Source organism: Carassius carassius, chromosome 20 (assembly GCF_963082965.1).
Source record: "Carassius carassius chromosome 20, fCarCar2.1, whole genome shotgun sequence".
NCBI lineage: Eukaryota > Metazoa > Chordata > Actinopteri > Cypriniformes > Cyprinidae > Carassius > Carassius carassius.
The window spans coordinates 16,510,576-16,568,598 of record NC_081774.1 but is presented as its reverse complement, the minus strand read 5'-3'; the positions used below and the strand labels follow the sequence as shown (position 1 = coordinate 16,568,598).

General features: G+C 38.4%; 4 protein-coding genes across 7 annotated transcripts in view; all 4 read left to right on the top strand.

Moving 5' to 3' along the window:
• Nucleotides 1–10,190, top strand: part of LOC132096498 (phospholipid phosphatase-related protein type 3-like) — an 11,236-nt gene extending 1,046 nt beyond the window's left edge. Inside the window, exons 2-8 of the mRNA XM_059501890.1 lie at nt 1,832–1,935; nt 3,016–3,201; nt 3,450–3,579; nt 4,901–5,096; nt 5,609–5,666; nt 7,433–7,606; nt 8,166–10,190. Of these exons, the coding sequence (XP_059357873.1) occupies nt 1,832–1,935; nt 3,016–3,201; nt 3,450–3,579; nt 4,901–5,096; nt 5,609–5,666; nt 7,433–7,606; nt 8,166–9,482 (2,165 nt within the window). The 3' untranslated portion in view covers nt 9,483–10,190. The remainder of the gene's footprint in view (nt 1–1,831; nt 1,936–3,015; nt 3,202–3,449; nt 3,580–4,900; nt 5,097–5,608; nt 5,667–7,432; nt 7,607–8,165) is intronic.
• Nucleotides 10,191–15,853: 5,663 nt separating this feature from the next.
• Nucleotides 15,854–18,070, top strand: LOC132096497 (zona pellucida sperm-binding protein 4-like). The gene is made up of 8 exons (XM_059501889.1): nt 15,854–16,593; nt 16,667–16,854; nt 16,922–17,019; nt 17,092–17,249; nt 17,320–17,512; nt 17,585–17,732; nt 17,812–17,884; nt 17,961–18,070. Exons 1-8 carry the CDS (start codon nt 15,879–15,881, stop codon nt 18,035–18,037), a joined length of 1,650 nt encoding a protein of 549 aa, XP_059357872.1. The 5' UTR covers nt 15,854–15,878; the 3' UTR covers nt 18,038–18,070.
• Nucleotides 18,071–25,968: 7,898 nt separating this feature from the next.
• palm1b (paralemmin 1b) lies at nt 25,969–43,693 on the top strand. Of its 3 annotated transcripts, none has more exons than XM_059501887.1 (7): nt 25,969–26,342; nt 33,920–33,965; nt 37,054–37,134; nt 41,890–42,011; nt 42,104–42,161; nt 42,247–42,268; nt 42,550–43,693. In XM_059501887.1, the coding sequence occupies exons 2-7, from the start codon at nt 33,921–33,923 to the stop codon at nt 42,954–42,956; spliced, it is 735 nt and encodes a 244-aa protein (XP_059357870.1). In that variant the 5' UTR covers nt 25,969–26,342; nt 33,920; the 3' UTR covers nt 42,957–43,693. The 3 variants fall into 3 exon arrangements, with proteins under 3 accessions (XP_059357870.1, XP_059357871.1, XP_059357869.1); XM_059501888.1 differs by having other exon boundaries at nt 25,969–26,361; nt 42,553–43,693; XM_059501886.1 differs by having other exon boundaries at nt 25,969–26,361.
• Nucleotides 43,694–46,075: 2,382 nt separating this feature from the next.
• On the top strand, nt 46,076–57,235 carry LOC132096494 (polypyrimidine tract-binding protein 1-like). Of its 2 annotated transcripts, none has more exons than XM_059501884.1 (16): nt 46,076–46,146; nt 47,056–47,109; nt 47,956–47,986; nt 51,818–51,884; nt 52,133–52,305; nt 52,404–52,550; nt 52,664–52,819; nt 52,906–53,016; nt 53,108–53,288; nt 53,384–53,464; nt 53,548–53,702; nt 54,670–54,703; nt 55,381–55,473; nt 55,569–55,785; nt 55,866–55,943; nt 56,030–57,235. In XM_059501884.1, exons 1-16 carry the CDS (start codon nt 46,139–46,141, stop codon nt 56,160–56,162), a joined length of 1,719 nt encoding a protein of 572 aa, XP_059357867.1. In that variant the 5' UTR covers nt 46,076–46,138; the 3' UTR covers nt 56,163–57,235. The 2 variants fall into 2 exon arrangements, with proteins under 2 accessions (XP_059357867.1, XP_059357868.1); XM_059501885.1 differs by having other exon boundaries at nt 46,124–46,146; nt 47,959–47,986.
• Nucleotides 57,236–58,023: the final 788 nt, after the last annotated feature.

Below are 58,023 nucleotides of genomic sequence, written 5' to 3'. Positions count from 1 at the left end.
AAAGGTCTATTCACACCAAGGACGATAACTGTAAAGTCTTAATAGATGATAAATCACAAGTGGTTTCCCAAGGTAAAAACAGCTACATTGCTTTCATACTTTGAGAAATGAACTAATTCGGCTTTTCAATGTAGGGTTTCGCTTAAATTACAAAACCCACTAATGTAAGTGTACTAATTCAATTCCTTCACTTCACTGCAGACATTTTACATTATCTTAGAGTCTGCAGACTTTCTTTGAAGTTATTTTCAAACGTCTTCTTCCAGTGTTGATTAAGGAACGAAAGGTTGGATCACTTAAATGAGTTGAAAAATCTATTTTCTCTACATTAAGTAGGCTATGTATTTATTCAGTACCAATTTCCCACCAGCTGTGACATATTGCTGAAGAGACTCACAGACCGACTTGATTGCTGCTTTATTGCTAATCTCCTTTTATTTGCCAGCCAGTAGACTCCTTGACAGCACAGACTTGAGTCTGTTCATTCCCTGCCCTCTCCTTATCCCCCTCTCTCTTCAGAGACAAATAAAGTAGCACAGGATAAATAGTTCTCTCTCCCCTGAAAAGAGCCTTCTTTGTTTGTGCAGTGTGAGGCATGGAAGCCGATACGGCCAGCATGTGTGACCCAGCTTTCATTAGCTGTCCGCCTGGAGAGAGATGAGGCTATTCAGACTATTGCATGATATGTCAATACTGAATTCCACAAGGTAACTCCAGTAAGGGAAGCTTAGTCACTAATCAGTTATGTGGGCATGCAGAACTGAACATTTACAGTGCTAACAGTCACAGCACTGGTTTTAATCTGATAGTATAGGCAGCAGTATTGAATCCTGATATTGACTGGCTATGCAGTCTACCTCATCAGACACCACCACGATGCTGTAATATCATCCAAAACCATTAATCTTAACATTTTTGGTTGGACTGCAGTTATGTGTCATAAAGCTCTGTTTTTGAACCCCTTGAAAGCATTACCATCAGACATTACAGAACATCCTTAAACGGATGGTATTTTGTGGTATCATGGAACAAAAAGTAGTTTCGTTGCCAAATTTAGAGGCCAATTTTTTTTTTTTAGCCCCCAAAGACCAGTGTATTTCATTATGTGCACAAGGATATGGTTTATGAGCCTTTTATCACAACATGCCTTGTTTTCCAATTGATTATCATTAATGAAAGAAACATATCTCACATTAAAAAGAAAGCAGTTTTCCAAATGTAAAATGCAATTTTTCAATTCAAGGCCAATATTTTTTTTTATACATTATATTGTTTGTTATTCCCTGTCATTTAAATTACATAGTAATGAGACAGGTATAAATGTGTAAATTTGCCCCTAATGATGCTTTAATGGATGAATTAATTTTACACTTCCTGTATCTGCATATGTGTCCAGCCATCCGCAACAGAAGCCCAGAATATTTGCATGCTTAGCATGACAAATTACAACATGCCAAATGATCCATTTACTAGGCTGATTTGAGTACTTAGATATTCCAAGACTATTTAAGGTTGAGCCAAATAAAAGTTGCAGAATGTTTAATACCACAAGCATAGGCACATATGTTTTTAGGGTAGCGTTGCTTAACAACATACCAAAAAAAACAAAAAAACTAAAAACAAATTTCACTAGACAAAAACTCCAAAAAGGCTGGTTTGAAAGCTGTTAGTAGTAAAAAATAAATACATAAATAAATGATACACTGTGTGCCATTTCAAAGACATGTTTTTCATCCGTGTTAAATTCAATATGGCGTCTAACCTGTTTAAGGTATATAACATGTATCTAGTAAATATCCTGTGTTTGATTTTATCCTGTTCTCACTTTCAGATTTCACTCGGCCAAATGCCAAAATGATGTCTCCAAAAGACAAGCCCAAGAAGAAGCCTCCCAAAGACAGCATGACCCTGCTGCCTTGTTTCTACTTTGTAGAGGTATGCTGTCAACATGTTTCACTTGTTTTTGTGATTCTTTAACAATCTCTACAAGGCTTCTTCATCTTGCCGTTGAAAAATAATTTAAAGTTAAAGAATAGCATGACGTGTTACGCACCACTGCCTTATCTTATGAGGAGAGTCATCTGCATAGAATGACATTTACATGTCACTTTGAGTTATAATAGAATCACTTGATGAAACATAGGAGCCTGTAAAATGAATTGTGATTTTAGCTGTGTAATAAATGACAAGAGATGACTTGCAAATGTCACAGAACTGATATTTAACACCAATGCCATTTATTTGACATATAATGATTCATAAGCGGGACACAGGAATGCTCAACTTCTTATCCTGTGTAGGTGATGTCAAGTACATGTTTTAACCACGGTTAAGAAGTTTTAACATGATTTCAGTAGGATTATTTGGGATTAAACGGCTTTATTCCTATTCAATGAGATAATATTGTTGTAAACATCAAAGAAAATTGTTGAAATGTGAAACGCCAATGGAACCTATTTTTAATGTTTACATAGATATTTATACACTTAAGTCACACTGAAAATGTCTGAATATCATCCCACTTTTCTGAATGTCATTACATTTTAATAAAAAAAATTCAAAAATAAAACAAAGTGGCATTAGCAAACAAATGTTGCCAGAGCTTTCCTCAGAACCAACTTTTTTTTTGGCAATGAATTGAAATATCTAGTCTTGTGTTTGAGTGGTTGTATAAAATCAGTTCCTCTAGCTAATCACTACAGGTGTTGTTAAACACATTACTATGAATATTAATGTTTGATAGTCTAAGATAGTTCAAATACATTTTTATTTTTTTTACTTTTTTCACAGACAAATGCTATATTTTGTTATTTCAAGCCAAGGCATTAATGCATTTTAAAGCTTGGCTTAAATGTTCAAATATTTTTGGGACCACTGTATGCCTTATTCTGTTTGCATGAATAATTCATGAAGGTATCCATGCTGTAAATGTTGACTGATTCCTCCCTGCATTATCCTCTCCTGTGCCACCTTTCCCATAACCCAACTATTCTTGCTCTTTTTCTTCCCTTTTAGCTGCCAATAGTGGCATCCTCCATGATTTCTCTTTACTTCTTGGAGCTGACAGACGTGTTACAGCCAGCCAAAGTTGGGTTCCGTTGCCATGACCGCACACTGAGCATGCCCTATGTGGAAACGGGAGACGAGCTCATCCCTCTGCTCATGCTGCTCAGCCTGGCCTTTGCTGGCCCTGCAGCGTCTGTGAGTGTTCATACTCTATTCATAAACGACCTAACCTATTTATCTCACTGTTGCTACTGTGAATATTGCACAAATCCTGTTACTCTATTCACTGATGCAATGTGGACAGTAACAGCATGACCAGTGAATTGCATGGTCAAGGACCGAGTTTTAACATCTTGTATAAAGCATAATTAAACACTTGACAGATTGGATTCCTGTATTTTTGCTTCAGGCAGCTCTCATTCTTGTGTATGTTTTTGGCTTAGATCATGCTGGGTGAAGCCTTGATGTACTGCATGCAGTCCAAACTGAAGATTCGCTCTGGGACAGAAGGCAGTATAAATGCAGGAGGCTGCAACTTCAACTCCTTCTTACGCAGAACAGTGCGCTTTGTGGGTATGTTAAAAGATTCTTCAGTGTAGGAATGGGAAACTTTCAAATTAAATTATATTTGGGCTCAGACATATGTTTTAATGTTTTAAAGAAGTCTATTATGCTCACCAAAGCTGTATTTATTTGATTCAAAATACAGTATAGTAAAAACACGTTTTATGTGAAATATTATTACAATTTATAATAGCTGTTTTAAGTTTTTATATATGTTAAATGTATTTTATTCTATTTTTATTACTCCAGTCTTCAGTGTCACGTGATACTTCAGAAATCATTCCAATGTGCTGATTTGGGTTTAATAAATATTTATTTTATTATTATCAATTTTGAAAGCAGTTGTGCTGTTTAATATTTTTGTGGAAACTATGGGACATATATATTTTTTTTATTTCTAATGAATAGAAAGTTTAAAAGAACAGTTTTTATTTAAATTAGAAGTGTCCATAGAGTGTTTTTGTTAAAAAAATAAAAATATAAAATAAATAAATAAATAAAAACCTTTTTTAACAGTCACATTGGTCACACTTCATTTTAAGGTCCAATTCTCGTTATTAACAAACCATCAACTACTAATTTTGCTTCAATAAACTACTAACTTGCTGCTTATTAATGGTAAGGTAGTCGTTACGTTTTAGTATTGGGTAGGATTAGGGATGTAGAATATGGTCATGCAGAATAAATGCTTTATACGTACTAATAAACAGCCAATATTTTATTAATAGGCATGCTAATAAGCAATTAGTTAATAGTGAATATTGGTGCTTATACTAAAGTGTTACCATAACAAATCTACAAAGATATTTGAGGTATGTCTCAGTCTCTATTACATGCATTACTGATTTTAGCTGACCCATAAAGAAACATCCTATGGCCAATCAAAATGCTTTATCATTATAGAAACATTCTGAAGCTGATCTGACAACTAATGCCATAAACACAAACAAACAAATTGGCAAGTATACTCAATATTTCAGGTAAAGTTAAAAAATATATAAACAACTAAAATATATATGCAAATAATACATCTTTGTATGGTACTTGTATGGCACACATGGAAAAGCCTTAAATGTTACTCGCGGAGAAAAATTTGACGGTCCACTAGATCTCCTACTCTTAGTTTTATTACTCAGAAGTTGGGACCTCTTCTGACTTCTGACATTCATTATTCATGCACTGACAGCATTCAGACATTTTTACAGGCTATTTCTATTTTGGTAGCAGCATATGGTCTAGTGTTGGCTATGTAAGACTCAAACAGACAAACAAAAATATGTCTGGCTCTGTTCACACAGTTCCATACTGACAGTTTCTCGTCCCCACACAGGTGTTCATATGTTTGGGCTATGTGCCACTGCATTGGTGACTGATGTTATCCAGCTGGCCACTGGCTATCATGCTCCCTTCTTCCTAACCGTGTGCAAACCCAACTACACACTACCGGGTGTGGCCTGTGATAAAAACCCCTACATAACCCAGGACATCTGCTCAGGCCGGGACCAGTATGCCATCCTGTCAGCAAGGTGAATACACACAAACAACACCATGCCTTCTCACATATGCCAAGGTAAATTCATTTAGTTGTTGTGTTTAGGGTGTTACCCAATTTGCATATTATATTTGCATGTACGTATTAAAACACAAAGTATTGTTTATTTGTATGCAATTCACACACACATTTTGCCCCTGTAGTGTTGCATACCCAATGTGTGGACTAAACAGGATGACAAATAGATATTCTTTGTTTTTATTTCAAGTTTTTTAGTTTTTATCCCATTGCAGCATTTCCCTACATATATTACAAATGGATGTTATCCTTTTTCTCCCCAAATGCTTGTCAGGGGGCACATAGAATGAAGAAGCTATGGAACAGATATGAAATTGTGTTTTGCTCACTGAAGCGTAGTACTTTCTTCCTGCATCTCTTCCTTGGCTCATTTACATTTTTTCCTCACATGCTAAAACTCTTGGCTGCGCTCTGTGATAATTCATGTTAGGGTTTTTTCCTCTTTTTTGTCTGTCTCTGTGTTATCAGGAAAACTTTCCCCTCCCAGCACGCTACTCTGTCTGGCTTCGCAGCCGTCTACATCTCGGTAAGCATTTCTATTTCATTTTCCCAGGGAACTTTGATTTAAAAATGATCTGACACAAAATAGTTGTAATTTGAATAACTGTGCCACTGTGATCACTGAGCTAGCACTCTTATTAGAAGGATTCAGTGTCAGCATTATGTAGCGTAGAACATTGTCAACCGCTGATTGACCTCTGCTGATTTCCTAATAAGTGTAGAGTATATAGGCCACAGCCAGCTTGGTGTCCCACAGCTGTAGAGCCTGAGATGCTCATTAGTCTACTTTTGTTAGCTATGCCTCGTTAAACTCAAAAAGTTTTCCAACTGTTAATGAAGTCATTCTCTCCGGACAGTTAAGAGAGACAGTCAAGCTGCTTTAACTACATTTGGAGTATTTTAGGTTATTCTAATTGGTATTAGTGTTATCCTGTAGAATCTAATTGGTGGACCTTAAAAAAAGCATATAAACCAGTTATTGTAAAACAATGAAACAAAGGTAACTAACTCAAGTAAAGTGGACAAGGAATTGCATGGCTTTCCCCATGGAAGTATGTATGTCTCAAATATAAAAAATTAATCATTTAAGTTAAATTAAGTAGCTATCATTTTAATAAAAGAAGGTAGCCGAGCTAAATTTTTAGATTTAACTCTTAGACTCTCTAAATATCAATAAATATCATATTCTAGTATATGAAATGGAAGGGAAATTGTGCCTGGACAAAGTAATTGAACAAGCCTGATAAAATAAAAAACAACAACAACAACAGCATTAAAATACTGTTCTATTTCATTTTGAGTTACTACTATTTAAAATCTTTAAAGAAAACTCAAAAGAAATGTGTTAACAGTGAAACATCAACTAAAAGGGATGGTTCACCCAAAAATGAAAATTCAGTCATTATTTACTCACCCTCATGTCGTTCCAAACCCGCAAGACCTTTGTTCATCTTCACAACACAAATTAAGATTTTTTTTTTATGAAATCTGAGAGCTTCATGACCTTGAATAGAGAAGAAATCTTCTCATTGCTTCATAAAATGACAGCACTGATGTCACATGGATTATTGGTCCTTGAAAGTGGTAATTGCATTGCTGTCTATGGAGGGTCAGAAAGCCCTCAGATTACATCAAAATATCTTAATTTGTGTTCTGAAGATGAACAAAGGTCTTACAGGTTTAGAACAATATGGGGTAATATAGTACATTGGACAGTATCTCCGCAGTCACGTGGAAGACCACTATTGGTTTGATTCCCCGACAGGGAGAGCTAGTTCTTTTGGGGAAGTCATGGCTTAATAGAAATTCAGATTTGTAATCCAAAGGTTGTGAGTTCTAGTCTCGGGCCGGTAGGAATTGTAGGTGGGGTGAGTGAATGTACTGTGAATTTAATGTGCTCTCTCCATCTTCAATACCACGACTGAGGTGCCCTTAAGCAAAGCACGAACCCCCAACTGCTCCCCGGGCATAAATAACTGCCCACTGCTCCTGATGTGTGTTCACGGTGTGTGTGTGTGCACTTTGGATGGGTTAAATACAGAGCATGTATTCCGAGTATGGGTCACCATACTTGGCTGTATGTCACGTCATTTTCACTTCAAGAAAATAATGACAGAATTCTCATTTTGGGGTGAACTATCCCTTTAATTAAAACAAACAAGTACAGCAAAAACCCTAATTTTAAGTGGAAAATGAAAAAGTTTAATTTGCGACAGCTGCTAAAGGTAATTTCATATTTATGAGGGTTGAGTAGTTGTCATGTTGTTGTGATACTTATGTTTCTCTTCTCAGATGTACTTCAATGCCACCATATCAGACAGTACCAAGCTACTGAAGCCTGTGCTGGTGTTTGCATTTGCCATAGCAGCAGCCCTGGCAAGTTTGACCCAAATCACCCAGTATCGGAGCCACCCGACTGACGTCTATGTGGGCTTTGTGATAGGGGCCGGCATTGCTGTTTATCTAGTGAGTCTTTGTTTTTAGTTTGCCTCTCTGAACAACTTTTGCTTTGACAGCTTGAATTTTGGGTTAACAGAGGATATCAAGACTTATTTATCTTCCTCTTTTCACTGTTTTATAATCTGTCGACTGCAAGCTCTATATTTAGGATTTCCTTTCTATTAGAGAAAAAGAAATCTTCAAGGATTCATCAGGAACAATTTCACAGCTCCTTTTCACTCTCTCCATGTCATCTCTTTGCTTCGTCTCTTTCCTCTGATATGCTTTTGTGTTATAATCTCTATAACCATTCAAGTGGGTTAAAACTATTTCTAAAAATGTCATTTACATTACAATAGTAAATAGGTTAAAGAAAAAAGCAAACAGACAGAAGTATAAGTAATAAAACTTTTTTAACAGTAAACTTTTGTTTTAACAGTAAAAATACAAAATAAACTAAAAACATTTTGTGGCTCCAAAAATCATCCTGTCAATGGAAAACCTTCCCAGATTTGTCTTTATGTGGTCAAAAATGTCTCACGAACTCTCGTTAACCTTACAATAACAACTGTTTCTCACACTCCAGGCACTTTATGCAGTGGGGAACTTTAGGTCCAATGAAGAGTCCTACTCAAGACCACTGAAGCAGCCCCCTCCTCCACAAAAAGATCCTCTTAGAGAACTGACACAGCGTGGCCATGACTCGGTGTACCAAAAGGCCCATGCTTCTGAGAGCAACGATGAACTATCAGCCCCGCCACATGTTGCTGGCCTGAACCGTAAAGTGCGTAGAGAGAAGGCCTCAGTGGGCAGCCTAAAGAGGGCTAGCGCAGATGTTGAGCTCCTGGCTCCTCGCAGCCCAATGGGGAAGGAGACCATGGTGACCTTCAGTAACACACTGCCCCGTGTTAACACCAATGCTATGGAGGAGCCTGCTCAGCGTCACATGACCTTCCATGTCCCGATGGACTCTCAGCGTTCTAAACAGTTGGTGTCCGAATGGAAGCAGAAATCAATGGAGATGCGCAGTCTCAGCTTGAGGGATGAGGAAGAGGAGGAAGGAGCAACTGCAGAAAGAGTTGATGGACTTGAAGGAGAAGCTTCAGAAGATCTGGGCATGCCGTCCTCCCTTTATCCTACCGTGCAAGCCAATAGGGGAGCAACGGCGACAGCAGGAGGTGCCAGGGCAATGATGCCTCAAAGGTCCGGTGCCCCACAGTTGGTTCATATCCCAGAGGAAGCCACGAGACCCCCACCAGTGTCACCTAAAAGCTCCACCACACGGGCAAAATGGCTATCCATGACAGAGAAAGGAGGTCCAGTACCAGCTGCCACCCCAGAACCTCCACGATTACCCAACCAGCCACGGGTTATGCAGGTCATTGCCATGTCTAAGCAACATGGTCCAGGTAGCATCACCACACTAAAGTCTTCTGAGACTGCCTCATCCTGTGCCACCTCCAGCACTGGCTCAGAGTCGCCGTACTATCGTATTCCATCGGAGCAAGACAGAAGCAGCATTGTCACAGTAGATGCTCACGCTCCTCATCACCCAGTGGTCCGTCTTTCTTCAGGCAACGGGAACACGTGGGATTGGAGGAGCACCTCCAATGGCAGCACTGAGGTTAATGCGACCAGCCGAACACTCCCCAGGCAGGAATGCGTCCGTGATTATTTTCCCATGAAAACGGAATCCCTCTGCTCCTCTACCAGTGATCCTGATCCAGGGATCCTACCTCCGCCACCTCATCCCGACCTGCTCCTTGACAGCAGTCTAAGTCGAGATTCCTCGCTTCACTGTAAGTCCTCGATCTCAGCTAAAGACTGGGAGCCTGGGCAGCCTCACCCAGAGCCAGACCACTTCTTTAAGAACTTGCAAACAAACAGACCATTTAAAGACTGAAGATGTTACTGTAGGGCAAAGCAGGGACACTGCAGACTTCTTTTGGGAAGAACCCAATGTGAATAATTGTGTTTTCAGTGGATGGCGAGAGAAGACAGACTTTTTGGTTATCTCACATGGAGCATCTGGGGTGGATTAGTGCAGTGGAGCACCAGAAGGATCACACAGACTTGAGGAGGCTGTTGAGTGTACATGCACAATCTGTGAGGAAAGATGACCCACAAACCTCAAAAAATTAAATACAAATTCAAGTTGTAATTAATATATTAAGGCTTTTGGTTCTTTGCAGACAGTTCTTGTGAGTAAAGACATAACAACCAAACATATTTACATTTGAGGTTTCATTCATACACAAAGACTTGCATTGTATTGTACAAGAAGAAGTCATGTTTTAGTTCATTAATGATTCTCACTGACTCATTGGGGACAGTTTTATCCTGGCAATATGGACAGGTAAGCAGTCTCATGGCTTTGCTGTGTATGGAATCGTTTTTAAGTAGGCCTAGTCGTGTTCTCCTTTTTATACTAAACTATGAAGTACTCTTGCTTGTTTGTACATGTTGCATGTGTTTATTTATGTGTCTTCTTGACTTTGGATGGACTGTTATAATATCAGCAGGGATGGTCTCTTTCATTTTGCTGCCCAATGTTAAGGTTTTTGTAACAAACTTTGAAAAATAAAATTGTAATAATACTATCTGCTTTTAATCAGTGAATCTAGTGAATTCTGATAGATGTTTCGTCAAAATCCTTAATTTTCTCAGACGTTTTGAAAAAAAAGTGAATGTGTTCACTGATTTTCTTCTACACTTTCATTAATTTACTGTACATTCAGATAGTTTTGATAAATGGAATATCATACAGATTATATTTATATATTCATTTTTCAGAACATCACCAACGAAAACTACTGCTAATAACAGGGCATTTATTAATACATTTATATTAAACAATGTTCAATCGTTTATTTTTTAGGAGAAAACATACAGTAATTCATGTGTGTAAGATTATCAATGTTACATCCACAATATAAGCCAGTATTTATTCAAATATTTAAAACAAACACACGCACAACAGCACATTTCATATCATACATTAGAAGGCAACAGAAAAGTACTTAGTTTTAAAGATGCTATGCAGATTGCAGTGATATGCATTGCACTTCCAAGACAAGCATGATAAACTGTGCTTTAGGTTGTAAGAGAGATTCTCTTCTGATCTATAAATCACTAGTATCGCCCATCTTTAATGTATTTGGCAAAAAGACACCCAACATAATCAATGTGATTTTTATCATTAAAAATGAATAAATTAGAGCTGCTGAAGACACGGATATCCTAGGAGAGGCCTACCATGTGGCTATTTCAGGAAGGGACTGTGTTTATTAAAACAGCTGGAGAGAATATGGCGTGACATGCCTGTTGTAAAGACAGAGATCAAATGATATACTCATTTCAGAATAGTGCATTAAACATTCAGTGCCCTGGGCCGAGTCAGACTGTGACTCAGTATTGCAGCTCTACAAGAAGATTGAATGTTCCCTTAGTGGGTCATAAAAAGATCTGCAGCCTAGGCTTCTGAGGAAGTGACTCGTATGTGCCACTCCTTCAGCACAGACTTGACCTCCTTGTGTTGATTCAACATCACAAGAAGCAAAAAAAAGAAAGCAATGGGCAAAATATTTTGAACTAGAATGATTTGTAATATGATATCAAGGTTGTTGAGTTTGCCAATATCATGTGATCAAGGAGACACGCAGTATCTTCCGCTTGACTAGATCACACTCATTTTATCAATCAAGACCAAAACTGTCCTGCAGGACACCATGTTCGGAAGTTCTGGGGTAGAGATAAATGCTATAGTAGCATTAAAGGGTGTAAACCAAATTATTGTCAGTTATTGTCAAACAGAACTTACAAGTGCTCTCTGTGGCTTTGAATTATGGGTACTCTAATATTTACAGAAGAAGTGTATTTTACAGCTAATGTCATAATTAGATTAAATATGCATGCTTATTAATGGCTGTTAAATGGCTATTAATAGCACTTTACAATAAGCTGTAATTAGTTATTGTAAAGTGTTAATGAATTCATAATATATCTATACCCAATTGTATAAGGTTTAAAATGAGGTATAACCAAGATTAATCAACTAATGTTAATGTTCTTAACCGTATTGTTAAATATTACACTGTTATTTTATGTCATTTTGGAAAGTGATATCCCAAACTAAGATAAATTTTGTGCCACTGATGTTTAACGTCCCTTCCAGATCTCCATCGTTAAAGGAATAGTTCGCCTAAAAATGATATTCAAGCCATGATTTACTCACCCTCAAGCCATTCGAGATGCATATGTCGATCTTTTTTCAGACGAACACATTTTCAGTTATTTTAGAAAATGTTTTAGATCTTTCAGTGGTTATAATGTGTAGCTATGGGGCTCACCTCTTTGAAGTTCCGAAATGTGCATGCATCCTTCTCAAAAGTAATCCATCCGGCTCCAGGGGGGTAAACGAAGGCCTCTTGATGGTAATCTGTGCGGTTTTGTCATAAAAATATACATATTTTAAACTTTATAAACGAAAATATCTGGCTTCCGGCCACGGTCGACGCGCGTTCATGGGAGAAGGATGTCGGCGTATGACGTATGGCATATCGTAGGAAGTGTCGTGACGTAGAACGAACGCGCCAGCGCAGCCAGAGAGCAGAGCAAAACAAAACTACACTTGGGATTTCCGTGAAGAGTTATTTGAACTCCTTGACAGCAATAAAACTGAGAGAGCATTGCTGGGTGCAACAGACAGGATGTGACGGGGCTCTGGAAGTTCAGCTGAGATGTGACCAGGCTCTGGATGATCTGTTGTGATATAACGAAGCTCTGGAAGATCTACTGAGATGTGATGAAGTTGTGGAAGAACGGTAATGATCTGACTGGGCTCATAAAGACCAACCGTGACTTGACCCTGTTCACGGAGATCAAAGGTGACCTTACTTTGTTCACAGAGATCAACGGTGACTTGACTTGACTCATGAGGTTTAACTGTGGTTTTACTTGACTCATGGTTGTTAATGGTGACTTGACCTGATCTTGGACGGTCAATGGTGACTTGACCTGACTCTGGACGGTCGATGGTGACTTGACCTGACTCTGGACGGTCATTGGTGACTTGACCTGACTCTGGATGGTCAATGGTGAACTGACCTGACTCTGGATGGTCAATGGTGAACTGACTCGACTCTGGAGAGTCCACGGGGACCTGACTCGACTCACCCCAGCCATACTGCCATGGTCCAAAACAATTGAGCCAGACCACCCACCTCACTCCCCCTTTGACGGAGGTTGGTTAAATTCAAGAGTCTCCCCCTCCGCTCCTCCATGGTGGCTGGGGAACGCATTCGAAATCCCACAATGCTGGACCTGGGCATGATGGAGTCCTTCTGTCACGAAGTGCACACAAACAAGAAGATCCAAAAACAGTGTTGTATTAGGGTAATCCAGAATCATAAATCAGCCAGGCAAAGGTCAAAATCCAGAAAAGCAGTCCAAAACAAGAAACACGACAAAAACCAGGGAACATGAAAATACCGGGTGACATTAACCAAGGACTCAATGACAAAAACAAACAGGGTATATATAGACAGGTGCAAACAATGTGAGTGGCAACAGCTGTGATAAAGATAAAGGCTTGTGAGAAATGCAGTACTGAAGTGGGGTGAGGATATGTGGAAGTGAGACCTCTAGTGGACACCCAGGGATACACAGACCAGAATCTGTGACACAGTTTTCCCAGCATTCACCTTGTTCGTTCTGTGTTTGTCCCTCACCAGTGTCCTATTGACACTCGTAAGGTTTTGTCAGAGAACGGTGTTATAATCGGCGGTATATCCATGCTGACCGTGTTCCTGCACCGACCCCTGTCTGAGATTCGCTCGCTTGTGGAGAAACTCAAGTACCGCGATGCTCTGGCTACCAAGAGCCTCCAAATCTACAGCCCATCTGCAAAAACCCAACTGCACCACCTGGTTAAGAGGTGAGCAAAGAAAGGCATGGCCGAGGCTTTGAGACTCCTTTCCTCTGCATGGGACGAGAAGATTTTTATAAAGGAGTAGTGATAAGGAAGATTTGCTGAAAATGTGCTCACCCTCGGCCCATCCAAGATAAGGATGAGTTTGTTTCTTCATCAGGTTTGTAGAAATATACTATTGCATTAGTGTCTCAGTGATGAATGCCCTGCATGAATGGGTGCCAACAGAATGAGAGTAAAAACATCACAATAATCCACTCCACTCCAGTCCATCAGTTCACATCTTGAGAAGACAAAAACTAAAGCGTTAAGACGTTTTTAACTTCAAACTATTGCTTCTGGCTGAAATAGGAGTTCATAACCCCAGTTAAAGGTGCCATAGAATGCATTGATACAATATTTTAAATGATATCTAAATAAAAGGTATGTGGCTTGGGTAAGGGCAAAAATTCTCCAGAAACGGTTTTACATGTCTATTTACAAACCTAGGATTTGTTCCTAGAATTATTTGGAAGGGTCATGAATAATAATGTTGAGCTCTGCTCTGATTGGCTGTTTCACGGCACAAATATTTGCTGTCCAGCATGAACGATGGAGTGATTAGGCATCCAACCTGATATGTCTAAGCCTGTATCAGACAAAGACACAGATTTTAAGAGATTTTGAAAGAATGTTTAGCGTCCGAGTGAACGAGGCTTGAGAGAGTTGTCAGTGAAGATGTGGACGCAGCCTCTGTGTTGCTGTTATAAGCATTTTTGCACTTGTCTTTTCCACTTTTTTTGACACTTTAGAAAGTTAATAAAGTAGGACGTTGCAGTTTAGGGTCAGCGATATCTTTATCTATCTTAATTGCTAAATATTTGAAAACATTTCGGTTTATTTTTTATTTATTTATCAGTTTTAATAGCAATATCTGGCAACATTGCATCGATGTGCAGGTCTGGCTGGCCTAGAACATGGGCTGGTAAACTTTATACAAATGTTGGGGGTGTAAACATTAATGATCCCTACTGTAACGTCACAGTCGGTGTTATGTTTGGATTCGCCTCTTTTTCAGTGGACTATTGCAGCACGAGATTTTCAATTGTATTTGAGGCTCACGATATTTCACGATCATTTCCATGTACATAACTCTTATTCAACTATGCCAAGGTAAACACCTTTAACACAAATATGTCCAAATTTCATTTTGCAAGCTTTTCCATGAAGTTATTAAAATTTTATTTTTGAATGTTCACTGGACGTCCAGCTTTTTTTTTTTTTTTTTTTTTTTTTCCTGGTTTTAAGGGAATTTTAAGGGAACATTTGATCATTTTCCAAACATTATGGAAACGTTACTTTTGAATATTCTCTGAACATTGTGAAACAAGTAGTAATATTTAAAAAGATTCTATGAATAATGTTTTAGTGCCAACGTTTTGAGAACACTATTAAAGAGCGGATAACTTTGAATGACAATAAACACACAATTGCAATGCTAATTGACATAGCTTGCATCATGGAAAAAATAAACATTCCAAAATTGATGTTTGCAGCTGTGGTCTTCTATTGTACTTGTCCATTAAGTGTTAACTGATTTAGTCGTTAACTCAGATTGCTCTTTCTTTTTTCTTTTTGAAGTCATGTTTTACTAAAGTAAGTTTGAGGTCTGATCATAAGGAATAAAAGGTTGTTAGGGTTTCTCTTTAACAATGTTTTTTTGTGGTTTCAATAAACTTGCTGACAAACTTCTATGGATTCTATGGAATTATTTCCCCCAAGGAATCAAAAAGGTCAATTTGGAGAAAAAAAGTCAGCAACCTTGAGATATTAGCGAACTGTGAGATAGATCAGTCGTGACATAAATAGTCAAAATGACCTTTTTTTTCTTATCTATTTATTTATTTATTTTTTAATTCTGTGGTGGAAATAAGCTTCCATATACTTACAATTATTTACTGCTTAATAGAGTATTTTCCTCATATTTGTAAGAGCAAACTTGTCTGCGGGGAGTGGTAAGGACAACAACACCAAAGAAAAACATCTACTTTTGGCAAGTTCCAGTAAACATTGGACTTGAACCATTCTTATTTGTTGTCAATATGACATTCAAGAAACACCATGTTAACAGAATTTGAGAACCAATTACAATCAGATAAGATAGTAAGATTTTTCAAATTCAGTTTGTGCATTTATGTTCAAAATAGGAAAAATAAGAATTCAATTTTCTGATCCAATGAGAATCACCCAGCTGCATAAGCTCCCCTTTCTGCAACTCATGAGAATCATGAGTGTTAATGAAGAGGGAGGGACTATCGTTAATTAGCTGAAATCTGTAGAATACAAAAGACCAAAGGGCAGTATCTCCACATTGTGTTTAGCTGTTAAACAATGGCTGTAAGTTGGTGTTTGGTTGAGATTTTGCTGGTTTGTGCTTTCTGTCATGCTGTTCCACACTGGAGTAAATCACTTCAGGATGTTCAATCTCTGATGACCCAGCAGTTTCCGCTTCAGAAGCCAGTTCAACAACCAAGTAACCAGCAGATTCCTCAGCAGTTTCCGCTTCAGAAGCCAGTTCAACAACCAACTTACAAGCAGTTTCCGCTTCAGAAGCCAGTTCAACAACCAACTTACAAGCAGTTTCCGCTTCAGAAGCCGGTTCAACAACCAACTTACCAGCAGTTTCCGCTTCAGAAGCCGGTTCAACAACCAACTAACCAGCAGGTTCCTCAGCAGTTTCCGCTTCAGAAGCCAGTTCAACAACCAACTTACCAACAGTTTCCGCTTCAGAAGCCAGTTCAACAACCACCTAAACCACAGTTTCCGCTTCAGAAGCCAGTTCAACAACCACCTAAACCACAGTTTCCGCTTCAGAAGCCGGTTCAACAACCACCTAAACCACAGTTTCCGCTTCAGAAGCCGGTTCAACAACCACCTAAACCACAGTTTCCACTTCAGAAGCCAGTAGTGCAGGCAGATCCCCTTGATAAATGTGCTGTAGCTGATTCTGAGAAGATCCAATGTGGTCTACCTGGGATCAGTGGTGCTGAGTGTGAAGCTATCAACTGCTGCTTTAATGCACAGCAGTGTTTCTATGGGAGGGCGGGTAAGTGTTCTCAATTTTATTGTTAGTGTTAAACTGATTCTCTGCATTAACCTGCTCTTGTACCTTGTTCTAGTAACTGTCCAGTGTATTAGAGATGGTCAGTTTGTGGTAGTGGTGTCTAGAGATGTTACTCTGCCTCGACTAAGTCTGGATTCGGTCCATCTACTGGGTGGAAACGACCCACCCTGTGCTCCTGTGGGGTCCACACCTTCCTTTGCCATTTACCAGTTCCCTGTGACCGCATGTGGCACAAGTGTGATGGTAAACAGCTGCTACTGGTTTTATTTGCTTCTGATGGACTGGATGCTGCCACGGTTTCTGTTCACAGGAGGACAGCGGATATGTGGTGTATGAAAACCGAATGACCTCATCCTATGAAGTGGGGATTGGACCATATGGTTCCATCACAAGGGACAGTCATTTTGAGTAGGTGATCTATGGCTTGGTGTGAACATTTAATCCCTGATAAATTCTACAAGCTTGCTGCGTGTTGTCCAGGTTTCTCTTCCAGTGTAGATACTCTGAAACTTCTGTGGAAGCTCTGGTTGTGGAGGTCAACTCCGTTCCTCCACCTCCACCAGTAGCTGCTCCTGGACCTCTCAGGGTGGAGCTCAGACTGGCCAATGGCCAATGTGTCACCAAAGGCTGTGCTGAAGGTAAGGTCTTGTCCCGTGTCAGTCTAAAGCCTTTCAAACTTGAGTCTGGTTAAACCCCAGTGTTCCTCAGGGGATGAGGCCTACACGTCCTACTACAGTGATTCTGATTATCCCATCACAAAAGTCCTGCGAGAGCCTGTTTATGTTGAGGTGCACGTTATGGAGAGGACTGACCCCAACATTGTCCTGATGCTGGGACACTGTTGGACGACTTCAACCCCCAGTCCACTCAGTCTCCCCCAGTGGGACCTTCTGATTGATGGGTGAGTGTACAGACGATCTTTATCCTGTTAGTCTGCTGTGAGACCCTTTCTAACCTTCTCTTTTGTCTTCAGATGCCCTTACCAGGACGACCGTTATCTGACCACACTGGTTCCAGTGACTGGGTCGTCTGGTCTTCAGTTCCCAACCCACTACAAGCGCTTCATTGTGAAGATGTTCACATTTGTAGACCCAGCCTCACTGGCCGCTCTGCAGGAAACCGTATGCCCTCCCTTTACTTGAACATTTGTATTTACTACTTTGTGGATTCTATGACTTTAGCCTCTTTCTTCCCTGTCAGATCTTCATCCATTGTAGTACAGAGGTGTGCCATCCATCATCTGGCTCTTGTGAGCAAAGCTGCACCAGGAAACGTGAGTTCTCCCTTCCTCTTGACAAGAGGAACTGAGCATTTTATAAGTGATCTCACTTCTAACACTTCTCTTTCAGGAAGAGATACTCGTATCAAGGCTGTCTCTAGGGAGCAGACTGTGGTTTCTAGTGGAGCAGTTACTCTGGTCATGTAAATCTAGTTTTTAATAAACTTTGCAGAACCCCGAGGTATCTTGTCTATTGGTATTGTTCTCCAGAATCTGGTATTAAATGTCCCTCTTGCCACGGTTTTTTTTTTTCTTCCTCACACAATTAAACCAAGGTTCCACAACCTTTTGTAAGTTCATACATACGGAGTCCTTTATCCATCCTCCAGTTGCTAACCTGTAGCAGCACAAGGTTCCCCTTTTTAAAGGGTTGATTATTAACAGGATATTTAACCCATCCAAGTGCAAATACACATTTTGCGGGGGTGCAATTGGTGGTCTGGTGTCTTGCTCAAGGGCACCTCAGCTGTGGGTATTGTGCTGAATACACCCTCAATTCCTGCTGGGACTGAGACTTGAATCCGTTAGCTTTAGGTTACAAGTCTGACTAGTCAACCATTGGGCTAAGACTCAAATACCACAACTTGTGGGTCATATTCGATGTGTCGTCCTAGTACTATCAGCTTGTGGCCTAATGGTTGGAGTCAGACTTTTGACCTAAAGGTTTAATACTCAATACCAGTAGGGAATATAGGTTAGGGATTGAATAAACCATGCTCCCTTCCACTTTCAATACACCTAGTTGCTCCCCAGGCACCACAGTGACTATTTCCTCATGCATAAAAGGCTAACCTGCACCCTGGGGCATAATATTTTGGGCTATACCGAAGGCAGTGTTGAAAACATGACTCGAGAGTAAAAAAAAAAAAAAGCGGTTTGTTGGGAAAAACTACTAGACACCAGCAGGAGCTGGTTATAAATTTCAATTCAAAGTTTTATTGGAGTATACTGTACAAGAGTGTATTGAAGTTTATTTTTATTAATTGCATTGATGCACATAGTAGGCTATACGTATATTATAGTCTAAATGGTAATACATTTAAAAAAACATTAACAACTAATTTTGGAGAACACGCTTAGGTTGAAATTAAAATCAATTATTTTACTTGTGCTTTATATTGATAAATATATAAAAAATAATTGTACTTATTTAAAATACAATAACATAATTATGTAAAATGTATAAGTAATACTTAATTAGATACTTTCATAAAGTGCATTTTTATAAAGTGTACTTAAGTATGTTAAGACCCATTGTGATTAAAGTGTAATCTCTTTAAGTACACTTAAGTGGCCTTTAATTTAAAATGATATCTGCAAAGATGCTTTTAAAAAAAGTATACTTTTAAGATTGGAAGTACACAAGTACACTTTTAATACAATTAAGCACACTTTTTTACAAGGGCAGAGTCTTAGAGCATCTCCGTGATCTTGATGTTCTTTAAGGATAGCAGGTTCAACATTAACCATGAAATGAAAAACAAAAGGGATGTGAAGAACCTGGACTTCTTAATCGAACATATTAAGCCACAAACGGAGAAGCTGGCAAACATTACAAGACCACAGATGGAAAGGCAAGAACAAACTCTAATTGGCTTAATAAAGTTTAATTGTTCCTCATTTTGCTTCAGTAACAAAAGTATCACAATTCACTGCCGAAGGAAGCATCTAAGCTAAAGCTTAAATTCTCAAAGCATATCAACTGCCTATTCAGCAAGTGTGTGCTGAACGTGGTGGTAAGAAACATCACACTGTGTTATCTTGCTATTTAAGTATCTGAATTGCTATTCAGAAAAAATAGTGAATACATTTTATTTAAGAGTAAGGAGTATACAACATAAAAGACTGAAATTACAGTGTTTTGGAAAATGCAGTTTCTTGGTCTACTCTCATTTACATGCGTGTTCCTACTACATCTCACATTTATAATAAGCAGTGTAGGCGTCCGGAGGTTGATTTGAGCATGAGTGAATTGATTTGAATTTGCTTGCAGATGCATGAAGATTGTAAACAGTAACATCACTGTGAGCATGTCCTGCAGGCTGACACGCTGACACACTTATACTGTTCTTACAACAGATAAGTGGGAAGACTGTAAGCTTATGTTAAATTAAAAATTAAATTAAATTTATGCATTTAGCAAACGCTTTTATCCAAAGCGACTCACTGTGCATTCAGGCTATCAATTTTTACCTATCATGTGTTCCCGGGGAATCAACCCCCAACCTTGCGCTTGATAGCGCAATGCTCTACCAATTGAGCTAAAGGAACACTTATGTTCATGTTTTGCATGCACAGGCTGATTGTACAGAGGAAATAGCATGAATTGTTCATAAATGGACAAGACATCACTTGTATTACAGCTACAGCTCAAATACTGCCTTGATTGTCTCACCTGTAGCGTTTATTTTATTTAAAATAAATTGCTTTGCTGAGAGTAAGACGTGGCCTCTCTCATCGAACCAAACATGGCTTGCTGGGAAAATCAAGGTATTATGTCCACAGTTTAACTAAATTAAAACAAGGGACCTATTTTAGTACAGTTTACAACAACATATGTACATGACAATGTATTACTATTTCAACTTTTTACATGAAGCCATGGGAAATTACTTTTAATTTGTGGTGACTACATAATGTGCTGCTTGGGCTCTGTACAAATCCTACATTTAAAATGGAAAAGGTAGATTCAGATGGAACATATTTGGATCAAAGCTACCTGAAAACTATGTGCAAGACCTAGAGCAAAATATGATTTACACACAGGGTGGTAGCACCAGATCTTGGTTTGGTTAAGTTGATAGAAATTAATTGATAAATAAACTCTATTTATGACATTAGTTTTGAAAACATCCTCACATTACAGCACTTTTACATAAGTGCCTAAAACTTTCCATAGTACTGCAGCTTTTCAGGAAGGGTTCTTCAAGTGACTTGGAGACTTTATTAAAATAGATATTAAAAATATTAATGAACACTAATAAAGCTGCATTTATGAAATGCTCCTTATAGGTTCTTGCTTGCTCCTTGATTTTATTGTCCTAAAATCTGCTGTTTGGTCTCCACTGCATGATTTCTACCCTCTCCTAGCTCAAAACCCAGGTGATTTGTGTGGCACAGATGCTCTGAATAAAAATAGCAGAAAGCTGAAAAAAAAAAAGAAGTTCTAGACAGGCCAGCAGTTTGTCTCCGGATGACACACCACTTGTTTTCACTGAGAATACAAAGACAATATAAGGATGTCAAATTTCATGTATTCTCTGTTGTTTAGTCTGTGTTATGGAAAGGAGAGGAGTGAAGGCCTCCAAGCTACAGTACCAGACCTTATATAATTATATTCATCTTTTTAGGCATGCCTTTCTTTTTTATAAATTACAAAGCAGCTTCAGTCTCATTTACCAGAACAGAAATACAGCAAGTATCAACCAAAAACTACCATTCATATTCCTAACCCTTAAAAAGCCCATGAACATAACCTTAAGCAGAACACAGTTCTCTCATATCTTAAAAAATAAAATAAATAAAAACCTTGAGCATTAAAGTAAACTCAATTTATCCCAGAATAAGTCTTCAGTGTGAGCAGATACACCACTTGTTTGATCTTTAGGTGTGATAGCCCCATGGCAAACTCCTGCTGCTGCAGTACTAACAGGCTTGAGATTGAATCTTCAGTTCTTTTCTCTTCTACCTCAACCCCTCCCCTTGTAGAACGGGAGACTAAATGAATTGTCTTGTATTGTGGAGCTTGAGTGCTGACCTTCAAATGTCAGAAACAGACTGGTTCATATTAAAGTTATGAGAGAGATAACTAACACCTTTACTTCCTCACATTTATGCTGGCTCATAAATATGCACGCAGAACTAGACAACTGTAGGTTGCAACAGCCTTTATGAGTCACAGAAAACACATGTAAGGTGCAATTAATTCATAGGACATATTAGGAAATCTGCAGCAGCAAGTTCAGTATCTTGATGAAAACACAAAGCACAGCAAACAAAACGCTCAATTAAAATAAATATGAAATATGAGGAAATGCACGCAACTCCTATTTATAACGCAGGTTACACAAAGGCCTATGTGAATGTTTGCACCCTTGGTCTTGCAGTTGAAAAAGTATGAGTTTCATGAATGGAGCCTTTACGCCCTCTACAGGAGACTGAGTCATTGCCAGTTAATGACATTTGCAGTTTTTTTCAAGTGTTCTGTGCTGTAGACGGGTTTAAATATATCTCTAATTCAAGATCATTTTGAGGCATATATACAGAAAGAAAATGAGATATTGAATGTAAAATGTAAAATGTATATTTAAATGTAAAACCACTAAATCACAGGACAAAACTTATGGACTATACAAAATGTACATATTCATATTCTTTGTTGATTGTGTCCTATTTTATGCAGCATAAACACACAAACTTAAAGGGATAGTTCACCCGAAAATGAAAATCTTATTTTACCCGGAAGCTGTTAGGCTTATTAGGCTAGGTACTAGAACTTGTAAAGGGCAGATGCAATCAATGGAAAAATAGGAAATCGGAAATCTTGCACATTCACAGGAAATAGCTTCCTTGTTAAAATATAATGTGGATATATGAGTGACCCATCTCTGCTGTTATGTCTCTAATGAAGTGTATCAAATGTGCATCAGTGATGGCCTGAGATTTAAAGTATTCTGAATTAAATAAACACTTGATCAGAAACATTAAAGCAGAAATGGATGACTCATATCTACATTATATTTCAACAAGGAAGTAAGCTATTTCCTGCATGTGCAAGACTTCTGATTCACTAGCCACTACTGGTTAATAAGTAAGGATAGAAGAAAGTGCAGGAAATGCTAAAACTATTTGTGCTTAATAAAAACACAATTACAAAAATTAGTAAAAAATATAATATATACCAGTTTGGAACATCAAGTAATTTAATGGACCGTTTTTGTACATCTAAAATAATTGGAAGTGGCTCACACCAGAAGCCATGTATATTCAGGGTAAAAATGGCATTGGACACTTGGATATAAATGGAAGAAATTGTAAGGCTAAATATGCAGGCCCACCATAGATGTCAGTGACCAAGCAACCATGGAAAATCACAATATATTCCCCATTCATTTTAAACAAACAAAAAAAAGTTTCTGGTAAGCCCTCTGATTTTTGGATGTCACATTGGGTCATAATACACACAATGCCCTATTAATATAATTTGCCTTTGTATTTACAAATTTACAGGTTTATAATGGAAAATTAAAACTTCATTTAAAACCAGCATTCTCTGTCATTAGTTGACAATGTCAAGTAAGTTTAAAGACAACAGCTGCATTGAAGAGGTGAAGCAAAAGAACTAAAACATAAACCCTGAAAACCCGCCGTTTTGGAACCACTACAGCAGAAACGTAAATCAGCACTTTTGAGTCCCATTCAACTAAAATTCAACTGTGAATGTACATTAGCATGACAAGCCTGATAATATGTGTTTTAAACTAAGAAGCACATTTTTGTCAGGTTTTATTTGAAATATGTTATTTGAACTTAAATCTTCTTGACCAGCAGGTTTGAAGCTTTCTGTTTTTAACCATTCATGTAAATTGGAAAACCACACAAATTTTAGCCAATCAAAACCCTACAGAAATGCTTTCTGTGCATGCAGTCAGTTTGGGTTCATGTCTGCTCAAGGATATCTATAATACTTAGAGAAATCTGTCCCTTAGCATTTTAGTAAATATCTGTGGCAGTTACTTAGTTTGTACATTGAAATGTACTTATTTAAAACACAACACTTTTGAGTGGATGTCAGTGGAGAAACAAAATGCTTTTTGCCACCACCGTTTAGTTCCAGCAGATACCAGCAGAGGCTAAAGGGAACAAGCTCACCAGACAAACTGACATTAAGACTCTCTTCACATTTACTGTTGAATGCACTTTACTTGGCTATTGCAGGATTGTTTTTAGATTTAAAATAGTTTGTGCTGAAACAGTTAATGTTGGTATGAGATGATTTGGGATTTTTATCTGTTTGTTCCTTCGTTGGAATCTTCAGAAGGATACCTAAAGGCAGAGACCAGCAGAACTACTTGCAGCCAGGAACACTACAAGGTTTGTTAAACTTTTATTCTTATCATTATCGCTTCTGCTGTTCAGAACCAACAGTATCTGGGTTTTGATTGATTCCTCATGATATGATCACTTTAAACTGTGAATGACCCCAAATATTCCTAACACTTTGCTCAGTCACCACTTTAGGGTATGCTGTAGGCTTTACGTTTTACTCACAAACTCTATCTTTTACTAGGGTGACCATATTTTAGTTTTCCAAAAAGAGGACAGTGGGGGCGGGTTGTGGGCAGAGACAGGGGCGGGGTTTCGCCTAACATGGCATAGGTAACGTATATGTAGCAAGTTTTTTTTGTTTGTTTATTTTGTTTTTAGAATAAATAAATAAAAAGAAAACAAGTAGATAGAACAGAAAAATAACATGGAATGCTAGTGTTCGAGGCTCATTTTTAAATAAAAATAAAACAAGTCAATAGAACAGAAAAATAATAGATAATGCTTTTTTTGAATAACATTATTTATTATAAATAAAAAGAAAATTGTAGAAAGGCTTAAAGGCTCTTTTCTTTTTAAATATAGCAAGTGGTTAGAATAGAAATATAATATGGACTGCTACAGTTAGAGGGTCAAATGAAGATGAAAGAGATGTATTTTCAGCCATTTCTTGAAAATGATTAAGGACACAGCTGCTTGGATTGAGCTGGGTATCCACCAGGAGGGAACAGTTAAAGAAAAAGTCCTTGAAAGTTTTATCACAGGTAGAATGCTAAATGTGTCAATACAGGCATGGTTTTATGGTAACGCTGCGCGATATGCAATGCAAAGTATGAAAACACAGTATAAGTCATTATAATCAGTAATTATGTCCCTACTGGATGCAACAAATGCTTTGTTTGTAATGGGTTTTATTGGGTTAGTCTCACCGTGCCGGGAGATGGCATCACAGTATGTTAAGCGGCGTAACATTTCCATCACACGCTTGAGGTATTCAGCCAGATACACTGGATAGCTGGCCAATCAGCGTACACCTCGCTTTTCAGAAGGATGAGCTTTATAAATATCACAGAGGCACAGAGGAGTGAAAGTGAAAGTGAAAGTGAAGTGACATTCGGCCAAGTATGGTGACCCATACTCAGAATCTGTGCTCTGCGTTTAACCCATCCGAAGTGCACACACACAGAGCAGTGAACACACACACACACTGTGAGCACACACCCGGAGCAGTGGGCAGCCATTTATGCTGCAGCGCCCGGGGAGCAGTTGGGGGTTCGATGCCTTGCTCAAGGGCACCTAAGTCATGGTATTGAGGGTGGTGAGAGAACTGTACATGCACTCCCCCCACCCACAATTCCTGCCAGCCCGGGACTCGAACTCACAACCTTTCGATTGGGAGTCCGACTCTCTAACCATTAGGCCACGACTTCCCGCAACAGTTATGTACAGTATGTGGAAAATAATGTTTTTTTTTTTTTTTACTTAAACCGCATAAACATTACATTACACCAAATACACAAAATTATACATTATAATTTTTAATAATATATTAGATGGCTTAATGTTGAAATTAAGATTAAGAAAAGCTTTAGAAGTATTTTAATTGTTAGTTCATATTAAGTCATTGTTAGTTCATATTTAGTAATGTAGTTAACTAATGTTAACAAATGAATCCTTGTTGTAAAGATTTAGGCTACAACTCAAATATGGGTGTGCATTTTTTCCAACTTTATTCTTTTTTATTGTTGTATAATACTAGGAAATACTGAACAGAGAGCCTTAATTTCCAATTTGAACAATATTAACCTAAAACAAAATGTGTAAAATGATTCTTTGGGTATAAGGAGTTAATGAGAATTGGTTAATGAACAGCTGTATGTGGTAACATGTATACACAAACAATAACAGAACATGCTATTAATAGTTGTAATACTACAATGAATCCATCGTATGTTTTGGTTTTGTGTTTACATCGTTTATACAGCCCCTCAAGAGTCCGGAGGGAGGCGTATCCAAGCATCTCCTCTCACTTTCACTCTCACCAGGAGGAGGAGATGCCAGACATTGCCCTTAACACGTTCGCGTAATAACTGTCGCGCGAGAAACAAAGGCTTGACTGCTGTGAAGTCAACAGTCGCGCGCTCCATCCTTAAGCCATGTGAGAGATTTGTTGCTGCTAAAGAACGCAAGAACACATTGACCGTCGGGTTGAGCGCCGCTCCCCGGGAAACAGAGAACACACGTCCCCGCCAAGAGCTGTATTTGCAACCCGAGAGAATAACCGAATTAGTGCCCATCAGTTGATAGTAGTAGCCCAGTCATATTGATCGCCTGTGTCGTTTACGCCTCTGAGCGGGGGTTTGTTTTTTTTCTGAGCGGACGCGAGAGAAACATTCGCTATCATAAGGTAACGGTCTGACCACTGAGTAAGTATTCATTTCAGAACAATTGTTATTTTACTGCGGGTTTAATTGTATTTTCGTTTACTGACATGTCTTTGGATTGTTGTTATGCTGAAGGCTTGCATTGCGATGGCGCTTTAAATCGTCTGAATGTCTTGAATACATTGCAACAACCGCGAAATAACGAAATTGCAATGTAACAATGCGAGATAAGTTGCATTTACCTTTTCGCAGAGAGTACAGAGGGGTTAATAAGCTATGCAAAGGTTATGTCTTTTTTATATAAACTGAAGTATCTTCTGTGGCCCAATAACACGCTGGTGCGCTTTTTTCCAGCAGTATGTGCTCGGGTGTGGGAGAAGCACATCTAGCAATATACTGATGAAACTGGGTGGGATGATCCAATATGGCCGTGTAGACCTGGATTTAGCAGCATATGATGTAAAATGTTTTCGTAGTCATTTGGATTTGGGCCATTTAACAGTTCGAATCTGACATAATTTCCCCACGCGTGGAATCAAATACGCTTCACGTCTGACAGTGTTCTGATGCGGGTTTTTCTCTCTCTGTCAAATCTTCTCCACACCCACCGCGTCCATGGTGCGTTCATTCCCCAGATGGAAAAGGTTTATTTTCGCCAAGGGCAAGATGGACCGTGATGTGTTTTGTATTATACACATTACGTAAAATAGTTTATTTGTAATAGCTGTGAAATGTATCGTTTTATGTGGAAATAACAAAAGGCGCATGAAGAGGGAATTGGGCAGTCATGTCAACCCTGGTACACATCCAGTGCCAAAGCTTGTCAGTCAAGTTTACGCTCCCATGAACATTTGAGGCACTAGGTCATTGGACCCACCAAAGCAGGTTCCTAAAGAAAAAAAAAACAAATCAATGAAGTGCTTCTGGAATTAGGGTTGGTGATCTAGAAGTTCTAGTGCATCATATTATGAATTGTGTAAATGTTATATAGCCTATAGGGTATGCCAATAGTTCATAAAGAAGAACCACAGAAGCTCTGGGAAAGGATTTCTTAATATAATTCAATTAGAAACCCTTAAGTATTTCTTATGGTTGTTTAAAATATTTAAATTTATATTTAAAACAAGGCCTGTGATAAATATTAGCCTACTTGAAAATGCATTTTTGTTTAAGCAATTAGGTATGAGAGGTAGGACCCCTTGAAACGTACACTTAATGCATATAAAAAATATTAAGTTGGCATAAGATGAAGATTGTTTTTTTGATTTAATTGTTACAGACCTAGTTGTGAACAATTTGCTTTGTTTTCTTTTAATTGTTACAGGTCTAGTTGTGAACAATTAGATTGTTCTAATGCATTTTTTATTTTTTTTACTTAATTTTTAACCTTCCAATGCAAATGTTGAAGACTTATTTCTGGTGACATATAAAGATTTATTTTTTACAATTTTGGCTGCTTAAACCCCACCCCTGCAAGCTCGCTTTTATCTGCCTCCACTTTGGAGTGCAATCTCAAAATCCAACCAAAAACCAATGAATTCAAACTAGTCCAGCTCTAATCCATTATACTTGGATGTATGTCACAATATGGAAGAAAAGTTTTCTAGCTTCTTCCATTTCATTGCTTCCCTATAAGACATACTGTAGTCACTGACATAACACAGTGTTGCTATGCAACAACAATAATTATCTATGCTGCGCAGTGATATGATAAACAGGTGTTTTGCCACTATATATTTATTTGGAATACTACAGGCTGTATTGCGTGTAGTCTTTAACAACTGTGAAATTGTAAACTGTCAAGCTGCTGTATTTTTGAATGAATATGCTAATAGCTACTGAAATGTGCTTACAAATATTAAACCAAATGTTTTTTTCAATCAACAAACTTCCAATAAGGACGCAAAGAATATCTATGCTATTTTTCCAACACAGCAACCCTTATCTGCCAGGGTCCCAAGCCCACATTCCTGGCTGAGATGCATGATGTAACACAAAGTCTCTAATTCATTTAGATTTTTTTTTTTCAAATTAGAATTAAATGTAAGAATTCCCCTTCAATATATACTCTTTGACAGGAGTGCATTCATATATTTTAAACCGTTGATTAAATACAACGTCTGGTATTACGCAAGTAGTCATGTGGTCACATGGGGTCTGCACTTCATGGGTGTTGCCATCCAGCAGCAAGGACTCCTGACAGCTGCCGTGATTTGACACGGTTAAAATTGAACAGCTCTGGACTGTCACTGATGTTTTAACCTTTCACCTATATCTCTTCCACTCTCATATCAGAACTCTGTAGCAGATAATAGCCCATAACAGACTCTCCTCATTTACTCAAGCCCTTCCTGCTCACTCCAACCCTTATGAAAATATCTTAATGACTGCTACAAAACAGGAGTGCACACTTAATGACTCATTTATTTTTTCACAAATGGTCAATTTAGAGGAGACTTTTCAGCACAGCTAATGTCCATTTAAATATTGTGGAAAGTGGTTATGGACTACGTTTGCTTAGGGTGGAAAATCCACTTGAATTTTATGAATTGTAAGACAGTCATCTCTAAAATTCTAGCTCTGAAAAGAAGGTTCCAGCTATAGAAAACTATTGACGGGTTATTAAAGTGTACCAGCTAAAAGATGACATACATTCCATGTTTGAAATATATGTATGCACTCATGGTCTAACAACTTTTGGAGGTTAGTATCCTCCCTTCCTTTTCTTCTCCCCATGCTGGTTGAGACCTGGCTCATTGCATGTCTCAGAAAAAAGGGAGTACAGTCCTTTACCAGTCAAGCTGGACCTTCTCAAAATCCCAATGTGGAAGTTTCTCAAGTCTCCCTCCCAGATTCTTTGCAATCAAACAGCACTTAGTATGTTACTTTGGGTGGCCTTTTTAGCTCAAAGAGGACAAGTTTTTTTTTATGAACATGCATATTTTGTAAGTGTCAAATGTCCCCTAATTTGTTTCTTAACCACCACCAGAAAGCTGTTAAGATTAGTCTGGACTTTTTGCAGTTTCACTACAAATTAACTTATTGAACATCTGCAGTTCGCAGAAACAATAATCCCTTCAGATGTAATGTAACTGGCCTTAAAATTAAGTTACATATCCTACAAGCCATTAAAATATACCAGGAGTTTACATCACCATGAGGATGGGCCTGCTTTGTTGTAACTGTCATTGTAATTTGTAATTGGAACCCAGTGCATAAATAGGATCAGACATTTTTGTCACTCCAAAGTTTATTCCATATACACAAAAAGAAGCCTTTGGTTGATGTTGTGGCATGTTTTTTCATGCATTCAATTTTCTCTATTGAAATCTGGCCATGATTATCTATTGGCTGCTCTTTGTCACTTTTGGCATTTTAAACACTTTTGTTGGCCAGAGAGTGAATCAGTGAAAAGGTCACAGCATGGCTTCAGTGTGTTGCCCAGCAGTGGACTAGCGAGGGGAAACAAGCTGTAAGATAAGTGCACCCACACTGGAGACTTCACAGATTGGATAAAGCTGGCCAGTGTTGTGTTTTTCCTGGACTTCCAAGTGCTTTTCCAATGCTGTCAATGAGATGTGGCGAAAGGAAATGGCTGCATGGTGTTGAAACTTTTCAAAGAGTTCCTCCTCATTCCTCCATTCCTAAACCACTGATGCAGTGTTGTACTAATTTGCATAGAGTTTTAAGGCAAGGCAAGGCGAGGCAAGTTTATTTATATAGCACATTTTCGTACACAGTGGTAATTCAAAGTGCTTTACATAAAAGAAAGTAAAATAATAATGAACAAGAATAAAACAAGCAATTTTAAAACTTTTAAAATTATTAAAAAATTTACTTATTTAAAATGAATTTAAAAACTAGTTCTAAATGAATTTAGAACTAGTAAAATGTATTGCAAATTAGTTGAATAAACCCAATAACTGGTAAGATTACATGCATGCTATTGAAATGAAGAGGTTTATTATTATTATTGCTATTAGTAATGTTTATTTTATATAAGCTAGCGGCTTTCTGAAAACTCAATGAAATAATACTAACACACTTTTATCCTTTCAGGATAATAATCTGATGTGACCATACAATTTAAAAACAGTTTAAAAAGTCCAACTGTGTCTGTTAGCTAGAGGTTATATAGAAAAGTTTGGTGTCACTCAGACTGTTGGTTTCTAGAAATAAGGAAATGTCAATTAATTTTTAAATCTTGCAGGTAAGAAAAAATATATATAATTTATTTATTAGGGGTGTAACGGTACAAGAATTCTTACTGTACGTTCTACAGGGCAAATTCCAAATAAAAGTGATGCTTTTGAAGGGCAGAGCCCCTTGAGTGGGGACTTTGGAGTGAGCAGGGCACGCGTGTGCCATTATGTAGTTATTTGGAATGCACTTGGCAAAGGAAGTGACGTAATTTCCTCATTTTCTTCAGCTGGGATGTTCCTGTGTCCGTATACATATATACATGTACTTATATACATATACATATTATATATATATATTTTTTTTTATGTATATAAGTTTTCATATATCAAATTGCACATTTAAAAACATTTTAACATATAAAATGTATATTTATTTGCAGCAGTTATGCTAACAACAATAAAAACACATATATGCCAGTAAAACAGTGACATCAGCTAACGGACACCATGCTGCGTTGTCACGGGAATATCCCAGCTGAAGATAACTGAGGTATACTTATTGAGAGGTAAGTGATTTCTGGTAGGCAATGTTGATATTTCAAATCACCAAAACAAACACGCCCTTACCCCAAAAGGCTCTCGCCCCTATTTTGATAGCTCCACCCCACTCATACGTACACAACCCAGGCAACGATTATGGTGCAATCTGCTGTGCCAGCCGGCCAAAGGTATGATGTCATCAGTAACTAAAAGCAATGTGTGTCACTATGGTAATACATGTTGAATGTGTTTTGGTAGTGGGATTGTGTTTGGCTCTGTGTGTTTTAACATGCATATATGTGTTTTAACAGCATATTAGTTATGTGAAACAAAGCAAAAACAATGTTACTTATCCGATATTTACACGGGTCCTACTTTTTGCCTTATCGTAAGCCTTATTTTATTCCGCGGACGTTTTCCTCTTTTGTTTTTTATCCGCCATCTCTTTCATTCTGTCATCACTCAGCTCTGCTAATGTCCATCCTGTGCACTGAGGGCTCTCTCGTCCCCATCATGAGTAGACACGCCCCTTACTGTTGATTGGCTACAAGTTTGTTTTGGTACTTGGCCTGACTCAGTTTTCTAAAGCGTCTTTGAAAAAATACATACCTCACCTTTAATGAAAACCCAGTCCAGAGCATTCTAAACCTCAGACTGGTCAGGAGGTTTACCTTCGAATAGGACAATATACCTAAACGTACAGCAAGAGTGGCTTATCGACAAGTCTGTGAATGTCCTTGAGTGGCCCAGACAGAGCCTGAGCTTGAACCAAATCGAATATTTCTGGAGAAACCTGAAAATTTGCGTCTGCCCCCCATCCAACCTGACAGAGATTGAGGTGAAGAGGTGAGGTGAAGAATGGCAGATAATTGCCAAATGCTGATGAACAAAGCTTGTCGCATCAAACAAAAAAGACTTGAGGCTGTAAAGGTGCTTCAGCTAAATAGTGACGTGACATACAGCCAAGTATGGTGACTCTGATTTGTGCTCTGCATTTAACCCATCCAAAGTGCACACACACAGCAGTGAACACACACACACACACACACTGTGAACACACACCCAGAGCAGTGGGCAGCCATTAATGCTGCGGCGCCCGGGGAGCAGTTGGGGGTTCAGTACCTTGCTCGAGGGCACCTCAGTCATGGTATTGAAGGTGGAGAGAGTGCTGTACATGCACTCCCCCCACCTACAATTCCTGCCGGCCCGAGACCTGAACTCACAACCCTTGGATTGCAAGTCCAACACTCTAACCGTTAGGCCACGACTTCCTCCTATATTTAGATAAGGGTATGAATACTTATGCAATGTACTAATTTCAGGGTTTTTTTATTTTTATTTTATTTTTATTATCAATTTTAAAATTTGTGACAGTTCTGTTTTTGCTTTGTCAGTATGGTGTATGGAGTGTAGACTTATGTGGAAAATTTATATTAATATATATATATTTGGAAAACCATGGAATTTCATTGGTCAACTAGCGTGGTAACCCTGTTAGGCATTGAGTAAATAGTAATGCTTGTTTTGTCGACTATTATCCCTCTGAATCATTTGCTTATCACTTTTGTTACCGTCGGTGTTGCACCACTTTTCATGAGTGGGCTTGCTTCATGAATCATCCTTGGCGTTATCTCAAGTGCTGCATTTGTGACTATCTGCACTAGTGGTTTAAAATGCAGGTGCTAATGTAACATTGAGTGTTTTTGCACCAAGGAGAGGGTCTGGGTGAGTTTGAGTTCAACAGGTATTCTATCGGTCAACAGTTAATACTTTGGTCTGAATGTACAGAAGCAAATCACTTAAGTTCTTGCTTAGATTTCATCTTGCATGATCAGTTCCATTGTGAGTGATTTTTTAGCTCTGAAATCAGAGAGAGATAACATATCAACAAACATTCCCTGTGAGGGAGTGAACATGTGACTGGATGTGCTTGGTTGGGCCACTGAGATCACCAATCAGCTGGATTACTCTCCCCTGCAGCCATTTTCAGGAGAGAAGCTATTTTTCTGTGGACCAGTGCAGAAGCCTGCAGTAAAACAGGCTTTGACAAAAGATGTCTTTGTACCAGGTTCAACATGGCTTTCCACTTCCCATGTTCCCATTTCATGGCTGACCTCTTTTTTTATCTGTGTGTCCCTTTTCCTTTTATATTTTTTTGTAATTTTCCTCAATTAATGCATTGTATTTTGCCTCCTTCTCACAGGATGCTTATCAATGTAGCCAACAAGCATGTACCCACAAATGTTTGGACTGCTTGTATTAATATTAACCATGTCTTGACTGCAAAGAGGTGGAAGTTTGGTTTCTCTTTTACAGTATTTATAACCATATCAAAGTCATACAGAACTATTGAAGCCAGTAAAGTTGGCCTTCCCTTGGATTGAGCTTTATGTTGGAACTCTGGAATCAATTTAGGTTGGAATGCAAAGGACTGTTAACAGTCTTGAAATTTGCATACCATTCATAACTTCTCCCTCCATCGCTGTTGGACTGGTGTTTGCGATTCATATCTGGAGTTTGATTTCTGAGAAGAGAAAAACAGCTGCCCACCTCTTTTATCGATTCTCATCGATTTGTTTTCCCTCAAAGGAGAGAAGTGCAAAACACTCTTGACAGGCTGAGCTCATATTTTATAGGAGCAAAGCATGTGGAGACATAAAATAGGGTCCATCTATAATGCATTGTGGAAGTGAACAAGACGTTAGTTCAATTTTGCAGGTAGAAGAACGTACATGGTCTTTAAGAGGAAATGATGTGTGTCTAAAGATCAGGCAGGGATCTGGCCATGCATTATGATACAAAATTGCAATACTGAATGCTGTGCTATGAATGAAAAGTGAAGGTAAATGAAAAGGTAAATGAAAAGTGAAGATTATTACTCTATTACTCCTGTTGGGTGAACTTTTTTTTTTTTGCAGGATGTCGGAAGCTTTGTCACAGCAAGAGAGACTTCGGGCCATTGCTGTAAGTAAATAATTACACTAATTTTAATTTATTTATATTACAGTTTCCACAACTAATCAAAACTAATTGATAATAAAAAAAAATTAATGAATCCAAATAGTTCAAATCAGCAATGATGCATTATTTAGGAAAGACATTTTTAATGTTACAAAAGATTTCAGATTCAATTAAGTGCTGTTCTTTTGAAACTCCTTGTAATGAATTGCAAGGTTGGGGTAAAGGAAGGAGACCAGGGTCGGCGTACGGGGCTTGTGAGAAGCTTTATTTACAAAATAGAAATTAAACAAAGAAACAGTCGCGGCACGTGCGCGCACTTCGCAGCCTTCACTCTACAGTACGTTTTTGTAGCCTTTGTAGGCTCCATCGCCACCCTCCAGGGGGGTGCAGCCCTCGGTGGCCCCACCCAACGGGACCTAGGGAGAGGGAGAGATTTCGGAGCGGGGGGGAAAGGGGAGACAGGGAAGAAAGAGAGAGACAGCAGGGAGGGGCTCGCCGACCCCGGAGCACGCCGCCAGCTGATCCTCCGCCAGCTGGATGGCCAGATCCAGCGACGCCGGGCGGTGGCACTGGACCCACTGGGCGGTCCTCTTTGGGAGGCGGGAGACGAACTGCTCCAGCACCACCGCGTTGATGATGGACTCGGCGTCGCCGTCCCCGGCCAGCAGCCATTTGCGGCACGAGTCCCAGAGCTGCTGCGCCAACACAAAGGGTCGGCCCGCCTCGGCCAGCTCCTGCGACCGGAAACGCTGGCGATGTTGTTCTGGGCTGAGGCCGACCCTCTGGAGGATGGCTCATCTGATGTCGGCGTAGACCAGGAGGTTCGGGACGGGTAGTTGCTGGGCCGCCTTTTGGGCCTCCCCCGACAGCAGAGGGATGACCCGGACGGGCCAGCTGTCCATCGGCCACCCACATGCCTCCGCCGTTCGCTCGAATAGGTCCAGAAAAGCCTCTGGATCGTCGGCGGGACCCATCTTGGTGAGCGGCATGTGGGCGGGCGGGGCGCTGGGGGAGGCCGTCCCCATCCGTCCCAGCTCGCGGTCCTCCTGCTGGACCCGCATCATCGTCTGGAACCGGTGGTCCTGGTCGGTCCGCAGGTCCAGCAGGGCCTGGTGGTGTTCTTGGTGCAGGCCCGCGAGCGATGAAATGAAGCTTTATTTACAAAATAAAAATCAAACAAAGAAACAGTCGCGGCAGGTGCGCGCACTTCGCAGCCTTCACTCTACAGTACGTTTTTGTAGCCTTCTCGGTCCAGCACGAGTCCCCGTCTCTCTCGTCCTTCGCCAGCTGTCGCGCTCCTTAAATGGTCCCTCACGCCAATCACTGCAATGAGATCCAGCTGTTACTTGTTTCTCACCTGAACCACTTACCGCCGCTCGTCTCTTCACTCGCTCTCCCGTTGCAGACTTCGCTAAACCACGCCTCGCCCGCCACATTCCTATTCATCAAAAATAAATGAAATTCAATTTTACCATCACAGGAAAAATTATGTTTTAAAATAAATAAAAAATTTAAAACAGTTATAAGTTAAACTTATAATCATATTTCACAGTATCACTGTTTTATTAACTTTTTCATCAAATAAATGCATAAGAGACTTAAAAATATCTCACCAACCCCAATTATTTAAACAGTAGTGTATACCGAAAATAAAACTTGTATTTATATATGAGTAGTTGGTAACACTTTAGCATAGGGACCAGTTTTCACTATTAACTAGTTGCTTATTAGCATGCCAATTGATAAGATATTGGCTGTTTATTAGTGCTTATAAAGCACATATTCTGCATGACTATATTCTACATTCCTAATCTTATCCAATATCTAAATTTAACAACTACCTAACTGTTAATAAGCAGCAAATTAGTAGTTCAATGAGGCAAAAGTTGTAGTTAGTGGTTTGTTAATATTGAGAATTGGATCTTAAAAAAAAAAAAGTGTGACCGAGTAATTAAATAAATTATCGACAAATCAATTTTAAAAGTAATCCTAAAACAAATAAATAAGCCTTAGCATATATGATTAGAACTTTTAAAACTTTTGCCAACTAAATTTCTCATTATGCAACACATGAGGACAGATGTCAGGATACAGATCAGATGCACAGAAGGCCTAAATGATGTTAGTCTCATGAGGCATCATGCTCCTACAGTATGTCAATGACCATCTATACCAGCTAATGTATGTCCAGCCATCAGCACTAAAGCACTTCTGTGTGTTAAATTATTGATGGGGCTTAGCATTGTTTTGTGAACAACCAGACTGTTGCCTTTAACTCACATTTATCCATCTTCTGAGAAGTGGAGACTTCCAGGATGTGCATGGTCAAGAGTTTTATTGGGAGTTGTCCGTTTCCGTTTAATGAAACTCTGGCTAACATGTTCACACAGAAGCAGATTAAGGCTGTCAGTCCGGTTCAAGTGCCAAATACGGCTTTATGTCATTAGAAGGTTTTAAATCCCATCACTGTCTTTTATCAGAACTAGTTTTGTGGCCTTGGCATCACTCAGATGCTGCATTATACATTCAGAAATTTTTTTTTATATATATACACACACACACACACACACACACATATACACTATACATATATAGATATTTAAGCCACTGTTGGTTAATTAAGATTTGACAGATGAACTAGGGCCTTGACTGGACTTGTTTATTAAACAGTGTTTCAAGTGAGAAATAACTTTTGGGTGTTATGTAATTCAGCTTTGATATTTACTTCAGTCACTTGTCACTATGGTTACCGGTGTTGCTGTGGAAATAGAAAAGGCTCTTTAATTATTAGTTCATACTGATTTTATTCAGTCCTCTCCTGTAAGCTGCTGTATGAACAGAACAAGTCACACCTGGTATTAAATGTATATAAAAAATAGAATTTTTAATAAATATTTAGCCAAATGTATACATTTACATTGACATTCAGCATTGTCAAAAACAGATTGTGAATAGTGTCTAATAATAATAATGAATTTATACCATTTCTTTAAATCCTTTTTGTTAACTGAGATTTGTGCAGAGGCTATTTGATTTTGTGAACTGGGAGGTTCAGCATCTTTCACCTGAGTTTAATATTTTTTCTTTTTAGGAGAAGCGAAAGAGGGAGGCTGAGATTGAGAACAAAAGAAGACAACTTGAGGATGAACGCAGACAACTCCAGCATCTCAAGGTATCAAGACATAACAGCTAATAGGTTATGGATATGTTTTAAAAAATTTAGCAGGTGTTTGCCGTGATCATTCAGACGGCTGTCTGAGGTTTTTACCCAGAGGTTAAGAGTCAGAGCGCTGTGGCGTGTCTTCCTTATGTAATTTACTGTCTGTTTGGTCCAACAGTTCAGATTTCTATTTAAAGCCCTAGTGTTGAAATTCATAATGTGAGAATGATTTTTCAGGATTTTGAAGTTGCTGAAATGAGAAGGGGAAGTTTTAACAGCAGTTTCCTGTTTGAGGGGACAAGGGAAGAAATCTGTATCCTCCCTTTAAGTTCTGCCTTGTTATGATAAGTCAGGCCGTCTCACATATTTTCTTTTTTAGAAAGCTCATTTACATTTTATGGGAATCATGAGATCCGTTTAATTTCAATTCCTTTTTTTACTTTATTTAAATGTAACCACATTCTTCATGCAAGGTACACTTCGGTAGAACAACGTTTTAAATGGATTTCTAAAGCAAATATTTGCCCTCTCTCCCCTTCTGTCTGCACTTTCAAGAGAAAACAACTCAAATTTTTAGTTGTCTCTGCCAATTAGGCCTGAAGTTTATAAATGTGACTGTCCTGACTTTTCTTAACAGAGCAGAACCTCACTTTTCACAGACATGCTCATACATATTTAATCAGTCATAAATATTTTACACGTGTGCAATAATAAATTATGTTATTTCATTATTTGACTGAATCCAAACAATTAGGTGTTATAAAAACTGTTCATTAATGAACTGTATATATTGTGTCATTTTTATGATCTCTGAATGCCTGCATAAATTATTACCTCAGTTATTTTCATAATTCAAGCCAAAATACAAAAACTGCTAAATTTATGCAAATCCTAATGATCCCAAGTCTGCTGCAGAGGATCCGTGGTCAAAAATAACTTGCCTGCGTGCCTATCCTCATCTCCCAAGTATCCGGCAAGGCGATTGTTTCCCTTTTGTCATCTGTCACAACGTGATATTTTTTGTTTGTTAGTTTTATACCTGCCATTGTTTTTTGTGCATAAGGGTTTTTGCTCAATAGGGAACAATGGAGCTGGTCTTAGTTTCCTACCGAGCCAGACTCTGATCCTTTGTCCTCCCTCTGTGCTGGGATTGTATATCGTGTGCATGTGGTGATGTCAGCATATCTGTCACCATGCCAGAATTTGTGGTCACAAAGCCAAAACTGAGGGAGTAGGCTGAGGGACGAGAAAGAGAGCAGGAGAGGGTCATTTTGGACTGTTTTGAATTTGGAAGTCACAAGTAATTATACAAAATGAAGTAACTTGTTGCTAATTCTATGTGTTTCATAGGAATAGGGAGTAGCTAAGACATTTTAAAAAGGCAAAATGTAAGATCTCATGTTTTTTCCATTTAAACATTTTCAGACCTCACAAAATGTCAGTAATTGCCTCAGTGTTTTTTAGTTCATGTGACTGTGCTTTTTCCATGAATGACTCTTTTTGACATTCTGCGAATCGTTTTTTTTTTCTTGTCATGGTGAGATTTTTTGTCCATTCAGTAATATAATTGAGTTCAATTGCCTTTAAAAAAAACTAATCTCACACACACATTTTTAGCAACTAGGGAGCATAGTGGTTATAAAATGATTAAGAGTGGACTTGCTATAAGAAAAGACATCCTCAGTCAGACCTCAGATTTACAATGCAGCAATGCATGCTGCACTGCTTTTATGGTTTACTATTACTAAACACCTCTGCAGTCTTCATCTTTTTTTTTACCATACTCTTCTTTCTAGTTTAGCAGATGAGGTCCATTGTTTGTCCATTGACCTTCGTCTTCATGGTTTTCACCTCACCTTTCCTCTCCTCCTTCCATCCCACTCTTGGTTTTTTCTTTCTTTTCATTTTCTTCTCTAGAGGCCTGTCTGAATTAATCTTTCAGATGTCAGCCTTGCAGAGCTCAGACGCCACTGTCTGTAGTGTAGAAACTGTAAGAATGAATGGAAAAAAGGCATCAAACCTGAAAGCACTGTATAGAAACTGTATAACATTCTAAAAGTTTGTATTTATTTATTCATTTAATTCTCAAATAATGTCATCACCTACATCTTAGCATGCTTTTTGTGCAAGTTTTAAGCTCTTTATGGAACAACAGGTGTTATCAAGAGCTCTGTGATGTTTCTCTTCTGTTTTGTCTTTTCATGGGTCTTGTGTTCACTGTTTGATGTTCAGCAGATGTTTGTTTCCATCTGCTGCAGGTTGAACAGTTTCTTCTGTCTCTGTTGCACTAGAATGGAAACAGCACTGGTGGCAGCAGCAGTTTGTAATGATAAATGTGTTTGTCACAAAAAAGCTTATGCCATTAATCACTAGTGCTCTGTTTGCTTTTGTCTAATAATGTGGCAACTGAATGAAACAGGATATTTAGTGGAAAAAAAGTATATAATTAATATATAAATTAATTTTAACAAAATAAAAAAAATGAAATTAAAGTATCTTTTGAATGAACGATTCAATGACAAATACCTTTTTTAAACGGGTAGTTGTCGCCACCTCGTGGCGGAAGAAGATAAAGCGTTGCAGTACATACACATGTTAAGATACTTTCGTTTTGCTCGCTACTGTGGAGAGAATAAGTGTTTATACTATAAACTTTTATCCAAGTACTTCTGTTATTTAAATGTCTGTAAAACAGAAATAATGATGTGTGGTTGAAACTGTGTTGCACTTTCTGGATCAGCAGCTGCATGAATGATTCATTAACATGGGCAGTGACAGAACGGGCTTCTCACACAACACTGACACTCGCGATGTGAAACAGTCTTAATAGACATTGCTGAATCGTTGTCATTCAGGAATAAGATCGTGTGGGTGTTTGAATTGAGATTGCCATTTTAAACCATTAATTGTGCAGCTGTAATGTAAACACTGCAAATTGTTTTGCATATCGTTACGTTCTCGCGAGACCAGTCAAACCTCGCGAGACACGTGCCACGAGATCTCATCACATCCCTAATATCTAATATCCAGTGTGCCAGGATGCCTTGCATTTCTAATTGCAGTGCATTGCCATCACTAGTGTCACCTATGCTTGTACCCGAAATATCTTCCATCCCTGTGCCAGACAGTAACAGATGTCAGAATTCTCTTCAGACAGCAGTGGTTCACTCTGGTCCTGCCAGTCGAACCCTGCTCTAGCAGGAAGCTATGTTTGAGCAGGCGCCTGTCAATATGTTTCACTATCCAGAAATGTGCGTAGTGTGCATTAGCAGCCATGGAAAATGCCCTAAAGTGAAAAACTAATGGACAGCTAAATGGTTCTGTGCTACACTAACCTTAATGGTGCGGATTTGTTTACATCAGCACAATGAATCCGACTAACATTAACAAATTTATCAAGCAATCATTTAGTCAATATCATGCAATTAGTGACCATGATATAGGGACCATATACACACACTTACTCATCAAGAATGCATTACCCTGGTCAAAAGTTACAGTACAGACATTTATAATGTAAATGCTGTTCTTTTGAACTTTCTATTCATCAATAAAACACTGAAAAATAAAAAGAAAACAATATCACGGTTTCTACAAAAATTTGCACCATATGTGACCCTGGACCACAAAACTTAAAGGAAAAAGTCTTAAAGGAACACTCCACTTAAAAAAAAAGAGGCTCATTTTCAGACTCCCCTAGAGTTAAACAATTTAGTTTTGAGTCAAGTGACAAAAGAAAGTCAAAATTTTTCCTATTTAAAACTTGACTCTTCTGTAGTTTCATCATGTACTAAGACCGACGGAAAATGAAAAGTTGTGATTTTCTAGGCCGATACGGCTAGGAACTATACTTTCATTTTGGCGTAATAATCAAGGAACTTTCTTGCCGTACCATGGGTGCAGCAGCACAATGATATTACACAGTGCCTGAAGATAGTCCCCAGCAACTCTGCGCTGCAACTTCCCAAACTAGCTGGGGACTATATTCAGGCGCTGCGTAATATCATTGTGCTGCTGCATGCTAACGGTCTAATCAGATTCAATGATCTATGCTAAGCTAAGATAAAAGTGTTACCACCAGATTTTGATATTGGCTGAATGGATTCGAAAACAGTAAAATAGGGGAGTTGGAAAATGCTCCTATTTTAAAAAAAAGTGGAGTGTTCCTTTAAGTCGCTGGGGTATATTTTTATAGCCAATAGCCAAAAAAAACATTGTATGGGTAAAAATTATTGATTTTTCTTTAATGCCAAAAATCATAAGGATATTAGGTAAAGATCATGTTCCATGAACATATTTTGTAAATTTCCTACTGTAAATATATCACATTGCTAATTATTCATTTGGACACCTTCAAAGGCAATATTTTTTCAGTATTTAGATTTTTTGCACCCTTAGATTCAAGATTTTCAAATAGTTGTATCTCAGCCAAATACTGTCCAATCCTGATAAACCATTAATCAATGGAAAGCTTATTTATTCAGCTTTCAGTTGAAATTTTACTTTTTGAAAATTTGAAAAGACTGGTTTTGTGGTCCTGGGCCACATATTAGATTTCTGAAAGATCATGTGACACTGAAGCTGAAAATTCCACTTTGCAGTCATGTGAATCATTTACTATTTAAAATGTATTTAAATACAAAAACATTATTTTATATTGTAATATTTCATGATATTACTGTATAGTATTTGCAAGATATTTATGCTGTTGAAGTGTTGTTATCGCCTCTAAAAAGAAATCTCTAAGCCATTGGTTTGTTTTAACAGTCAAAGGCATTGAGAGAGCGATGGCTGTTGGACGGAGCGCCATCCAGTGGAGAGGACGAGGCACAGAAACAACTACAAGAGGATGAAGAAAAGACCAAACTACTGGAGCAGACCATCCTAAGGTTAAGACCAGTCATTTAGTCACTTGATACCCTCCTTAGTATCAGACAAAATTCTAGCATTGCTCATGTTCACTTATCTTTTCCACTAACAGACTAGAACAGGAGATTGATCAGCTTGAGAGTGGAGTGCCTTTGAATAAAGGAGAAAATGTAAGCTATTAAGTTTTTGTTGCTTTAGTAAAGGTTTTAATTCTGATAATAATAATGACTTTCTGTCATATGTCTTCTCTACTAGGAACCTGATGGTCCAGTGAAGGGTGAGTGTGGAAATATGGTGTATATTTTAATATTTTAAGTTCTCCTTCATCTCTGTATAAATGTAACAGAAAGGATTGACTTGTTATCAGTTTGTTTGCAGTAATAGCCACTGTGTAATTTCACTGTTGTCATGTGAAAAAGCCAACGGAATGAATGAATGTTCATATTGTAGTCTTATTAATAAATACTGAATAGCAGCTTCATTTAAAATTATTAAGTGATTATTCCATTTGGCTTAAACAGTAGTGCAAGTTAAATACGTCTCTTTCTCTGTCCCCAGTAGTTGAGAATGGCATTCAGCAGCCCAGCCCTAACGCAGATCAAAATAGCAAGAAACAGATCACAGGCATTGAGGCCAAACTGCAGTGCACCAACCCTGATGTAGCCATTGAGAATGCCAGCGCGGAGCATCCCGTCACCATGGTGTTCATGGGCTACAAGAATGTAGAGGATGAGGCTGAGACCAAGAAGGCACTGGGCATAGAGGAGACTGTGAAAGCTGAATTTGTGGTCATTGAGGATGGCGAGAGCAAAGCTGGAAATGACGGGGCCAAAGAGGACCAGGCCCCACCTAACGGCAAGGCCTCCAGTCCCGAGAAAGCTCAGGATGAAGCCAAGAAGGAGGAATCGAAAGAAGAAGTCAATTCAAAAGAAAAGCAGCCGTGCAAATGCTGCACAGTCATGTGAGGGCGACCGCTCGCCCTGAAACTGACCCCCTGACCATAACACAACAATGAATGAGTATACCCCGTATACTAAGAATTAACTTTTGTTGTCTAGTATGTATTTCTTTTTTTATTTCTATTAATATTTTTCTATATTTCTGTCTTGACATTTATATATCTATATATACATATATTTTCATTATGTAATCTCGTTGAAGAACAGAAAAATGAGGACCACAACAGATTCCACTTTAGACAACAACGCGGTTAAAAGAACTTTTTTGTGGCCCTCGTCCTTATTTTGTTTTAAGTAAAATAAGATGAACATCTCGATATATATGAACTAGTTGTTTATCTCCCATATACATTTGTGTTTCTAAGATATTACTTTATAACTGAGAAGAAATGCCTATATTGATATTACAAAGTTATGCTTTTAATATATATTTTCAGCATTTTGTTTTGTTTATTTTTTGTTGCCAAATCATCTCAGACCACTGTGAACACTGGTACATGGAGTGTCGTCTTTGTCCACGATCACACATTCTGCATTACATCTCATAGTAGGCCAATATGTTTGTAAATATGATGCAATTATTTATGACTGTTCATGCTAGAATAGAATAAATGTAATCATGTTTTTTTTTTAATTAAAATAGGCTGCTGTAATTACCCCAGATCCCAATAATAACCACAGCAGATATCTGTTTAACAAGTACATCACTTTTTACAAGATAACCCATTTTAAACCCTTTTGAATGATAACATTGTTAAATTGTAATCAATAAAAAAAAAAAAATTTTGTGAAAATTTAGTAACATTGCAATGCCTCATATTACACGTATCCCATATTATTAAAAAGCATTCATACAGTTTGCTAAATATATCCTCATATCATAAAAAAAAGAAAAAAGAATTGTGTGAAATTGAGGGTTTTTGGTGTTAATTGGGTTGCTGTAAGAAAACAAGAGTTCATCCACGTTTCAATGTTCAGGCAGTTCATTCACAATGATAAATCATTCATTAGTGTTAAGTCAAGGTAAATAGTGTGGGGTCTAAAACATGTTTCTCATTCTGAGTCCACAGCTTTGTAAATGTAGTTTTGCCGTCTTTCTGATATTTCAATTTAATGAATTATTTCATTTTGTGTAAGACAGTATATGTTGTGGCTATCAAATAATGTCATGAGTTATAGATGCTTTATTGGTATGGCCAATGCCTGTTGTGGTCCAAGTGTTTAAATCAGGAATAATGACAATAAACAAAACAATGTTTGTTTACAGTCATGTATTGGTAATTATTTTGTAATTATATTTTCACTCACCTGCAGTCAACAAGGTCTGACACAGTTACAAATGGCAGTCGTTTGGAAAATGAATTGTTTATATCCCTAGAGACAAAATGTTGGCACACTGCATGTTTGTTGATGGTATTGTGTTATCCAGAGAAAGAGCAATTACTGTTATTGCTTCAGGTGTAATAACTTCAGAATCGAAATCAAATTGAATTCATGGTTGCAGAATATCAACATACAGATATCCTACCAAAATACACATTTTAAAGGGAGCCTTAAAAAACATTTGGGTGTGTAAAGGTTGCCATCTGCAGGCTAAAATCTAATTCGGTTACCTTGTTTAGCAGCAGTTTGTAGGCTAATGTGATGCTACTCAACTACTGTCATGTCATATTTAAAACTGGTGTCGGGGTGGAAGGGGGGGGGGGGCAGCCAGAACATCCTGGACCCTGTGATGAGTGGGGCCCATTGTGGTCCTCTACGGTATAGCCTACTTACTGAAGAAGGGGAGGCCCACCCATTAAACCTTTTCCCAGGCACATAAATACTAGTGACAATGCTGATTATATTAGCATTCCACAAAGATATTGAATCTGAGTACATAGGCAGTAACAATTTGGAGAATTTAAGTAAATGATGCTATCATTTGCCATTCATCTCAATGACAAAATGGTTTAAGTTAAAGTGACAATTCACCCAAAAATGAAAGTTCTGTCATCATTTACTCATCCTGTGTTGTTCCAATTCAAGTGTCAAACACTTTCTAAGCTTTATTTCTTGTGTGGAAGCACAAAAGAAGATTTATTTGAGGAATGCTGTTAACAAAACTAATCGCTGACATTTATGCAGACAAAACTCTGAAGTTCCTCAAAGTATCTCCTTTTGTATTACTTGGAAGACTGAAAAAGTCTGACGACAGAATTTTTATTTTTGGCTGAATAATGTACACTTAGCCAAAGTGTAGAACAATTAAACGTGCTAAGTGGTTAATGGTGAAATTGATACATTAAATTGCTCAGAGTCTTTAGGTTTTCTGGAGTCTTTAGTCATATTTAAATAATAATCTAAATATCAGCTGATTTATGCTTTTTTATGCCACCCAAATCCATATTTTCTTCAAATATCATTAGAACCTTCCTGTTATTAGCTAATTAAATACCTTAGCCAAGCGTCATGTAAAACTGTTTTTATCTCTTACGGAACAGCGTCCTCGTCGATGCTGCTGACAATGGGTTCAAGCACAGTTCACTCCTCTTCATCTCATGGTGGCAACCAGGAAAAGGTTTTTTTTTGTTTTGTTTTTTTGACATATTTATAGAACATTAACAAAAAAGACATTCGTAGTTTTTAGATTTACAAACAAACCTGAGCGTACATACAGATATTACATCACAATATACATATTCTCATCAGCAGGCAAGTAAAAATTGAAGCCAAGTTGAAAATATAAAAATAAAATAAAATAATAATACAAAAAATAAATAAATAAATGAGCAAATATATATATAAAGTAGGGGAGTAGGACAATATTCAATTAATAAAATCAAAGTCTTCCAATAAGGAGTACAAATACACTGCTTTAAGACTTTTCATCCTTCTCACGGTCTCCAAATATACTTTAAATTCCTCCTTAAAAACCACTAATTTTGGAGGGATTTTGAAAAATTTACATTTGTGTATATGCAACCAGGAAAAGTTTTTGCAAACTTTTTCAACCGCCTTTCCAGACTGACAGCCCTTCTGTCCAATCCCGTTGTCGAAGAACATTTGAAGTCCCTCCCATACTCGGCGCTCCAGGGTCGATGGACCAATCAGAAAGCGCCAATCCCCCCTCCGCCATTTTGTGAGGATATAAGAAATACTAGCAGGTCTACCTCCCGTCTGCGACAACCTGTAGGTTTGTTAGTGCCATGGACGGGTAAGTTGAAAACACCCTCATTCCAAATGTGTTACCCCTTAAACACGTTTTTGTCTTTTAATATTTTATACATAGCTGTGGCTTAGTCACTATCCGCGTTTAAAGTGTGTTAAATGACGTAGAGTGAAGTGGAAATGGTGATTTTTGATTTGCCTCTGCCGCTCTTCATGTCTCTCGAGCCGGAAGAGCCCAAAAGTTAGACCAAACTGACCAGCGACCTGTTGCAAGTCGTCTAGTTGAGAAGGCTTCGTGAAACACAAGCCAAATAAAACTACAGGATTTCTTTAACCTCACTCCTAAGCGGAAAAGATCAAATGATGCTTGTAACGAGCAGAAACCAAAGAATAGCCGCTATTTGGCAACCAACGTGTATCAGTTTCCGCATTGTTGTTGGGTGGCTAGCTCATTGACTGCTAGCCTGCTAAACCGGTGCAAGTTCAACTTTATTCTTGCTTGTCTCGTTTGTATTGTCGATGCACGTTACTTATTTTTAAATCATTAATAAGTACATTTGATAAACGCGTGAAAGTCCAGTTAAAGTAGCTGTTTTACATAATGACGCGTTGAAAATGTCACTGGTCCTCCAGAAATAATCTTGATTTAAGGTTTTTTTTTTTCATATTTGTGCTGATTATAAAGGGTACACGTTGTATCCTCTTAAAATGTAAATTTTGTCATGTTACTCACCATGTTTAAACATTAAGTTCATTTTCTTTAATGGAACAGAAACCGAGATGTTAGGCAGAATGACAGTCTACAATAAAAGTTAATGGTGATCGAGACCTGTCATTGAGCATAACATTTCCTTTTGGAAATGAGGAAAAACATACAAGTTTATAACATGAAAAATAATATATATATATATATATATATATATATATATATTATTATTTTTTTTTTTTCCTGCAGCCGTTTTGAGACTGATCTGTATCCTCTGGGATCCAGTTACGTCACTGAAATAGAGTAAGTTTTGCATTTCTATAAATATTCGCTGGTTGTACTGCATTATCACCTGAATTGGCCTAAAACGAAGAATTCAAGATATTTTTAAGAAAAGAGTGAAAACATCGATATTGTTGATATGAAAGAGTGGATTTAACAGGCCTGAGATGTTTTACTGTTTGTCCTGTGGATCAGGTTACTTCCTGGAAGGTGCAGCTTTAAAATGTAACTTTTCTTTTGAACAGCTGTCTGTTGTTCCTCCTTGACCCATATTCCATCTAATATAATTCATTTAATATATATAACCTACTATAAATCTATATTACCAATTGACATTTTTGTATCAGTAAGTATCTTGAGCCCTCACACTACTCTGGCACGTTCTGGCAGTTCTGTCTGCTCTCACATTGGTAGTCACTACATTGTTGCAGATTATCAGCATAAAGTTGAACTCTTAACATATCATTCATTTTAAGTAAGAGTTGCTGATTTTGTTGGCCATTTCACAGTGACTTGGTATAAAATGAAAATTAACTTTTTTTTTTTTTTTTTTTTTACCTCAATTTATTAAAATCGTGAGATGTCTTTTAGTACACTTAAACCCCACCCATTTCTACATTTCTTATTCAAATTTGCCTCTGTCCAATCAACAACTGATGGGTAGAACCAAGTGCCCATCCTGCTTTTTCAATGTTCAGTTTCACTCAGATTTACATCACAATATGGAAGAAACCATTGTCTCTGCTATGATTGCATCACAACTTAAAATATTGCATAGGCCTGTCTTTTGCAGCATTGCCGTCAAATTTACTTTAGCATCAAGACATGTATTTTCTAATATTGTTTAACTTTTTTGTTCTTTTGTAGCAGTGTCCATGATATAACAGTCGGCACAAAGGTATGTCATTTTATTTTATTTTTTCTTTTAACTTTTCTTTTTTTATGTATAAATTGTTGATTTTTTGCCAATTGTTTGTTTGCAGGTGTTAAGTAACAATAGTAGTTTTGGTTGTATATCTGGTTTTAGAGGTTGTACCTTCCTCCTTCCTCTTATCCTGAAATGCTGAGACAAAGGAAACCGCTCTTAAAGCTGAGCCTGAAAATCTTGTCCCATCTGCATTTGATCCTGCCACTGTAATTACTCTAGTCAAAGGTCATCTGCTGTTTAAACAGTCACAGTGATAAGTGACCCAAAGGTGAAAGTAGCCTACTTTGAAATCTTGTAATTGTTTTGTAGACAATTTGTAAATGGTGGCCTGGAGAATTTACTTGTTATATTTAGCTACTTGTGATTTTGCTCTACAGATATTAGTTTACAGTATTACTTTTTTCACACTTATTTGTATGTGTTTTTGCTTCGAGACTGCCTGCTGTTGTTCCCCCTGCCCTGATGTCTTTCACACATGTGAGGAAGAGTAGAGATGTAGTAGATTGAGTTAGCCCTGTCGGTGTCTGAGCACTAATACTGTGGCTGGAATGCTGTGGTTGAATTCCTGTCTCCCTGACCCCCTTATTCAACACCATTCAAGACCGTGCTCTCACCCAGGAGGCTTGCACTTTATCAATGGATGTAAACATGTTGGCACCTGAAAGTCTTGAGCTCCTAGACACTAGTGTGGGAGTCATGGTTCTCTGCTTCATTTTATTTTCCCTATCCTAAGCGAGTGCTCAAGCTGCAATGCCCTGCAGTTAAAAATAGAGGAAGGAAGTGCTGGAGTTGGGTGGATGTCTCAGTTGAAAACAATGGATGGTTCAGCCAGAGAAGGCTTTCCTGTCATGACTGCTTTGTGAAAGATGTTGAAACCTGACTTCTGCAGGTTTTAGCTTTGGGGAATGTACAGTCGTGGCCAAAAGTTGAGAATTACATAAATATTGGAAATTGGAAAAGTTGCTGCTTAAGTTTTTATAATAGCAATTTGCATATACTCCAGAATGTTATGAAGAGTGATCAGATGAATTGCATAGTCCTTCTTTGCCATGAAAATTAACTTAATCCCAAAAAAACCTTTCCACTGCATTTCATTGCTGTCATTAAAGGACCTGCTGAGATCATTTCAGTAATCGTCTTGTTAACTCAGGTGAGAATGTTGACGAGCACAAGGCTGGAGATCATTATGTCAGGCTGATTGGGTTAGAATGGCAGACTTGACATGTTAAAAGGAGGGTGATGCTTGAAATCATTGACTACGTTTACAAGCTGTTAAAATTCGGGTTATGGTCGGGTTAAGGTCACTATTCGGCTTTCTGAAAAATTCGGGATAACCCGTTTACATGCGTGAGCAGAGAGAGTTACTCCTGTATACATGGAATGTGTAATCCGTCGCCAATATCCTGATGTAAACGGCGACGCGCGGTTAGCGTCTGGACGTATGGACAACAAGACGCAAGATGCGTCATTTCCGATTCTTCTTCCTGTATCCAAAGACAACAACAGCAGGAGCAGGTGGATAATGAATAGTTTGGGGCAGATAGCTATAGTCTTTGTTTGCGCTTTGGCGCTGGTACTGATCCACCAGCAGCACTTGACACTACTGTGCCTCTATACTGCACGCGGGGTTTTTTATGCGCCGTCTCTACTCAAAAGACCAAGATTCCTTGCGAATAGAACATGCGCAGAACACACATTTTGATGGGGATATGCCGAAACGCGTTTACACGACCAAATATTCGGGTTAGAAAAGGGGTACCCCAGGTATAATATCCCGGTTTTTAAAAACCGGGATATGAGCATATCCGGGTTTTTGCCGGTGTTTACATGGCCGTGCGCGACCGGGTTATTGGCTGCATGTAAACGTAGTCATTGTTCTTCCATTGTTAACCATGGTGACCTGCAAAGAAACGCGTGCAGCCATCGAGTTGCATAAAAATGGCTTCACAGGCAAGGATATTGTGGCTACTTAGATTGCACCTAAATCAACAATTTATAGGATCATCAAGAACTTCAAGGAAAGAGGTTCAATTCTTTTAAAGGAGGCTTCAGGGTGTCCAAGAAAGTCCAGCAAGCGCCAGGATCGTCTCCTAAAGAGGATTCAGCTGCGGGATCGGAGTGCCACCAGTGCAGAGCTTGCTCAGGAATGGCAGCAGGCAGGTGTGAGTGCATCTGCACGCACAGTGAGGCCAAGACTTTTGGAAGAAGTCACTTCTCTCCAAAAAAAACATCGGGGACAGATTGATCTTCTGCAGAAAGTATAGTGAATAGACTGCTCAGGACTGGGGCAAAGTCATATTCTCCGATGAAGCCACTTTCCGATTGTTTGGGGCATCTGGAAAAAGGCTTGTCCGGAGAAGAAAAGGTGAGCACTACCATCAGTCCTGTGTCATGCCAACAGTAAAGCATCCTGACACCATTCATGTGTGGGGTTGCTTCTCATCCAAGGGAGTGGGCTCACTCACAATTCTGCCCCAAAACACAGCCATGAATAAAGAATGATACCAAAACACCCTCCAACAGCAACTTCTTCCAACAACCCAACAACAGTTTGGTGAAGAATGCATTTTCCAGCACGATGGAGCACCGTGCCATAAGGCAAAAGTGATAACTAAGTGGCTCGGGGACCAGAATGTTGAAATTTTGGGTCCATGGCCTGGAAACTCCCCAGATCTTAATCCCATTGAGAACTTGTGGTCAATCCTCAAGAGGCGGGTGGACAAACAAAAACCCACTAATTCTGACAAACTCCAAGAAGTGATTATGAAAGAATGGGTTGCTATCAGTCAGGATTTGGCCCAGAAGTTGATTGAGAGCATGCCCAGTCGAATTGCAGAGGTCCTGAAAAAGAAGGGCCAACACTGCAAATACTGACTCTTTGCATAAATGTCATGTAATTTGTTGATAAAAGCCTTTGAAACGTATGAAGTGCTTGTAATTATATTTCAGTACTTAAAAGAAACAACTGAAACAAAGATCTAAAAGCAGTTTAGCAGCAAACTTTTTGAAAGCTAATATTTATGTAATTCTCAAAACTTTTAGCCATGACTATAGTGTCCTCCTTGCCCTTGAGGCTGTTTGATGAAGACTGGGGGGAAAATCAGCCCCAGTACCGAGCGTTCAGCTTTGGTAACAATACTTTCCTTTGGGCTGGAACAGAACATGCATTGTGGTAATGGTGTAAAGGCTTTGGCTTATCCAACGCATGTGACCACTTCAGCAGAGACTAGCCATTTGAAGTGGTTTATTAAGAGAGTGATGCTGAATGATTTGCTCATTGCTCCAGTGCTCAAGTGGCTCCAGCTTGGCCTTGAGTGAGAGACTTTGTATTAGTGTTATGGCTGGACACAGCTGCCTCTGTTTGCCTTTTCTCTTTTTCTTTGTATTGCGTTTAGCCGCAGTAATCTGTGTAGTGCTCTTGTGTATAGAGATGCCTGGCCCATGAAAAGTTGTAATCCTAGGCAAAGAAAATACTATTTTTTTTATTTTTTTTTTTGTAAATGTTTTCCAATTGCGTCATCTTAATGATTGTGTAATCAGATGATGGGTTAGGCGGATGCTAATCTTTGTCACATGACTTTCTATAATTTGGTGTCAGATGATATTTTAACCCTTGGAGGCATGGCTCCTTTTTCTTTAAGGCAATATCATCTTTTTTTGTTTTTTTTTTCAGTTACATGACCTTAAAAAAACTTCAGGTGGTTTACATCTAATGGTATTGCAATGTGGTTTGAGTGTCCTATATTTTGCAACCTTGAAAAATCATTCCTGCTTGATGAACAACTTCCCTTGTCCTTTCAGAGGGGATCTGACGAACTCTTTTCCTCCTGCATCTCTAACGGACCTTATATAATGAGCTCTGGAGCAGGTAGGCATTTTTGACTATTTATCAAAAGTAGATCAAATTGATTTCATACAAATGCTGTTCTCTTTAACTTTGTTCTTCAGAGAATCCTGAAAAAAAATTGTTAACATTATTGTAATAGCAAGAAATATGTTCTTAAGCAGTGAATCAACATATTAGAATTCACATGAAGAATGTTGCATAACTTTAATAAAAAATTACTAATTCTTACCAACCACAAACTTTTTACTATTGACGTCTCTTCCTGTCAGCAAATGGTAATGACAGCAAGAAGTTCAAAGGGGACATCAGGAGCCAAGGCATTCCTTCACGAGTCATTCATGTACGCAAACTGCCAAATGACATAAATGAAGCAGAAGTTATTTCTTTGGGGCTTCCTTTTGGCAAAGTGACCAACCTTCTGATGCTGAAAGGAAAGAACCAGGTAAAAAAAAAAACCTTCCTTTCATTTCCCACAAAATGTGATTACCCTGCTTTGACGTGCAACATTGTGCCTGGTCTTATTGTGTTATCTCCTCACAGGCCTTCCTGGAGATGAACACTGAGGAGTCAGCACAGACCATGGTCAGCTACTACTCCTCTGTCACCCCTGTCATCCGCAATCACCCGATCTACATGCAGTATTCCAATCACAAGGAGCTAAAGACTGACAACTCTCCCAACCAAGTTGTGAGTACAAATTACATCACATTAGGCATTCGATCAAGGGCAATTACGCAATATAAATGGGTCGTTCAAGACTGATAATGTATACTTGTTCTCTGCCCCCTCCTTTCCCATAGAGAGCACAGGCAGCACTGCAGGCGGTGAATGCGGTTCAGACAGGAAACATGTCTTTGAGCACTGTTGACGGAGCAGGCATGGGCAGCCAAAGCCCTGTACTGAGAGTCATTGTTGAAAACCTCTTCTACCCAGTTACACTTGATGTTCTTCACCAGGTGCTAACTCTTTTTCAAAATAAATGGGGGGGGGGGTCAAAGCACTTCCAAATGCTAATTTTTTTTAACCCTTTTTTGAAATTTAGATTTTCTCAAAGTTTGGCACCGTTTTGAAGATTATAACCTTTACCAAAAACAACCAGTTCCAAGCACTGGTCCAGTACTCGGACGGAATGACTGCTCAGCATGCAAAACTGGTAAGTGGCACAGTGGATCAATATCGTAATTGATGAATGGGTGGCTAAATCCCTTCTGAACCCTGTAATCATTTGGCTTAACATTCAACAGTCTTTAGATGGACAGAACATCTACAATGCCTGCTGTACCCTTCGCGTCAGTTTCTCTAAGCTCACCAGTTTGAATGTTAAGTACAACAATGATAAGAGCAGAGACTACACTCGCCCTGACTTGCCTACAGGAGACGGTCATCCCTCCCTCAATGCACAGACGATGGCTGCAGCTGCCTTGAGTAAAACTTAATCTACTACTTCATTGCTGTATTTACTAAATGTCATTTTCATGTATAAAATCACAAAACGGAATTTTTATTTTTTTCCCTTTCAGCTGCTCCTGGTCTTATCTCTGCATCACCATATGCTGGGGCTCATGGTTTCCCACCAACATTTGCCATTCAGCAGGCAGCAGGTTGGTCGCAGCCTTTATAATGGATCTCTGTGGATTGCAAGCGTATTATCCATGCTGTATACTGAAAGCTGTCCCTCCCACAGGTTTGTCTCTGCAGGGTGTGCCTGCTGGGGCCCTTGCATCGCTCGGTGTCCCTGGTGCCGCTGCTGCTGCAGCAGCTGCAGCAGGACGTCTGAGTCTTTCTGGTCTCGCTGCTGGAGGAAACAGTGTCCTGCTGGTCAGCAACCTTAACCCTGAGGTTAGTCCCTTTTTTGACCTAGTTTAGATTCCCTTTGCTGTTAGTTTATTAGGCTTTGGTTTGTTTCAATAAGCCAGACATGATTTTGGTTAGAACTGGTACAGTTCATAGACAAAAACAGAGGAAAAAGTGTTTGTGGGATATAATTAGATGGCATCTAGTTAAGAAAATTAATTCTAGAGCTCTTCAAATCATATACTGTGTATTTAGGACAGTGTGAAGGCTCATTTTCTATTATACAAACATGCATGTCAACAGTTTCTTAATATTTGTTGACCTTGTCTGAAGCCATCTAAAACATTTCACTTCTAGTTTTTCTTTAGAGCTATGAGTGTGTATATATAGTCTCTATCTTTCCTGTGTTTTAATGTTTCTCTCCGTTTTTTTTTTCTTTTTTTTTTGTTTTTTTTTTTTTTTCCCTTACTGTTCCTAGAGTGAAATGCATTTAATTTAGCAAGTTCTGCTGAATGGAACACTACATTTTTCTTTGTGTGTACTGACCTTGTTTTTTTTACTTCCTTTTTCTTGTTTCTCTCCCTCCCCATTCCCCTTCCCCCTTTTATTATTTTAATACCTTGACCTGGAATCTTTTGCCAACTGACTGCGCCACTTTTTTTTTTTTTTTTTTTTTTTTATCATTTTAAACTCCCCACCTTCTCAAACAATATGGTTCCCAATTCACGCCAATATTGGATACATATACAATTTTTGTTTTTCTGTTGTACAACCAACACACAACAACATCCCCAACCCACCACCCCCATGTTGTTGGATATCCTCCTCCGTTACCTCTACCCTTCCCCCATCTTTCCATCATGAACAATATCACCCACCTTCATGATCCTACCACCGTTTTTCGCCATTCCTGTGGAACTGCCTCGCTGTGGACATGTTCAACCTCCACTGTCCTGCCTCCGATCTTTTCCTGTCTCTTCCTCCCTACGCTGCATTCCTCTGCTGTCTTAAGAGCGTTACGCCCCAATGCCTCTTTATTCTTTTCGGTATGTTATCATTGGCATCTCCTTTTTTTTATTACCTTCTTTTTGTTTCATATTTTAACTTACTTTGGTTTGTATATGTGAAATATGGGGGTGTTTTAGAGAAAATGGCATATCAGCTGGAGCTTTTTAGGCTCCTTCATTTGGAGATCCCAAATATGTTGCCAACAGCTATATATCATGCGTTTTTTTTTTTTTTTTTTTTTTTTTTTTTTTTTTTTTTAATTGAACTAATCCCTCTTGCTGTTATATCCAGTTTTAAAGCCTTTTGCTGCAGCTTTTTACCTATTGTGAATGCCATGCTCTCTCAGTAAAGCCACATTGAATATTGCATTTTATAATCTTTAGAAAGCTGTGTTTGATTCTAATGTTTTGTCAATAATCAGAGTTAAAAGTATATATTTCCCCCCCCAGTCCCAAACGTAGTATTTAAAACCATTCAAGATTACTTTTGGTGTACATCTTTCCAAAATTGTTGATCCATGTTTGTTTTAATAGAATTTTGTTTAGGTAGTAAATGTAGTCTCTTACCAACAGTATTGCATGCCTTAATTTACCATAAAATTACTTGATTTTTAGATACCAAAGTAAAAAAAAAAAATTAGTTTTTGTTTGTAATCAATTATCCGCTCATAAAGTAATCACGTCTTTACGTAGATATCGTAATTGTTTTTTTGTAGGCGTGTATGGTGATGTCATGAGAGTGAAGATCCTATTCAACAAGAAAGAGAATGCTTTGGTGCAGATGTCTGATGGAACCCAAGCCCAGCTAGGTATTCATAATGCTCTTCATATTTCAACTTTTAGTAAGTTACATTTTTCAAAGAAGCTTGATTTTATGCAACACTAACATGTCTTGTCCTTTTAGCCATGAGCCACTTGAATGGACAGAAACTGTATGGTAAGGCTTTGCGGGTCACTCTCTCCAAACACACCACTGTGCAACTGCCACGAGAAGGCCATGAGGATCAGGGGCTCACCAAGGACTACAGCAGCTCTCCTCTTCACCGCTTCAAAAAGCCAGGCTCCAAGAACTACTCCAACATCTTCCCTCCTTCCTCTACTCTCCATCTTTCCAATATACCGTGAGTCCAATAAAACTAAACCAATCTGTTTGGTAGTCTTGAGCATTGACTTATTAAACACCAATGTCTTCTCTTTGCAGACCTTCTGTCACTGAGGATCATCTCAGAGGCTTGTTTCTAAGTTCAGGATCTGTGGTTAAGGCCTTCAAGTTTTTCCAGTAAGACATTCTAATTCTAAAACTCTACAGATGTTGCCATGATATTTGCATAAGTCTTAAAATGTTGTTTTTTGTTTTTTTTTCAGGAAAGACCGAAAAATGGCCCTTATCCAGTTGGGCTCTGTGGATGAAGCAATCGAGTCTCTGATCAAATTTCACAATCATGACCTGGGAGAGAACCATCACCTCAGAGTTTCTTTCTCCAAGTCCACCATCTGATGGAGGCTGTTTTGATTTAGAGAAGGTGAAAGGACTGTCACTTTAGACCAAACTTTAAGCCTTCCACAATTTATATCACTGTGGACAGATGTTTTCCACAACACACACTTCATCATTCCTTTATTATATCTATATTCAAATATATGTCTATTTGTAATTCCAATTTGAACCCAACCTGACTTGGGTTTTAATAGTACCTTTTCTCAGACGGTTTGTCTCATGATTCAGTTCATCATTGGCACACATCGGTTTTGGATCATAGATGCTGCATAGTTTACACTTGTGCCTCTGCGGAAAGCCGCAGCCTTTCAGGTTGCACATGCAAAGCCTTGTTTTGTTTGTTGAACCTATAAATTAAGTTTTTTTTTTTTTTTTTTTTTTTTTTCAAAGCTATTCCCTATTTACCTTCACAAAAAAATAAACTGTGCCTTACATGGTGCTTAAAGTATATCTTCTTAATGACCTTAGTAATGTCTTGATGTTTTTGGCTTCTTTGCAGGAACCATTAACCTCAGACATACAAAAAAGACTGCCTGATGTTCCCAGGTGGTCTCTGTTTAAATATGACTAGTGGAAGCACAGGAATGTTTTCCTGTGAAAGGCAGCAACTAGATCATAGTTCCTTACAGGCTTCGGTTTTGTACCTGACTGTCACAGCTCGTTTTGCATATAGTTATTTTATATATGTGGTTCTACTCCTAATGTACCATTTTAAAAATATTCTATATTGGTTTAGTTTCATTCCATATTATTTACACTTGTATACTGCATCATCTTTTTGGGTATTGGCCCATTGCGCTCTGTCTATACAATCATATTTTCCATTTAGTTTGGAGTGGGACACTTAACCACCAAAAGCCCCAACACACACACTTCTCCCTGTTGCTTATTAAAGGTTTTTTTGATTACATCAAATTTTGTTTATGCTGAGTGTGGCAAAGGAAGTCAAGCTCATGAGTGTTATAATGAACTTCCAGAACTCAAATTTCTACTGTGTCCATTTGTCACTTGCCTTTTGTTAAAGAATATTCGCATTACAGAGTCTTAATCTCCTCTGTGAGTTGTGTGAACCGAGAGACTGTTTTTAGCACTTCATTTATTTAGGAAACATTAAGGCCTTGTTCTTTCTGTTGCATCCATTTCATGTTAATTGTGACATGAGACTTGATGCGCCGACATTCCCTTTTACTTTTCAGCTTGTGCTATGGTGGAAATTCTTACTTTTATCCTTTGTAGTTTAGCAGAATATTGGTGTTACTGACAGGTGTTGAGCTTGTTTGGGTGGGTATTCATTCTTTTCTTTTTCTAAAGTGTAGCATGATGGACCAAAGCATCTTCCCTGTTCTGCCAGCCAGTTTTTGATATTTTGTAACTTTACTGTGCAGTGACATTCTGTTTTATCAACCACTTTGATTTCATTGGGCAGAGGGTGAAAAATTGAAGGTTTGTGTGTATATTATTGCCTTTCTTTACAAGAAGCAACACAAGAACTTAAAGAAAATATTACAAATTAGAGAAAACGTTGCAGGCTTTTTTGGCATCAAATGATTTTTTCTGTTATCAGAGAACAGAACCAAACAAAAGTCATAAAGTAGCAATAGGGCTCCCTTCTTACTGCGTTAGTTAAACTTCCTTGTTTTTCCAAGTGTGAATGTAATGTTGAGAAACAGAGTGGGTGAGGGCTACTGTATATAATTTGTTTTGTACAAGTAATTGAAAATCAACAACTTCTGTGTCAAACATGTATATTTTGATAAGGTTATTATAGCAGACATTCAGCTCATTGTAGAGCCTTCCTTTTTTTATTACACAATATTAAAAGATTCCAACACATTGTGTCTGAACATGTAATTTCCCTCTT

Coding starts and splice junctions, on each gene's coding strand:
- LOC132096497 (XM_059501889.1), top strand. CDS start 15,879: ATGGCTGTAAGTTGGTGTTTGGTTGAGATTTTGCTGGTTTGTGCTTTC. Junction 17,733..17,811: donor TGGCCGCTCTGCAGGAAACC/GTATGCCCTCCC, acceptor CTTCCCTGTCAG/ATCTTCATCCATTGTAGTAC. Junction 17,885..17,960: donor GCAAAGCTGCACCAGGAAAC/GTGAGTTCTCCC, acceptor CTTCTCTTTCAG/GAAGAGATACTCGTATCAAG.
- palm1b (XM_059501887.1), top strand. CDS start 33,921: ATGTCGGAAGCTTTGTCACAGCAAGAGAGACTTCGGGCCATTGCT. Junction 33,966..37,053: donor AGAGACTTCGGGCCATTGCT/GTAAGTAAATAA, acceptor TTTTCTTTTTAG/GAGAAGCGAAAGAGGGAGGC. Junction 42,012..42,103: donor CTGGAGCAGACCATCCTAAG/GTTAAGACCAGT, acceptor TTCCACTAACAG/ACTAGAACAGGAGATTGATC.
- LOC132096494 (XM_059501884.1), top strand. Junction 53,703..54,669: donor TCAGCAACCTTAACCCTGAG/GTTAGTCCCTTT, acceptor TGCTGTCTTAAG/AGCGTTACGCCCCAATGCCT. Junction 55,474..55,568: donor TGGAACCCAAGCCCAGCTAG/GTATTCATAATG, acceptor TTGTCCTTTTAG/CCATGAGCCACTTGAATGGA.